The sequence below is a fragment of the Scardinius erythrophthalmus genome, assembly GCF_964197995.2.
Source record: "Scardinius erythrophthalmus genome assembly, chromosome: 2".
NCBI lineage: Eukaryota > Metazoa > Chordata > Actinopteri > Cypriniformes > Leuciscidae > Scardinius > Scardinius erythrophthalmus.
In genome coordinates this window covers 69,373,644-69,445,732 of record NC_138222.1, presented here as the reverse complement: position 1 = coordinate 69,445,732, position 72,089 = coordinate 69,373,644, and the positions used below count along the sequence as shown (strand labels likewise).

The window sequence follows — 72,089 nt, the reverse complement described above, 5'->3', positions numbered from 1 at the left end:
AAGCCATTCAGACCAGAGCTGCGTTTCTCCTGTGTTTCTCATTAAGGAAGCCAGAGGAGTACATTAAAAATGTCTCCCATGGAATAAAATTTAAAAAGTAATAGCGACTTTTTATCTCACAAGATAAAATATAGTTTTTTGAGTGGCAGAAAGGCTTCCACATGAATTCCTGTCATCAAACACCCTGAACTTAAAGCTTGCGATATTTTTTTGCATCTATGCTTCGTTTTCCTATTTAGTCTAATGTTTTAGAAACTGGTCTCACATTTCACGTGTGTGTTTGTCATGTTTAGAACGAAGGCTTGCTTGGGTGAAGAGGTTAATGTACTCACACTAGCAAAGCCCACTCCTAATACTGTAGGAAACCAGGAGTCTCTGAGAAGGCAGTGCTAGTTTAGTAACACTCCTGTATCAGCGCTTGGCTAGAGATCCACTCAGAAGTGTGTTCTTCACTATAACATGATCTCTGGTGGATTTACATTTATTCACTTGCTTCAATGTTTTTAATAGTTTATGCATATTTCACATGTTTCTTGATGGAGACGACTGCAATAAAGATGGGAAAATTGTATTTTAGTGTTTGACTCTTTTTCCACACTCGTTATCTCTTCCCGTGGGCTCACCACCTGCAGGAGGGACCGTAAGGGGCCGGTGCTGAGAGGATCGGGCGGCAGTCGAAGGTGGGGGCCTCGACAACCCGATCCCTGGACACGGAAACTAGCTCTAGGGATGTGGAACGTCAGGGGAAGGAGCCTGAGATTGTGCGTGAGGTTGAGAGGTTCCGACTAGAGATAGTCGGGATCACCTCCACACATGGCTTGGGCTCTGGAACCACACTCCTCGAGAGAGGATGGACTCTTCACCACTCTGGAGTTGCCCATGGTGAGAGGCGGCGGGCTGGTGTGGGTTTGCTCATAGCCCCCCAGCTCAGCCTCCATGTGTTGGAGTTCACTGGACAGCTGGACAGACTCTGCAGACCCAAACGTACTGTAAGGGTCTGTTGGGAATGTTTGGCCGAGTCTCCTGTCAGAGAGATCTTCAACTCCCACCTCCGGTGGAGCTTCGACCAGATCCCGAGGGAGTCTGGAGATATTGAGTCCGAGTGGACCATGTTCTCCACCTCCATTGTCGAAGCGGCCACTCGGAGCTGTGGCCGTAAGGTCTCCGGTGCCTGTCGAGGCGGCAATCCCCAAACCCGGTGGTGGACACCAGGAGTAAGGGATGCCGTCAAGCTGAAGGAGGAGTCCTATCGGGCCTGGCTGGCTTGTGGGACTCCTGAGGCAGCTGATGGGTACCGACGGGCCAAGCGGACTGCAGCCCGGGTGGTTGTGGAGGCAAAAACTCGGGCCTGGGAGGAGTTCGGTGAGGCCATGGAGAAGGACTATCGGTCGGCCTCGAAGAGATTCTGGCAAACCGTCCGGCGCCTCAGGAGGGGGAAGCAGTGCCCTACCAACGCTGTTTACAGTAGAGGTGGGCAGGTGTTGACCTCGACTGGGGATATCACCGGACGGTGGAAGGAATACTTCGAGGATCTCCTCAATCCCACCATCACGTTTTCCATTGAGGAAGCAGAGGCTGAGGCCTCAGAAGCGGACTCGTCCATCACCCGGGCTAAAGTCACTGAGGTAGTCAAGGGACCGGGGTGGATGAGATCCGCCCTGAGTACCTCAAGTCTCTGGATGTTGTGGGGCTGTCTTGGCTGACACGCCGCGTGGCGGTCGGGGACAGTGCCTCTGGGCTGGCAGACCGGGGTGGTGGTCCCTCTTTTTAAGAAGGGGGACCGGAGGGTGTTTTAACGTTTAAAGCTTTATTGATCCCCGTGGGGTAATTAATTTAAGCTTACATGGTGCTTCACATAAAAACACTTAACATCTACATATATACACATTTTAACACATAGAACAAGTCAAATTTAAACTGACTGATAAGTTTTTGCCCCAACGTAACAGGTTGCAAAAGATTAAATGCAGATGAAAAATCTACAAACAAAAGCCGGGCAAAAGCTCCGCTGTTTTCCAGATGACGACTAAGAGTATTTATCAAAAACAGTTCTGCATGGTCTACGCCTCTTCCATCGTGATATGCAAACTGCAGCGGATCTAAAAGTGGTCCAGCAACTGTCATTATATACCCCTTCATCTCTTTTTCAAAAATCTTCATAACTAAGGAGGTCAAGGCGATTGTACGGTAGTCGTTCAAAGAATTTGGTTTAGTTTTTTTAGGTATTGGTACAATGATTGAACTTTTCCACAAATCAGGTACCAACCCTTGATCTACGGAGGACTGAAAAAGTAACTGGAGAACTTCACTGAGCTTGTCAGCGCCGTATCTCAGTGTTATACTACATATACCGTCTGGACCTGGGGCCTTAAGAGGTGTGGCCTTCAGCTGTCTTGATATGTTAGATAAATTAATTTTAAAATTATTAGAAATACTCAAGGTCTTTTTAAAAATGGTTATCTCATCAGTGACCGAGGATGTATCCAAACGAGAAAAAAAGTCATTAAACTCTTTAGATAGGATTAAATCATTGTCAGTGTTTCCAATTGGTATATGTTGCTTTGGTACTAATGTACTCACTGCAGCCATACTCTTAATTCCTTTCCAGGCAGCTTTAAGATTACCTTGCATGAACACATCCTCAATCTTATTTTTATAATTATTTTTAGCGATTTTAATTGCTCTTTTAACTTCCCTATTTATCTGTTTTTTTCTCCTCATTGGTTCCCACAAGAAATATTCTCTTCTTCTCGTTCAATATACATTTTAACTCCTTTGTGATCCAAGGTTTATTATTAGGATACAGAGTGATCTTTTTCGTAGGTATAACAGAATCAACACAGAAAGTGATATATTTAGAAATGGTAGCCACCTGATCGTTCAAATCAGAAGATGTATTCAAAAACATATTCCAATCGGTGCAATCTAAACAACCCTTCAAAACTTCAATATTAGAAGGTGTCCATTCTTTCACATATCGTATTTCTTTCTTCACTTGCTTCACAATGGGAATGTATACAGAAGTCAGTAAAATCATATTGTGATCAGCTGAACCAAGAGGAGGTAAAGACAGAGACCGATACGCTCCCGGGATGGGACCATAACATCTGTCCAAGACTTTATCACCGCGAGTAGCGCAGGTAACCTATTGATGGTAGCCTTTTAGATGTTTGTCCATAATACAATTGTTAAAATCCCCTAAAACAAATTTGGGTGCATCTGGGGATAAATTATCAAGTTTATCTAGGGTGTTTTTAAAAGTCTCAAAAGCCACATCAAAGTTGGCGCGTGGGTGAGTATATACCACAATAAAGTTGGTGTGCTCCAACTACAGGGGGTCACACTTCTCAGCCTCCCTGGGAAAGTCTATGCCAGGGTACTGGAGAGGAGAATACGGCCGATAGTAGAACCTCGGATTCAGGAGGAACAGTGTGGTTTTCGCCCCGGCCGTGGAACACTGGATCAGCTCTATACCCTCTACAGGGTGCTGGAGGATTCATGGGAGTTTGCCCAACCAGTCCACATGTGTTTTGTGGATTTGGAGAAGGCATTCGACTGTTTCCCTCACGGCATCTTGTGAAGGGTGCTCCGGGAGTATGGGGTCAGGGGCCCTTTTCTAAGGGCTGTCCGGTCCCTGTACGACCGGAGGAGGAGCTTGGTTCGCATTGCCAGTAGTAAGTCAGACTTGTTCCCAGTGCATGTTGGACTCCGGCAGGGCTGCCCTTTGTCACCGGTTCTGTTCATAATTTTTATGGACAGATTTTCTAGGCGCAGCCAGGGACCGGAGGGGGTCAGGTTTGGGGACAACACGATTTCGTCTCTGCTCTTTGCGGATGATGTCGTCGTGCTGGCCCCATCAGACCAGGACCTTCAGCATGCACTGGGACGGTTTGAAGCCGAGTGTGAAGCGGCTGGGATGAGAATCAGCACCTCCAAATCCGAGGCCATGGTTCTCAGTCGGAAAAGGGTGGTTTGCCCACTTCAGGTTGGTGGAGAGTTCCTGCCTCAAGTGGAGGAGTTCAAGTATCTTGGGGTCTTGTTCACGAGTGAGGGAAGGATGGAACGGGAGATTGACAGGCGGATCGGTGCAGCTTCTGCAGTAATGCGGTCGATGTACCGGTCTGTCGTGGTGAAGAAAGAGCTGAGCTGCAAGGCGAAGCTCTCGATTTACCGGTCAATCTACGTTCCTACTCTCACCTATGGTCATGAGCTGTGGGTCATGAACGAAAGGACAAGATCCCGGATACAGGCAGCCGAAATGAGCTTTCTCCGCAGGGTGGCTGGACGATCCCTTAGAGATAGGGTGAGAAGCTCGGGCACTCGGGAGGAGCTCAGAGTAGAGCCGCTGCTCCTCCACATCGAGAGGGGTCAGCTGAGGTGGCTCGGGCATCTGTTCCAGATGCCTCCTGGACGCCTTCCCGGGAAGGTGTTCCGGGCATGTCCCACTGGGAGGAGACCACGGGGAAGACCTAGGACACGCTGGAGAGACTGTGTCTCCCGACTGGCCTGGGAACGCCTCGGTGTCCCCCCGGAAGAGCTGGAGGAAGTGTCTATGGAGAGGGAAGTCTGGGCATCTCTGCTTATACTGCTGCCCCCGTGACCCGGCCCCGGATAAGCGGAAGATGATGATGATGATGATGTTATCTCTTTCCCTGCCAGTGTTTTTTGTAAAACGTTTTCCATCCGGCGGCATCATTTCTGATCATTTTCACAAAAGTGTCATGGTGCCCAGAATATTTTGAATATCTGAACATTCAGTATGTTTGAGAGCGCTCATGGCATCATTAAAGACACCTGACTAACCCAGGTCACTCTCTGTTGGTGTTAGTTCGGTCATTTTTACTGACTTCATTCATCAAAATGAACAAATCTTGAAGAAAAAAAAAATTGGCTTTAAATATTACACTTTTAACAGGCAAATTCCCCGAGCACATCCACCTACGCAATCTTGATCATATTCTGAATTAAGAAATGATTATAATGCAGTAAAAAATAATTGACAGGGAGCACAAAAAATTACTTAACCTTCCGAGACTTTCGTTCAGTTGTCACGTGACAGAAGCAATGAATGAATCGTTCACGAATGACCCATCACTACCATCTATGATCACTACAAACTGAACCGAACAGAACCATCAGAACACGGACATTATCCGATATCTGTACAAGCTCTAAATGCCACATAACATAAATGCTAATTATTATTTATTTATTTGCACTGTTTACATTTACATTCTGTACAATTTGTTAACATTAGTTTATATTTATGTTTTTTGGGATGTGTGTGTGCACTTTTCGGATGAGCGATTAAGGGTCTGTTTACACACGACACCGTTTTCAACTAAAAACGTAAAACGCTTTTTATGCGTTTTGGCTGTTTTTTGTTTTGTTTTGTTTTTACATGACGACAGCATTTTAAGTGCCTGAAAACGCGAACTTTTGAAAACGGGTTTCAAAGTGCAAGTTTTTGAAAACGGTCTACGTGTAAACAACAAAAACTCAAATCTCTGAAGACGATGACGTCATGCACATGCGTATTACGTGTTCAGTCTGTAGTGTTTCATCGCCATCTACTGGCCTGGCAGCAGAACACAGCGGTTTTAGTCTTTTACGTGGAGCCGTGTGAATGGGGATCGTTTTGACAGTGGTGTCTGTATGCTGGAAAACTCACAGGAAAAACCTCTCAAGCATATCATCGATATAGAGGACTATTATTAGAATATTAGAAATCTAATATTCAAGCTGTTTTCTCATTTTTCTACTCTTATTAAATAAAATAAAAACGACTGAACGATTTTTTAAAACTGGATATTTGCAGTCTTAATTCAGGACAAAAAAAAACAGGTGTTTGAAAATACATGTCTATAAAATTCAGCCATAAAAAAAATGTATTAGTTAAATTTCAAATGTTCAATGTTAGTTTAAAGAAATCAAATTCAGAACTATTTAAAATTCCACATAATATTCAGTTTTGTTAGATGACACTTTTCAATAATTCAAATGTACACAATTCAATTAAAATCATTTTGTCATATTATAAGCTCCAGGTGTGCACACAGAATACAGCGCGTCGTCACTCTTATTCAGATCTATCATATGTCTGCTCTTCTCTTTCTGCAGACGTTTACTTTTTTTTTTTTACGTTTTATGATCAAGCGCAAGCCAACTCATGTCCGCCATTTAGATCAGCGCGTTACAATTCGCATCTACCACAAACGCATCAGTCAGATCGTCCCTACCGAACATTTTCGTCTAGTTTTTATTCGTTGACTAAAATGTCAATAGATTTTCGTCATAGTTTTTGTCATTCAAAATTGGGTTTTATTTAGTTATTGTCTCGTTTTCGTCTGTGAAAAAAATGTTGTTGACGAACATTGAAGAAAATTATTCGTCAATGAAATGAACACTGACGTAACCGAAACGTTTTAAAGGGGTCATCAGATGCCCATTTTCCACAAGTTGGTATTATTCTTTAGGGTCTTCATGTAAAGTTTGTAACATACTTTCATTAAAATTCCCCAATGGTTGTGTAAAACAACACGCTTTTACCTCCTCAAACACAGCTCTGCTCACAGCGACCCGTTTCAGTGCGTCTCTTTAAATGCTAATGAGCAACTTCTATGCAAACACCTTATAAAAGTGAACCAGAGCCCGTCTACGGAGAGCCTGGTCACTCCCTATTAAGTCCAATTGTACCGAATGTTGGTTGTAGTTCCACCAGAGTTCCACTGGGGGCGATCGCCCATGAGTGCAGAATGAATGGGAGTCTAGATGGCTAAATTTGTCTCTTTCACCCGATTGCCGTTGAGAAATCTCAGATTTGATTGTAGGTTTTGCAAGTTCAACATGGGTTATAGGTCGACAGTTGAATGAACGAGTACTTATGTCCTTTCGATTTCTTGCAGGTTGAGTTGTTGTTGCCCATAACACGCTAGCATTCTGCTAATGAACGCTGATTGGTCAGTGAAGGACTGATTACGACCAGAGATACTGCTTGATGGTCTTTTAAAACAACAAAACAAAAACTCTTCCAGCATGTGTATTTACCTGTGTCAGCTGTGTTGTGTGTTTACCTGTGTCGGTTGTGTTGTGTGTTTACCTGTGTCGGTTGTGTTGTGTGTTTACCTGTGTCAGCTGTGTTGTGTGTTTACCTGTGTCAGCTGTTGTGTATTTGCCTGTGTCAGCTGTGTTGTGTGTTTACCCGTGTCGGCTGTGTTGTGTGTTTACCTGTGTCAGCTGTGTTGTGTGTTTGTCTGTGTCAGCTGTGTTGTGTGTTTGCCTGTGTCAGCTGTGTTGTGTGTTTGCCTGTGTCAGCTGTGTTGTGTTTGCCTGTGTCAGCTGTGTTGTGTGTTTGCCTGTGTCGGCTGTGTTGTGTTTGCCTGTGTCAGCTGTGTTGTGTGTTTACCTGTGTCAGCTGTGTTGTGTTTCCCTGTGTCAGCTGTGTTGTGTGTTTGCCTGTGTCAGCTGTGTTGTGTTTGCCTGTGTCAGCTGTGTTGTGTGTTTGCCTGTGTCAGCTGTGTTGTGTTTGCCTGTGTCAGCTGTGTTGTGTGTTTGCCTGTGTCAGCTGTGTTGTGTTTGCCTGTGTCAGCTGTGTTGTGTGTTTGTCTGTGTCAGCTGTGTTGTGTTTCCCTGTGTCAGCTGTGTTGTGTGTTTGCCTGTGTCAGCTGTGTTGTGTGTTTCCCTGTGTCAGCTATGTTGTGTGTTTACCTGTGTCAGCTGTGTTGTGTGTTTACCTGTGTCAGCTGTGTTGTGTTTCCCTGTGTCAGCTGTGTTGTGTGTTTGCCTGTGTCAGCTGTGTTGTGTGTTTGCCTGTGTCAGCTGTGTTGTGTTTGCCTGTGTCAGCTGTGTTGTGTGTTTGCCTGTGTCAGCTGTGTTGTGTTTGCCTGTGTCAGCTGTGTTGTGTGTTTACCTGTGTCAGCTGTGTTGTGTGTTTGCCTGTGTCAGCTGTGTTGTGTTTCCCTGTGTCAGCTGTGTTGTGTGTTTGCCTGTGTCAGCTGTGTTTTGTGTTTGCCTGTGTCAGCTGTGTTGTGTGTTTGTCTGTGTCAGCTGTGTTGTGTGTTTGTCTGTGTCGGCTGTGTTGTGTGTTTCCCTGTGTCGAATGTGTTGTGTGTTTCCCTGTGTCAGCTGTGTTGTGTGTTTGTCTGTGTCAGCTGTGTTGTGTGTTTGTCTGTGTCAGCTGTTGTGTGTTTACCTGTGTCAGCTGTGTTGTGTGTTTCCCTGTGTCAGCTGTGTTGTGTGTTTGTCTGTGTCAGCTGTGTTGTGTGTTTGTCTGTGTCAGCTGTTGTGTGTTTACCTGTGTCTGCTGTGTTGTGTGTTTACCTGTGTTGTGTGTTTGCCTGTGTCAGCTGTGTTGTGTGTTTGTCTGTGTCGGCTGTGTTGTGTGTTTCCCTGTGTCAGCTGTGTTGTGTGTTTGTCTGTGTCGGCTGTGTTGTGTGTTTGCCTGTGTCAGCTGTGTTGTGTGTTTCCCTGTGTCAGCTGTTTGTATGTTTGTCTGTGTCAGCTGTGTTGTGTGTTTCCCTGTGTCAGCTGTGTTGTGTGTTTGTCTGTGTCAGCTGTGTTGTGTGTTTCCCTGTGTCAGCTGTGTTGTGTGTTTGTCTGTGTCAGCTGTGTTGTGTGTTTGTCTGTGTCAGCTGTTGTGTGTTTACCTGTGTCTGCTGTGTTGTGTGTTTACCTGTGTTGTGTGTTTGCCTGTGTCAGCTGTGTTGTGTGTTTCCCTGTGTCAGCTGTGTTGTGTGTTTGCCTGTGTCAGCTGTGTTGTGTGTTTCCCTGTGTCAGCTGTGTGTTTGTCTGTGTCAGCTGTGTTGTGTTTGTCTGTCAGCTGTTGTGTGTTTACGTGTGTCAGCTGTGTTGTGTGTTTACCTGTGTTGTGTTTGCCTGCGTCAGCTGTGTTGTGTGTTTACCTGTGTCAGCTGTGTTGTGTGTTTGTCTGTGTCAGCTGTGTTGTGTTTACCTGTGTCGGCTGTGTTGTGTGTTTACCTGTGTCAGCTGTGTTGTGTGTTTACCTGTGTCAACTGTGTTGTGTTTACCTGTGTCGGCTGTGTTGTGTGTTTACCTGTGTCAGCTGTGTTGTGTTTACCTGTGTCGGCTGTGTTGTGTGTTTACCTGTGTCAGCTGTATTGTGTGTTTACCTGTGTCAGCTGTGTTGTGTTTACCTGTGTCGGCTGTGTTGTGTGTTTACCTGTGTCGGCTGTGTTGTGTGTTTGCCTGTGTCGGCTGTTTGTGTGTTTGCCTGTGTCGGCTGTGTTGTGTGTTTGCCTGTGTCGGCTGTGTTGTGTGTTTGCCTGTGTCAGCTGTGTTGTGTGTTTGCCTGTGTCAGCTGTGTTGTGTGTTTGCCTGTGTCAGCTGTGTTGTGTGTTTGCCTGTGTCAGCTGTGTTGTGTGTTTGCCTGTGTCGGCTGTGTTGTGTGTTTGCCTGTGTCAGCTGTGTTGTGTGTTTGCCTGTGTCAGCTGTGTTGTGTGTTTGCCTGTGTCAGCTGTGTCGTGTGTTTCCCTGTGTCAGCTGTGTCGTGTGTTTGCCTGTGTCAGCTGTGTTGTGTGTTTGCCTGTGTCAGCTGTGTTGTGTGTTTGTCTGTGTCAGCGTGTTTCCCTGTGTCAGCTGTGTTGTGTGTGTCAGCTGTGTTGTGTGTTTGCCTGTGTCAGCTGTGTTGTGTGTTTGCCTGTGTCAGCTGTGTTGTGTGTTTGCCTGTGTCAGCTGTGTTGTGTTTGCCTGTGTCAGCTGTGTTGTGTGTTTGCCTGTGTCAGCTGTGTTGTGTTTGCCTGTGTCAGCTGTGTTGTGTGTTTGCCTGTGTCAGCTGTGTTGTGTGTTTACCTGTGTCAGCTGTGTTGTGTGTTTGCCTGTGTCAGCTGTGTTGTGTGTTTGTGTCAGCTGTGTTGTGTGTTTACCTTTGTCGGCTGTGTTGTGTGTTTACCTGTGTCAGCTGTGTTGTGTGTCAGCTGTGTCGTGTGTTTACCTGTGTCAGCTGTGTTGTGTGTCAGCTGTGTCGTGTGTTTGCCTGTGTCAGCTGTGTTGTGTGTTTGCCTGTGTCAGCTGTGTTGTGTGTTTACCTGTGTCGGCTGTGTGTGTTTGCCTGTGTCAGCTGTGTTGTGTGTTTGCCTGTGTCAGCTGTGTTGTGTGTTTGCCTGTGTCAGCTGTGTTGTGTGTTTACCTGTGTCGGCTGTGTGTGTTTGCCTGTGTCAGCTGTGTTGTGTGTTTACCTGTGTCAGCTGTGTTGTGTGTTTGCCTGTGTCAGCTGTGTTGTGTGTTTGCCTGTGTCAGCTGTGTTGTGTGTTTGCCTGTGTCAGCTGTGTTGTGTGTTTGCCTGTGTCAGCTGTGTTGTGTGTTTGCCTGTGTCAGCTGTGTTGTGTGTTTGCCTGTGTCAGCTGTGTTGTCGACGCCTCGTCACTGAATTTTTAAAAGACTTTTTAAAGCAAATAAGTGACTCTAAAAAATCTAACTCCTTTCGAATACAACATTCAAATTACTAGACAAAAAATTATATCCTGAGAAAAGTGGATTTTGAGTGGGGAGAAAAGTGGGGTATACTTCCGGCTTCCGGGTAAGCCGGAAGTTTACTGAGGGTGTATTCACACCTGCCTCGTTTGGTTCGATTGAATCGAACTCTAGTTCGTTTCCCCCCTTGGTGCGGACCTTTTGGGCAGGTGTGAATACAGCAATCGAACTCGGGTGCGGACCAAACAATCGAACCGAGACCCAGCTGAAGAGGTGGTCTCGGTATGGTTCCAAACGAACTCTGGTACGGTTCGTTTATGGTGTGAACATGAACCGACCCAACTGCAGAAAACTGCGTCTTTTTATTTGACTGCTCTTATGAGGATACTTAACAAAACGGACATTTTGGCATAATCATGTCTAAAGCGAGCGAGCAAGAGCGCGCGCACGGCAGAGAGAGGGAGCGAGAGACCTTGCGTGTGTGTGCCGTGCCTCACGAAGCACATGTAAAGACCCAAGTCAGTGCGGGCGGGTTTTTATCTATACCATATAGTTTCTTCATATTGCGTTTGTAGAGAATAACACCAAATCAGTAAAATAACAAATATTACATTACGAAATATCTCCATGCTGAGCCTGTTTGTGCACTTCCTGCTTTTCCCTGCTTGAGAATTCCTGTCCAATGAATGGACGACCTTAGCACACGTGTGGTTTTGTTTACACATTTTGGTTCACTTGCAAAAAGAACAGTGTGAAAGCGAACCGTACCAAACAAAAAAAATCAACATTCTATTTGGTCTGGACCAAAGCAAGTGAACTATCGGACTTTCAAGTCAAGTCAAGTCAACTTTATTTATATAGCGCTTTTCACAATACAGATTGTATCAAAGCAGCTTCACAGTATTAAATAAAATAGTACATCAGTGTTTGTTTCTGGTGTAAAACATCCACGTTTGGTAATGCAGATCAATAGCACTGTTGAATCGATTAATCAAATTAAGTATCCCCAACTGAGCAAGCCAAAGGCAACAGTGGCAAGGAACCGAAAAACTCCATCAGGTGACCTAATGGAGAAAAAAAAAACCTTGGGAGAACCCGGGCTCAGTCGGGGGCCAGTTCTCCTCTGGCGTTTATGAAGTAGAGACCGGATTTAACTGTAAGATTAAAAATATTATATGAATGCCTGGCTGAATAGATGCGTCTTTAATCTAGTTTTAAACTGGGAGAGCGAATCTGAGCAACGAACAGTATCAGGAAGGCTATTCCAGAGTTTTGGTGCTAAATGTGAAAATGCTCTCCCTCCTTTGGTGGACCTAGATATCCTAGGTATGACCAGAAGCCTCGAATTTAGTGATCTTAAAGAGCGCGATGGATTATAGGGCGATAGAAGATCCGTTAAATAAACTGGAGCTAAGCCGTTTAGGGCTTTATAAGTCAGTAGCAATACCTTGTAATTAATACGGAACTTTATAGGTAACCAATGTAGTGATGATAAAATTGGTGTTATATGGTCAAACTTTCTTGATCTAGTAAGAACTCTAGCGGCGGCATTTTGGACTAACTGTAGCTCGTTTATTGAGGATGCAGGACAACCAGCTAATAAAGCATTACAGTAATCTAGTCTCGAGGTCATGAATGCATGAACTAACTTTTCTGCATCAGAGACAGATAGCATGTTACGTAATTTAGCAATATTTCTAAGGTAAAAAAATGCTGTTTTTGTAACATATGAAATATGATTTTCAAAAGACAAGTTACAATCTAATATAACACCCAGGTCTTTTACTGTAGAGGATAAAGTAACAGGACACCCTACTATGTTAAAGTTGTATTGTGAGAGGTTTTGTGGGCGGTTTTTTGAACCGATAAGTATTACCTCTGTCTTATCTGGATTTAATAAAAGAAAATTGTGCGTCATCCAATCTTTTATATCTTTAACACACTCTGTCAATTTGGATAATTTAGCGTTTTCATCCGGCCGTGATGAAATATAGATTTGAGTGTCATCAGCATAACAATGGAAACTAATTCCATGTTTCCTTATAATATTTCCAAGTGGCAGCATATATATTGAGAATAATAGAGGGCCTAACACAGATCCTTGCGGCACTCCATAGTTTACTGGAGTTATGATCGATTTTTCTCCGTTTAAATAGACAAAATGGTAGCGGTCAGATAGGTATGATCTGAACCAGCTTAATGCTTGTCCTTGAACACCGGTATAGTTTTGTAGCCGATCTAAGAGTATTGTGTGATCTATAGTATCGAACGCAGCACTAAGATCAAGTAAAACTAGTATTGAGATACAGCCTTGGTCAGAAGCTAAGAGTAAATCATTTGTGATTTTAACGAGCGCAGTTTCAGTGCTATGATGCGGCCTGAACCCAGACTGAAACTTTTCATAGGTGTCATTTTCTTGCAAGAAAGAGCCCAGTTGAGCGGACACAACTTTTTCTAATATTTTGGACATAAAAGGAAGATTTGAAATGGGTCTATAATTTGCTAGGTTATTTGGGTCTAATTGTGGTTTCTTAATTAGTGGTTTTATAACTGCCAATTTAAATGTTCTTGGAAAATGACCTAAAGATAAAGATGAGTTAATAATATTGAGGAGAGGCTCTTCCACTACAGGTAACACTTCTTTCAATAGTTTAGTTGGTATGGGATCTAATAAACATGTTGTTGTTTTAGAGGAAATGATAAATTTATTTAACCCGTTTTGTTCTATAGTTGTAAAGCACTGTAATTGTTCTTGCGGGGTGATAATCGAGGCTGAATTATAAGGCGCGATTGAAGATTGAACGTTTACAATTGTGGATCTGATGTTTTCTATTTTCTCAGTGAAAAAATTCATGAAATCATTACTACTAAACTGTAACGGAATATTTTGTTCAGGTGACGCTTGTTTATTTGTTAGTCTAGCCACGGTGTTAAATAAGAACCTAGGATTGTTTTGGTTATTTTCTATTAGTTTGCGGAGATGCTCAGCCCTGGCCGCTTTTAGGGCCTTTTTATAGCGTGACGTACTGTCTTTCCAAGCGATTCTAAAAACCTCTAAATTAGTTTGTTTCCATTTACGCTCTAAATTACGGGTTTCTCTCTTTAGAACACGAGTAGTATTGTTGTACCATGGTGCTTTAATTTTCTCTCTGACCTTTTTTAGTCTCATAGGTGCAACAATATCCCATTTTCCAGAGAGAACGGTGCTCATAGTGCTGGTTAGTTCGTCTAGTTCATCTGTTTGTTTGGGTTCAGGCAGCAGCTGAGACAGATCCGATAAGCAATTTGAAAAATTATCTATGGTGGATGGAAGGATTGTTCTGCCTAATCGATAACGCGGCGCAGCATGATATATTACAGGAGTACGTAATATGCAAGTTACCATGTAATGGTCAGTTACATCATCACTTTGTGGAATGATATCTATATCGGTTGGATCGGTTCCATGTGATATAATTAAATCGAGTGTATGATTAAAACGATGAGTTGGTCCGGTAACGTTTTGCTTAACCCCAAAGGAGTTTAATAAGTCTATAAACGCAGCCCCTAACGTATCATTTTGATTATCTACGTGTATGTTAAAATCTCCAACAATTAATATTTTATCGACATTGACCAATAGATCTGAGAGAAAATTAGCAAATTCTTTTAGGAAATCAGCGTAAGGCCCTGGTGGTCTATATACGGTAGCCAAGGCTAAAGATAATAGGGATGTTTTTCTATCATCTAAGAGCGTAACATTTAGTACAAGTACTTCAAATGAAATAAACTTATAACCCGTTTTCTGAGTAACATTGAGAATATCTCTATAGATAGTTGCAATACCGCCGCCACGACCAATCAGACGGGGCTCGTGCTTATAGGAGTATCCTGATGGAGTAGACTCATTTAGACCGAAATAATCATTTGGTTTAAGCCAGGTTTCAGTAAGGCAAAGTACATCTATGCTATTATCTGTGACTATTTCATTTACAATAACTGCCTTAGGTGTGAGTGATCTAATGTTTAAAAGACCTAGCTTTAGAAATTGTTTTTGTTTACTAATAGCAACATTTTCTGTTTTAATAACAATTAGATTTTTCCTAGATCCTGCAGTAGATTTATTATTTGATCGCACTAAACGAGGAATAGACACAGTTTCTATGCAATGTTCTACACTAGTATTTATATCAGTTAATTTGGTGCAGCAGAGACTATGATTTGGACTTTTGTTTACTAGTCAAAAGGTATTTAACATTTTGGAGATGTTATCTGACAGAAGATCCGATCCGAATCTGCTTGGGTGTAAGCCATCAGCACGGTATAGCCTAGGACGCTCCCAAAACAGATTCCAATTATTTACAAAGAGCAGTTTCTGCTCATTGCACCATGACATTAACCATTCATTTAGCGCGAATAATCTACTAAACTTGTCATGTCCTAGACGGTACGTGGGAAGCGGTCCTGACACAATGATCATTATATCAGGCGATGTGCTGCGTACCGTATCGATCAGATTCCTGAAGTCTTTCTTCAGAACTTCCGTCTGGCGCAGCCTGATGTCGTTCACTCCCGCGTGCAATACCAAAGTTCCGACGCGCTCGTTATCGTTCAGAATCTCGGGAACGCGAGCAGCGATTTCAGAAACACGAGCACCAGGAAAGCAGTGACTGTGCACCTTATTTTTACCTGATGTAGCATGGACGTGCCGAACAATGGAATCACCGATGATCACAGCATCGCGTTCTGTTTCGCGAAGAGCGGAGAAGCGGTTTTGTGTAGATAACTCGAAAACCGGGAGGGTCGGAGAGGGTCTTGGTCTAGACCTGACTCGCGTCTTCCGCTGCGGAAATATCCAGGCTTCGTGGTGGCGTGTTGGAGCCGGAGTGAACGAGACCATGGCTGATCGCGACCTCGGTGCTCGGGACCGATGCCGAGTAACGCACGGAGTAGACGAGGTCGGAGTCAGCCGGTTAGTAACATTAATCTCTGATTTGTGAGCATCAGCGCGTGATGTTTCGAGAGCCAAACGCCGGTCTATCAGCTCGGCCTGTCTCACTAAAAGGTCGTGGATCTGTTTCTCAACAGCTTCCAGCTCAGACTGTACCGCGTGCAGCTCAAATGTGTCCTCACCTGCACCAAAAGGTAGACTACTTGCATCTGATATATTCGCCATTTTAACAGATGGACAGTAAGTTAGCAACGACACTACCAGTGATGCTATCAATTAATACTAATTTCTGACAAGCGTCTTAGATATAATCCGTCTTTTAAGTGGTACGGGTGTAGAGTAGACGCACGATAGGTGAAAAATGTTTGTGAGTGAGTGTTGAGAAGACGCGTTCAGCCGTGATCCCCGGGAGTAACCTATAAGAGTATCCAGCGTAGAATCACTAACAGGCTTGAGACACGTCTGCTCAACAGTCCGCGTTGTAACTATGAGGTTTGAGCAGTAGTGCTTCTCAGTGAGGAAAAGTAGAAAATGTTTGTTGTAAGTAAGTTTAAAGAGTAAAATCAAGAATTATAAATCAAATCGATAGAGCTCCAAAGACAACAACGCGTTCAGACGCGACGCATGCGCATTCGACAACAGGAAGTCGTGGCTCACATAGCAAGAGAATAGGTTGCAAAAAACTTTCCTGGTGTGAATACACCCTGAGAGTGGAAGTTCTCCCCTTATTAGACATTCTCTGAGTGAACTTTGCATCCGATGACCCCTTTAAGGAGAAATACTCAGCAATGCTGTCAACTTATGAATTTACACATGGTTTGTCTTAAAGCATATTAAAAACACCACATAGACACATAAACAACATTAAAAGCTGGATTTACACCACAGGGACTTTAGGATAACCTAGATCGCACTCCTTGCCATTTTTGCCTTTGGCTTGCTAAGTTGGGGATATTTTGGGGATATTTAATCTTATTTTATCAATCAAAAAATTCCACTAGAAACAAACCTTGCTGTATTATTTTAATTTAATACTGTGAAGCTGCTTTGATACAATCTGTATTGTGAAAAGTGCTATACAAATATATTTGACTTGACTTGCTGTAACGCTACAGCTGACAGTCAGAAAGACGACGCAAGAAAATACTGAAAGATAAAACCTTTATTTTCCCTTTTTTTAATTGATTAAAGTGCTTTTGATTGACATGAACCGTAGATGAATTAAGTGAGCAAATCATAAAGAGCAGCATCAGCAATTAAAAAGAAATGTGCAAACAAGGTGTTTACGTAAAAAAAAAGCATGTGAAAATCCTTCAAATGCGATTAAAGCCCGTTAAAGACTAAAGAATCCGCTGAAGAAGTCGAGGTTCTCCTCTTCGGTCTCGACGCCATCGCAGAACGAAGGAGGAATGAACTGCTCCGGGTCCTCGATCCCCGTCACGGCGTTAAAGTAGCTGGAAAACACACGTTCATTACTGTTAATGTGCTGTTATTACTGTCCGAGTCAAACTACTGTGTGTGTGTGTGTGTGTGTGTGTGTGTGTGTGTGCTCTGCCAGAAGCGAGCGAGGTAAACCTCGGATTGGAATCTTCTCCAGACTGAGATGAAGATAAAAAAATTAGTGTCTTGTCATCAATTTAAAATGTTGCATGTTTTTGCACGGTTTTATGTTTTGTTTATGTGTTTTTATTTTTATTTATTAAAAAATATATATATTTATGAAAAAAATTTGTATGTTACTAGGGCTGGGTTTCGATTCAGATGTTCCAATTCGATTCTCGATTCTAAATTTGATTTTTTATTTCGATTCTCGATTCGACTCAGTGAATATAGATTTAATTTCAAGTCCTATGTTTATTAAAAAGAACAGTGAACATAAGTTTACAAGTGGTTAATTAATAAAAAGAACTCTTAAACTCTTTTTATTTTAGGAACACTTGGGCACATTAACACAGAACCCAACTCTACATTTCAAATGCATTCAATGAATCGACAGGATTTTGATGGAAAGATGAAAATTGTCCGATCAGACATGATCAGGTTATTGATGTCTAAGATTAAACACGCGTAAGATCTCCCAGCATGAGCTGTAACACGCAAGAACAGCGGAGGAACACTAACACTGGCTTTTGGGTGGTAGATCAATAAATGTGGAAAAAAAATTGATTTGTGGCTTTTGAGAATCGATTTTGAATGGACCACATTAAACTATGACGAGGGCTGCACCGGAACATCGACTGATTTGTTGTGTTTGTGTGTGTGATCTGAAGCGTGTGTTACCTGGTGACGACCCAGCCGGACTGTGGCGTGTAGTAGAGCGTGGACACCGGGATACAGCCGAACTCCGTCACCGTGGCTATGTATTTACCTGGAGACGACAAGCACTGTTAAAGGTGTGTGTGAAACACTCTTCACTGCAGCTTTACTCTGAGGAACTGAGGAGAAATGTGGGATGAGACGGGATTTACTGCTCAGGAAAAGGTTCACATCTGCATGAAAAAAGATATTAAGATGTTGTTTCACTTCACCTGACAATATATTTGTTTCAGTTTTATGGTCACATCAACTAATAATGAAAAATACTTTATTACTGTGTATTAATCTCAGCTAATGTTAATTTCAACATTCACTAATCCATAGTTCAAATCAAAAGCTGCATCTCTTAATATTATTCAGTGGACCTGAAATCAAGTTGTATTTTATTAACTAACACATTTAATTTTTTTATACCTAACTTTTTATTTCTCATTTGACTTCATGATTATTATTTATCTTTTTTTTATTTAATTTTTTTATTCCTTTATTTCTATTTATCATTTAACTTCACGTTTATTATTTTTGTTGCATTTAAAAAAAAATTATTCCTTATTTAACTTCATTATTATTATTTTTTTATCATTTCCTTTTTTCATTTTTTAAATACATTTTAAGTTGTCATGCCTTTTTGTTTCTTGTTTAACTTAATAATAATAATAATTATTATTATTATTATGAATATTTTTATTAGAATTTTTTTTTAATTTATTTTAAATAATTTTTATTCATTTTTATTTCTTATTTAATTTTATTATTATTTGTAATCACTTTTAAGTAAAGCACTTCTGTGTTTCACTCTTCAAAATAAAGCTTCTTTACTGACATCGACGTTTCATTGTTTCCTCAGAGTGAAGAATGTTTTACGGGTATATCTGAGGCAATAGCCATTTTATGGGTCAAAATTATCGATTTTTCTTTTATGCCAAAACTCATTAGGATATTAAGTAAAGATCATGTTCCATGAAGATATTTAGTAAATTTACTACCGTAAATATATAAAACATTTATTTCTGTGAGTGAAAGCTGCACAATCGCCAATTTAAATGAACAACTTCAATGTTTTTGCACCCTCAGATTCCAGATTTGCAATAGTTGTATCTCGGCCAAATATTGTCCTAAATGTACCCGTGTGACTGGTTTTGTGGTCCAGGGTCACATACTTATGTACTTAATATAAACGCCCTGCGATTGTACTTTTAGTATACTAAATTTGTATATTTAAAGTCTGCTAAATGCGAAGTAATTTAGTACTGAATGCACTTCAGTTATCCGGAAACAGTGTCAGCTTTCGTGTGTGTGTGACAGGGTCACATGTGGATGTGAAGCGTTCCTCTGACTCTCGGATGGGACTGAGCTTGGAGTCACCTGCGGTCTCCGGCACGTCTCCGGTCCAGGTGTTGACCAGCAGCCCTTCTCCCGGCGCCGACGAGCCTCCCAGAACCACCTGGGCCAGCCAAGAGGCGTTGCGAGGGATGTGGGACGGGTGGAAGTCGGAGTGGAGAGGATTCTTCTGACAGGTTCTGTTCTTGTAGTCCATGGAGTACACCACATGCTGAACACACACACACACACACACACACACACACACACACACACACACACACATCAGCACGGTCCATCTCAACACAATATCAGATGCTTTCCCACACAGCAACACAGTGTCGGCCCAGATCCGGCCCACACCTGAAACACGCGGATTCCACACGGCCGGATCTGGGCCGGATCTGGGCCGACACTGTCTGGGTTTATATAAGTTAAATAAAAAGTAAGGAAAAAATATGTATTACTGTATTTAATCTATTAAACATTTTTTCAAATAAAATCAGAAACGACACTGTCTCCTGTGTCTCATGTTAGATGTTTGATCACTGATTCTGTGTGAAATCAAGACTCGACACACACACACACACACACACACACACACACACTGACTGTCCTTCTCATCGCTCCAGATCAACCATAACTGTGTGTGTCGGTTCAGTTAACATCTGCTGAATTTAGCCCGTTTTTATTTAGACACTTTGACTTTCCATTGAGTAGAATATTGACAGAGAACTCGTACTTCAATCTTAGCGCAGTTTCAGGATTTTCCAGATCAGTGACTGACCAAACCTGTGTAGAGACGGTCCCACACAGCAAGGTCCGGGACACGCATTTACTCCTTTCTATTATTATTATTTTAAAATACTTTTTATTTTTTTATGTAACTTCATGATTATTATTGTTTTTATTTAGCATTTTATATTTATATTTTATCATTTAAGTTTATCATTTTATTTTGATTCCTTAATTTTTGTTTCTTATTTAGCTTCATGATTATTATTATTATTATCATTTTATTGATTTGATCAGCATTCTCCCCTAAAAGTGTTCGGCCAGACCAAACCGTGAGTTGTAGACACGTGACCCAAACAGCAACACAGTGTCGGCCCAGATCCGGCCCACATCCGGTACACATGGATCCCACATCCGGGCCGCATCTGGGCCGACACTGTGTTGCTGTCTGGGAAACTTTGAGGGCTGGTGGTCTTCACTCGGCCTGACGGGGGCGCTACAGCGGGGAAAACTACAAACCCGCTCATAACTCCTAAATCGTGTGTCTTTTGATTTTATAAAGAACCTACTTTTCCAAACTAGTTTTGTTGTTTTTTCCAACCGATTGGAACCAAACCAGTGCAGACAGTTTCTCTGGACTCTGAATATCAATAATTATCAACAAAAATAAAAAGTGTTTTTATGTATGAGACAGGACGCAAAAAAGGTTGAAATGGGCATGGCCACTCTTACTAAAACGGCTGTAACTCTTGAACGGAATAAGATAATTTCACCAAACTTGGTACACGTGTGTACGGGCTCGCTCTGTGGTCGTGTGAAAAAGGACAAGGCGACTGGCCACTTGGTGGCGCTATAACAGGAAAAAAACACAAAAAAACTGGCAATAACTATGCAAGTCAGACTGACTGGCATGCGGTGTCTCGATCCACATAAATCATTAAAAAAACATGTATTTCCCATGGTAAATTGCCTGTATTGGCTGTAAATGGTCTGGTCTTGGTCCATCTATGATGTAAGTGGTTACAAGCTTGCATAATAAAACATAATGCCATTTTCCGCATGTGCTTAAAGGCCTTAAAGCGATATATATTCTCTATAGATTTGACACTGTCCAAGTTAAAATGCGTGAAACAAACAAACTCTGTCTCTGAATGTGATCTTCTGACAGTATATTAAAGCTGTATTCAGTGAGGAGTAAATCATTTCTGGCCAGTTTCTGTTCCTGTAGGGCTGATATTTCACAGGTTTGGGTTTCAGTACGTGTGCAGGAGAAATTATGCTAGTTCCTCAGTGATTGTGGTTCACCTCTCGAAACAGGAACAACATGTTCAGATGGAACGATTTGCTCTCATAGGTTCCGAATTCCCACACACGGATGCGCTGACCAATAGCATCGTAGCGATATTTAGCAAACGCCCAGTCCTGACCTTCCCGAGCGCTCTGAAACACACACAAAACACAGTAAAAACATCATCTGTTTTCTATGTGAATACACAGTAAAGTGTAATTTATTCATGTGATCAAAGCTGAAGTTCAGCATCATTACTCCAGTCTTCAGTGTCACATGATCCTTCAGAAATCACTCTAATATGAGGATCTCATGCTCAAGAAACATTTATGATTATTATCAGTGTTGAAAACAGTTCAGATTTTTGTGAAAGCTGATACATTTTATTTCTCAGGATTCTTTGATGAATGGAAAGTTTAAAAAAACAGAATTTATTGGAAATAGATTTTTATAGAAATACTAGAAATATTTGTAAATATATATGTGTAACTTAGAGAAAAGCTTCAGTGAGTTCTATACAGAACAGAAAGATTCCATATAAGAAATGTCTTGCATGATTGTGCAATAATTTCATGTTTAATAGGTTATTTTACTTTTTTCTTGTGATAAAGTATGCCGTTTAATTCATAAAATGAAATAAATAAATACAAATTAAAACCAAATTAATTAGTTAACACTAAATCCATAAAATGATCCCATGATGGAAGCAATAAAAGCTTCTGTATTTGAAGCGTCTGGGCTTTTCTTATGAGAGCTGATTGAGTCAATAATATGTTAGAATCATCATAATCATAATCATAATCAGTAATGTGTAATAACTCACCACGCTCATACTGCCGGACAGCAGCGGCGGAGTGTCTGTTAAAGCAACATTACAGCATTAATAACTCATGTGAATCTGCTTTATGGTTCATATCATTCATCAGTCCAGCGGTCATGAGGGAAAGAGCGGCGGTCTCCAATCATACGGCGACGGTTTCTGCGCGGCACTGTCTTTCCTTCTACGCAACACAACAAGATTAAATGAAATACATTTTCTCATATGTATTGCCTCGTTATTTCATCGAACTCCATAAATGAAAAGGGTTTTAATGATATCTGAGCATCATTAAAAGTGAGCGAATGTTTGATTATATTTTTAATAATTTTTTATAATGTTTTACATCCTCTCCACATCACAGGCTAACTTGAGTTACAAATCGCCACAAATCACATTATGAAATAAATGTTTTTCTCCAAAACACGCTGGCCATAATTGTTGGCACCCCTAGAATTTTTTATGAGAAAAATATCTCTTAAGTATTTTCCCATTAATATTTACCTTCATTTACCACACCAGCGTGACTAGGAACATGAAATTGTCCAGCTATGACTTCTTGTTTCACAGGAGTTTATATATGAGGAAACACAAAGGCCAAATTCCCTCCAATCATCCATCACAATGAGTAAAACCAAAGAATATAGTTCTGATGTGCAGCAAAAGATTGTTGAGCATCACAAAATAGAAAGTGGCTGTAAGAAAATAGCTAAAGAATTGAAAATCCCCATTTCCACCATCAGGGCAATAATTAAGAAGTTATAATCAACTAAAGATGTGACGAATCTGCCAGGAAGAGGACGTGTGTCTATATTGTCTTAATGGACGGTGAGGAGGAACGTTTGAGTGGCCAAAGACTCTCCAATGATCACAGATGGAGAATTGCAGAGATTACTGGAGTCTTGGGGGTCAGAAAGCCTAAAAAAAATGATCAAACAACCCCTACATCAGCACATGTTGTTCGGGAGGGTTTCAAGAAAAATCCTCCTCGCTCCTCCAAAAATAAACTCCAGCATATTCAGTTGTTAGACATGACTGGATCTTCAAAAGGGAGCAGATTCTGTGGGCAGATTAAACAAAAAAAGGGCTTTTAGGCAGCAAACCCACCAGATGTGTTTGGTGCAAACAGGGATGAAGAGTCCCCCAGGCCTACGGTTAAATATACTGCTGGATCTTATGTGTTGTGGGCCTATTTATTTGCTGGAGGTCCTGGACATCTTCTTCAGAAACATGACATCATGGATTCTAGCAAATACCAACAGATAAAAACCTGATGAGTGGGCTGAACTGAAGAGAAGAAGCACAAACATGGATCTGGGAATCTGAAGGATCTGGAGAGATTCTGTATGGAGGAATGGTCTCTGATCTCTTGTCAGGTGTTCTCCAAACTCATCAGGCATTATAGACAAATCCGGTGAAACACGGAAGTAAAGCAGCGCCGCCATTACTGCGTGCCTTGCTGCTAAGGAAGTAGTGTTGGTCCCGTAAGCGGCTGTAGCAGATGTAGCTGTACGAAATGTTATTTTTATCTATTCATCTTTAATTTTGTACAGTCGCCCTGCTGTATGGCTACAACACTTCCCTCGGCCGGCCATGCAGTCACTCACTACTTCGAGAACTTTGCAGTTTTCTCTCTATATTGTTACTGACACATTATGGTACGAGTTCACTGCCTGTGAAAACCGCACAACACCTTTTAATGTGAGCTCATCTGCGAAGGTATGCAGTATCTGGCCAATCCATCCGGAGCTCATGTAATTCTGACCTTCAATCAATGCCCTGTACTTTAGGTTCTGAAGCTCGCATGCCAGATGATTAATAAAATAATGTTGAATACCTGTAAGCTGCCAACTCTCACGCTTTCACCGTGAGACACACGCAATTGACACTTTTCACACGCTCTCACGCCACACATCCATTTTCTCACGCACAGAAAAATCGCGAAGCAAAGAGGACACGGAGACCGACAGACTAGACAGAGCAGGTTACTTATGATATGAAAAAAATCTCAGATTCTGTCAATTTTATTATGAAATTCAAACAATAAATATTTTGGCGTTTGTAAATGTGACGTGACAGATCCCTATGGCACGTGAACCGATCATAATTTAATAGTAATTAAACACGAATGAACAATGTTAAAAGAAACAGTAGCATAACCTACCGAAATGTATATTCATCATACATAATATCGATCAATCAGTGTTTTTTTAACCGCGGAAAGGGTCAATAAAACAGCTGGAAAACAATTATGTCACATAACATTTACCTCAGGAAAGAAAAAAAGAGCTATAGAGAGTATTTTGCTAAATATGTGTACTATATTACATATTTATTATATGTTTTCTTATATCATTAAATAAAGTTGTTATTATAATAATAATAAAAAAAAAACGTATTATATTTAATTTGAGTTATTTTTAACCTTAAATAATACTGCCAGCTGATAAGGCTCTCTGTATGTTTAACTTACAGCATTAGGTGAGAATTTTTTTTCTTGAGAAAAATTAACGCCTATCTTGTGTACCTAATATTTATCCAAATTAGTCAATATTAAAACAAATCACAAGAATTGAACTGAATTGAAATCCTGACATTGTTTCAAGCAATAATAAAAAAAAACGTACCAGAAATTGTACCATATAATATAAACATTGCAACATGTTGTCACTAAACCTAATAAAATTCAGTTTAGTAACTAAAATGTTTTGACAATCACAATATTTAAGCCCCAGGATCCGCTTTCATTGAAATGTCATATTAACCCCTTTTCCACCAAGGCAGTGCTGGTGCCGGTTCGGAGCCGGTGCCTACTCGCGAACCAGTTCTTTGTGTTTCGACAGCCAAAGAACCGGTTCTCGGCCAGGAAAATTGGTTCCAAAGCGGCACCAACTCTCTGCTGGACTAGAACCGTTCTTTATCCACGTCATGCTGGAGGCGGGGTTATTGTTGAACTTCTTCTCGAACGTAGCCTAACCTCCGTCCGAACAGCACAAATGTGTTCTAAACGTCTTGTTCTGACCCCAATATAGGATCGCAAAGCAAGGAGAAACATTTGCAGAAAGACGATGTATTCCGCCATTGTAATTGTTATGTTTGAATTTGGCGCAAGTGTTTCTAGGAAAGCTAAAGGGGGTCGCACACCGGACGCGCAGCTCAGCTCAGCGCCGCGCCGCGTCTTTTAAATTCGAACGCATTATTCTCTAGAAGTGTACACACACCGGCGGTGCCTTTCGGCGTCTGTCCGCGGCGCCCAGCAACGGCTCAGGACCGTGTTCAAAATCCTGTCGCGCAACAGAGCGCCATTGAACCGACGTTACATAGTTCTATATTAAATTTGCATGTGTCTCATATCGTAGTTAATGTATACTGACTTCACCCTGTGCTGCAAGTTTTATATTAATTTTCAGAAATCAGAAAATTGCTGATGTTCTTGGATTTTCAGGTGGTGTACACCCCCTTAAGACGTAGCCTATGGCAACGTACACAGTGACGACGTCGTTCGCTGGGCTCTCTAGTCAGTGGAAAAACAAACAGGTCCTGAGAAGGTTCGCAAGTTGAACCAACTTTGAACCAGCACCAGTTCCGAACCAGTTCTTTTTTGGTGGAAAAGGGGTATTAGAGGCAGTGGCGTTTTCTTGCGGAGGCCAAGGGAAGCCAGGCTTCCTCACTTTTTCAGAATATAATCGTCATTTAATAAACACTTTTGTTTTCACAGTTTACGCAATCCTTCTGTCATCTCCTCATCGTCTCTCTTCATTCATTACTGAGCGTTTTATGATGTGTAAAACAGCGCCCCTATAAAAGTGACATGGTGAATGAGCGTTGAAAACATGGTACTGCACCCTGTGTCTGTGAGGAGGCCAGGCTGAGTTGGCATCCCTTGATAGAAAAAAAAGAATGATTAACCAATCAGGTGACGCTATTGTCACGACACTGCTCCCCTGTGATTGGCCAGGACAGTGTCAAGGGAAGCCATGAACTTGTTGGCATCAGGCCAATCACATCACGTTATCATCGTCAATGAATGAAATAGCGGAAGATTTGTGGATTTGTGTTGACATCTTGTTTAGCTAGTTAGCTAAAATTATTAATTGTAATTATGGAGGGTGGAGATTTGGAGTATTTGATAAATAAATATTTTACTAAACTGCCTCTACAGCAGCAGTGTGTGAGAGAGAGCGAGAGAGAGCGTCTGGTCTGTACTGCCCATTTAGCGATGTGTTATTTTTTTTAATGTGATTATAGTTCTTCTTACTGTTTCTTGCGTGCTTTGACTAAGCAGCATGTGAGTGCACTTTGTTGTTTATTGTTGTGTATTATCCTTACATGAGCGTCACACCGATTTAAGGGTGTATTAAATGAAAAAGGTTATCTTCTTGTTGCTTACCGTTGGCGTTTCCTATCTGCGAATGTTTTAATAAAAATCACCATGAAAGATGTTTAAGAGGACTGACTGTGTGTGTGTGTGTGTGTGTGTGTGTGTGTGTGTGTGTGTGTGTGTGTGTGAGAGAGAGAGAGAGAGAGAGAGAGAGAGAGAGAGAGGGAGAGGGAGAGAGAGAGAGAGAGAGAGAGGAGAGAGAGAGAGAGAGAGAGAGAGAGAGAGAGAGAGAGAGAGAGAGAGAGCGTCCGTGCTCAAAGTGTTGCATTGTAACAAGCGTAAGTCCCGGTAAGATGATGCTGGGCGCTCTAATAGTTCATCCAAATAGCAACATATAAATGGTAACGTATGATTTTCTGCCCCCACCCCTTAAAACACACAGCTTAGAGAGGTTGTGTCTTAATTGGCTTCCTCAGAAATATTTCCCACGCCACGCCACTGATTAGAGGACACCGGCAAGTGTCACACCCTCACACTTCGCAGGCACGCAGTAATGGCGGCAGGCAAGATGGCGGCGCCCATAGAGTTTGCGGCGGATTTGTGTATAGGAGAAGACTCAGAGCTGGTATCTTGGCAAAAGGAGGTTGCAAAAAGTATTTAATAACAGGGTGCCAACAATTATGGCCAGCATGTTTTGGAGAAAAACATTTATTTCATAATGTGATTTACCCCCACTTTCAATTCTTTTACTTCAATGAAAGGTTAGATTTTTGTGTTTTTTTTAATGAAAGATCAAAAGGATAAACAATGCAGATTTATTTTTTACAGCCATTTTTTATCATATTTATCAGGGGTGCCATCAATTTTGAAGCTGCGATGTGCGATAACATTGTTTAATATTGCGTGTGACGGCACGCGATGACTGGTCGGAAAGCAACGTGTAGTCTGACATGTTTCTTGTCCATGACACAACAAGATTTTAGGAGTCAAAAACGAGTAATCTGACACCGTGACTATCGTAACAGACACAAAAATCTTGTAATCTGAACCAGGTGTTATTCATCGTGTCAGGCTGTCTGTTGCGATGTGTTCATCGCGCGAGTTCATATCGCGATGACGATGAAAATTCGATGTATCGTTCAGCCCTAGTGTAGAGCAAGTGAAATAGCGCTGCGTTACCTCTAGGGCTGTCAAAGTTAGCGCGTTAATAACGCGTTAACGCAAAATCATATTAACGGCACTAATTTTTTTAACCCGCGATTAACGCAGCGCGTATTTTCTGTTTGACCCGTGGCCCAACCCCTAGTTGGAGAAATGGAGATACACAGTGTTGCCAACTTAGCGACATTGCAGACCCCTTAGCGATTTTTTTCCCTTCAACAAAGCGCCCAAACCTTATTTAGTTTCTGAGAATCTCCCGGTACCGCCGGTACTGCTCTCCCAGCACGCGCGCGCGCCTCTCTCTCTCTCTCTCTCTCGCGCTCTCTCTCTCGCTCTCTCTCTCTCTCTCTCTCTCTGCATCTCGCGCGGAGGAGCAGCTCTTTAATTCACAGATATTATGTTGCTTCTCTAATTTTACAAGTATAGCCGAAATCAGAGCACAGATATTGTCTTTATCTTATGTGTATTTGATTTCACCAGACGACGGCTCGATTATCAGAATTTTTGTGCAGATTAACTTAACATCTTAGAAGGAAGAGCTGGTTATGTCTTAATGGGTCACGTTTCAGTCACCTTTTCAAATCCATTCCGTTGACAACAGAAACAGTAAAATATACCAATGAAAGCATTTTTATTGAGAATTTAGCTTCATCAAAATGGGCACAGAGAGAGACAAACTACAATGTAATAATAAATAATTAATAATTAATGTAGCCTACATTTAGCATTTTTAGAAGAGCTGCCCCTGTCATGCAAAAATCTAAACATGTTTGTGTTAGTAAATTGCTCAGTGCAAAGAAAGAGAAGTAATGGTAACCTGGCATTTTTTTGTTCTTTCTACATGTCTAATAGACATGAACAAGTTCTTTGAAAAACATCTATGACCTTTGAAACATGTCTCGTCTTCATGCTCTATATTGACTATGGTTTCAATAATAAACATACATTTGCATAAAGCATCTATATTTATCCATTCCCACGTTGATTAGAGTATTACAAACTTGAAAAGTATTAATTTAAGGAACATTTAGAACAAATAAAAAAACGTGCGATTAAATGCGATTAATCGCGAGTTAACTCATGACAATCATGTGATTAATCGCGATTAAAAATTTTAATCGATTGACAGCCCTAGTTACCTCACAAGTTTAATTCGTCTAATAAACTGCCCTGTGTGAGTATTAATTCAGCACTTGCGGGTAAGTTAGTTCGGTAGAATGAAATGTCCTCATTCCTTTATATCCGCGGGACTCGCGTGTGGCGCTGATATCAGTCTCTCATTAGCAATCGCAACCTTCATTCACAGTCATGTTAAAAACATCAATGCATTCACTCATCCATAAACATTATTAGATCCTTCGGCATGACAGCAAGTTCCATAATTCCGCTTATGCGTCATCAACCGACGCCTTTGTTATTGTAAGAGGTTAGCGACCGCTAGCGGCAAAGAAAATTACATATTGTAGCTTTAATCACCGTCAGACTTACTGGAGGCAGAGGTTGATTTACATGGAAACATTTGCTAATGTTGGGAATTTGCATCGAGTTTACACCTTTGAGAACAGGATGCCATAGCCTGGAAGACACACCCTCCTCTGTGCGCGAGTTATCTCTAAACTCGTAATACCTTATTACCTTTTGGTTTACTTCTTTGGGAATGAGACCTTTGTACCAGTCGCACTGAGACATTTCAAATGATACCAGACATGTGTAATACTTAGTATGATAATTATTCACATTAAACCATATAGATTCTTGGGTGAATGTTGGTGATCTCAGCTTGAGGGAGAGGGAGTGGGGGAAGAGGGGAAGAGGAGTAGATTAGGAGGATTCTGAGGAGAGACTTGCGTCTCGAGAGCGCACAAGACTGAGTTCACATGTTCAAGTTTCCCTCTCTTCCAGTTCTTCCAGTCTTCCAGTTTAAATGCTGAATCATTCTCACGTGGGATTTTGATTAATAAACTACATTTAAATATGCATGTCAAACTGCATGACCATCTAAATTACCTAAATTAAATGAATTGCAAATAAATAAATATAATAAATACATTTGTTTTAAGCATAACCCTCACTGAATTCAGTTTAACTTATGATATACACATAAAAGAAATCTGAAATAGTGACTTGCGTTCAGAAACACACTTTTGACGAATAGAAATAATTGAATCTCTTAATTATAGTCATTTTAACACTGTGTGAACAAACATCAACATTTCCAGAACAGGGTTATTATTGTTAAGTAACACTAAAACTGTACAGGGGAAAAATCATTGAAATAAAATAAACATTAAATGCCATAAAATAAAAGTACTAAAATGACTCAAACTAAATAAACTACAACTAATAACTAAAACTTAATCAAAACTATAGACATTTAAAAACAGTAACACTTCACAATAAGGTTCCATTGCTTAATGTTAATTAAAGCATTAATAACATACTAATAATGAGAAACACATTTATTTTACAGTATTTGTTCATCTTTATTAAAGTAATAAAAAAAACTGTTCATTGTTAGTTTATACCCGTTCAGGTCCATTATATAATATTAACAGATAGGCTACTTTTGATTTTAATAATGCATTAGTAAATGTTGAGATTAATTAACTGAGATCAATAAATGCTTTAGAGATATTAATAAATATTTAATAAATAATTGTTATTTCGAATAATGTTAAGAAATGAAACCATATTGCAAAGTGTTTTGTTTTGTTTATTTTTCAGACATGTACCATGGTATACTCTTCAGAGCACCTGTGATCCGCGTAAATAAGATGATACATGATTATAACAATCACGCAGTAGCATGTTATTATGATTATGCAGATGATTATTACAGTACAGGTCTGAGTAACACACTTACGGCATCGCCTCGGTCTCTGAGCGGAACAGCTTCCGGTCCAGATGAGCAGCAGAACCAGCGAGAGAAGAAGGAGAGACTTCATGACGTTCATGATAAACCAGAACCTTCAGTGTGTGTGACCTTCAGTCGCGAGGCTCTCGGTATAAACACACACTCCTGAACTTCCTCATTCACTGACACTCTCACTCAGAGTTCAGTCCGTAATCCGGTCGCCGGGTGACAGTATAAACCATAGGGATAAACCATAGGGATAAACACACTCCTGATCCTGAACTTCCTCATTCTCTCTCAGTTCAGAGTCCGGCATCCAGTCGCCGGGTTTTCCCTGTCAGCGAGTTTACATTACAAACCTGATCCACGAGTTTTAACCTGTAATTACTGGATCAGGATTATTTGATTTTATTTATATTAGATATACTTATTTAACTAATAACAGAGATATTAGCATAACTAGAATAATGTTTATATCTAGATAAAAAAAAATACACGTGTGTGTGTGTGTGTGTGTGTGTGTGTGAGCGAGAGTCTATAGCACGTCTATATCATAAATTAAACTAAATTCAGTGAGGGTTATTCTTAAAACAAATTTATTCATCGAAAAACAATTTCTTAAAAAGCATCTCATATCTCCCTTTGCTCTGAACTTTGAGTGTTGTAACTTTGCAGATGTTGTTTATTACACACTAACTAAAGTTAGAAAAATCAAATCATACTCAACCACCCCTTTAAGAAAATTGTGTGTGTATGTGTGTGCTATTCTTAATAAAATTGTGAGTATGTGAGAGTGTTTGTTATTCTTAATAAAATTGTGAGTGTGTGTATATGAGTGAGTGTGTGTGCTTGTCTGAGTGAGTGTTTGTGTGAGTGAGTGTGTGTGTTCTTAAAAAAATCGTAAGTATTACAAGTATTTTCATGTTACATTTTATTTTTTCATTATTATTATTTTATTATTAATATTTTTTTTATTATTGTATAGTGTTATTAATGCTTTGGCAAAAAGCAAAACAGATTTATTTCACCTTGCCAATAAAGCTATTTGAATCTTGAGAGAGAGAGAGATTGTATCCTGTGGTCGCGTGTGTGTGTGCGTGTGTGTGTGTGTGTGTGTGTTCTGAATCTCTGTAATGGAGTTCTTCTGGTTTCAGTCACATGATGCATTAATGATGTCACTGTCATATGACTCTGTTATTGAGAGTGACCCACATATTTCACAATGTGGAACTGGATGTATTGAGTCTAAAGGTTGTTGTGGTCTGACTGATGATGGTCAGTTCCTCATTTCTCATACAGAATCAACACTGTAATTCCCCATATATTGCAGTAAACAAAACACATTTTTAATTTTATAGTTGGGTGAATTCAGCTATTCAGAATTTGAGTTAGTCTCATATTTGATGAAGTTTGCATCACTGATCATGACTGTTAATCATTGCTTTGATTATTACAGTGTATGTGGTGTAATGTGTGTGAGGCGGGCGGCTCGGCAGATCTCGTTGCAGTCGTCTCCGTGCTGATGTTTGATGAAGTTGTTGATTCCCGTCTGCTGGAAGTTGCTGGATCTGGGCTTTCTGAGCGAGTGAATCTGAGGGTCGGTCAAGTACGTCAAACCTTTCCCGCTGGCCGTGATCCATCCTGAGGAGAAAACGGGAACGTTTTTCAAACACACTCTTAAAGATGATGTGTTCAGGCTCTACTAGAACAGGTTTTCCTGCTGTAATGTTGATTATTCTCCTCATATTCTCCATTGTTGCGGCTCCTCTCTTCCCAGTCTGTCAGTAACGCTCTGTTTACTTCCTGTCTCTATGAAGCCCCTCCTTCTGAAAAGCACACTGTGCTCTGATTGGTCGGCTAGAGCAGTCTGTTGTGATTGGTCGAGCGCTTCGAGTGTGTTTGGGAGATGCCCCACCCCTTTCCATAACCGCCAGTTTAACACACTACTAACTAACTCAACCAGGCCCCGCCCCTTTATTCTGCGCATTAATTATTATAATGAGGAATATTGTGACGTGTTCGTTCCCGGAAGAAACTCAAGATACAATGGAGGTTTTTTGGGGGTTAACATAAATTAGTTTTTTTAGGGTTAACATAAAAAAAATTTAGGTTTAACATAAATCGTTTTTTTAGGGTTAACATCATTTAGTTTTTCAGGGTTCAGATGTACCTTGCAGATCCACCACCACCTCCTGACGCCCGGAGAACTCGTAGGTGAAATGACTGAAGGCGATGCCGTACTGGGTCGCGTCGGTCTCCGCTTTACCTCTTGCGTTGTTGGTGAGTTTTACAAACGTCCCAGACATGAACGGCTCTGCAGATAAACAGGTCACGATACGGTGCGACTCCAGAACCTGAACTCGCATTTTACAAGTTAAAAGTCAATAAACAAATATATTAGTATTCCAATAATACTATTAAACTATAAACAATAAGTATTTAATAATAATAATTATTATTATTATTATTATTAATATTATTTTTATTAATATTTTTTTATTATTATAGTTTGCATTTTATTATTAAAATTCCTTAAACAAATATATTAGTATTCCAATAATGCTATTGCATGGTAAAATAAAAACTGGTATTTACTATTAATAATATTTATTATTATTATTATTAAGATTATTATTATTCAAAATATTTTATAAAAATGTAAAAATCAATAAACTTAAATATTACTACTCGAATAATACTATTGTACTGCAAAATTCTAATTCAAATAATGTATTAATTATAATAATAATAATAATAATAATAATAACTTACCTACTGATTTACCACCATAATTAATTATTACACATACAGTCTGATGCATCAATCATGTTGCGTTCCGTTTACAGCCTCTCTAAATGTGCGAGACATATTTGGCCATTGTGATCAAATATTAATAACATGTTGATCTCACCAGCAGCACTTCAGAGGGGATGAAGAAGATCTGGGTTGTGATGTTATTATCATACAGGCGTTTATTAAACTCGGTGACGTAGTATTGTGCCGTCATCTGTCTCTCCACGTCGTCCAGGTGCGCATGAAGACCTTTATTCTTCAGGTACTCCTTCCCTACATAACTGAGCAGAGAATATGATTATTAGCATTACATTTACATTACAGTCAGGCATGAGATCGACTGAGGACATTCTTTTCTCTCATTTAATATGACTATACAACAACAACAATACTACTACTACTACTAATAATAATGATAATAATGATAATCATAAAAATGAAATTATTGTTATTATTAAAATGTTAATTTATTGAATATAATTAATAGTTTAAAAAAATGTAACAAATCAAAGACATTTCCTATAATACAAAAATATATAATATATTAACAGCAATATATTTATATATTTCTTTTGCAATAATACTATTACAATAATTAATTAATAATTTGTTACATTTATATAGCGCTTTTCTAGGTACTCAAAGCACTTTACATGAAAGGGGCTATTGTACTGCAAAAGGAAAAAAAAAAGATGATTATTATTATTATTATTATGCAAAATAATATTAATAAAATAATAATAAAAAATATTACTATTGAAATAATATAATATTGTACTGTAAAAAACAAATATATAATTATTAATAATAACTGCACTCGTAAATATAACACCAGTTAGTTAACACTGTAAATCGTAAAACACTATACTTTGTTTTATTACCTTAAAGTCCCCCTGTAGTCAATAATTGTATCTCTTAAAACTCATCTTTGATCACCAGAATGACATATTTAAAAAAAAAATCCTTTAAAAAAAATTCTTCATGCCTTAAAATATCTTGAATGTAACTCGACACCCTTGCCTCATTTAGTATGCGCGGAGGTTCTATGAATATGCAAATGAGCCCCGCCTCCACTCACTCACTCAGCTCAGAGATCCACTGGTTGACGATCACACGTTGATCTGATTGGTTACAAGGTAGTTTGTGACGTCAGAAACACCAGCGATTTCAAAGCGTGTGTTTGAGACTGTCTTTGGTTCACTGCAGTTTTAAGGAGGAAATACTCAGCAATGGTGTCGACTTATGAACTTACACATGGTTTGACTTAAAGCACATTAAAAACACCACATAGACACATAAACAACATTAAAACCTTTGTTCTCACTACAGGGGGACTTTAATATTTTATTTTCTCTCTCTCTTCCGATGATAACGTATCCGTGTGTGTGTGTGTGTGTGTGTGTGTGTGTGTGTGTGTGTGTGTGTGTGTGTGTGTGTGTTGACCTGCTGAGAAGCTGCTCCTGGTGCAGGTACTGAAGCTCAATGGCTTGTCTCTGTTTGCCTTTGACTCCCATCGGTTTCCCAATATAAACGCTGGTTTCGCAGCCCGTCCAGACGCCAGAGGCCTTCGAGTACTTCAGGACGATGGCATCTGCAGAACACAAGAAGACCGGAGACATAAAGTGACATTTCTGTCTTGTTTTCCAGGATAAATATCTAAAAATTCTTCAATTTAAGATACAATTAGATTCACACTCACTCACACACACACACACACACACACACACACACACACACATTTGTTTTGCTATACTTGTGAGGACATTCCACAGGCGTAATGGTTTTTATACTCTATACTAACCCAACCCCTAAACCTACCCACACACACACACTCACACACACACTCACACACACATGTAGATTCCTACCGTAGGGCTTCTCCAGCTGCGTGCGGTCCAGGGGTTTCAGCGGGGTGTTCGGGAGCCGCTTGACGAGGCAGCGTTCACAAACTCCAGCCTGGAGCGCTCGATAGTCCCGCCCCGTCAGAACGCCACTTCCCATGATGCAGTTCCGGAAGCATCCGTTGCACGACAGCTCGTCGTCTCCCGTAGAGTCCGACAGATGCTCAAACCCCAGCTCCTCGAACGGGTCGCTCTCGGTGGTCGTTCCTGGGCCTTCCTGAATCTTCTGCGGGAACGCTTTCTTCTTGTCCGTCAGTTCAAGGCGCTCTACATTAGCGACGGGGCTCACGGACAGTTTTTGCCAAGATGAGTGCGATCCGAAGCTATCGCACAGGGAAAACGAGGAAGTGCTCCCTCCAAACTTGGCACCTTTATTTATTTCGTTGCCGTCATGGGAAGGATCTTCAAAGTCCTCCACGGTTTCTACGCCGCTCTGGGATTGTCCCGATACGCGTTCCCATGAGGAACCACTGCTGAAGGAACTCGATGACGTTCTCGCTTCCAGGTTCTTCCGAACGTCTCTCCGTTGGGGACCCGATGTATTCGTTAGGTTGTCCTCAACGTCTTCAGTTGTTACGGGTTCTGTCTTTGGTTGGGATTGAGTTTGGGATCCTTTGTGTCTAAAGCTGTTGGGAACGCTTGGAGAGACGACGTTTGCTTCTCGACTTCCATTACTATGGTCATCAAGACCCTTATAAGATCCGAATCTGCTTTGCTCCACATCATCATCTGTGGTTTCTACGCCGCTCTGGGATTGTCCTGATCCGTGTTCCCAAGAGGAACCGCTGCTGAAGGAACTTGAAGACGTTCTTGCTTCCAGGTTCTTCCTAAGGTCTCTCCGTTGGATTCCTGATGTGTTCGGTGCGTTGTCTTCTTCATCTTCAGTTGTAATGGGTTCTAGCTTTGGTTGGGATTGAGTTTGGGATCCTTTGTGTCTAAAGGTGTTGGGAATGCTTGGAGAGACGACGTTTGCTTCTCGACTTCCACTGCTATGGTCATCAAGACCCTTATAAGATCCGAATCTGCTTTGCTCCACATCATCATCTGTGGTTTCTACGCCGCTCTGAGACGATCCCGATACGTGTTCCCACGAGGAACTCGAAGACGTTCTTGCTTCCAGGTTCTTCCGAAGGTCTCTCCGTTGGGTTCCTGATGTATTTGCTACATTGTCCTCAACACCTTTAGTTATGACGGGCTCTAGCTTTGGTTGGGATTGAGTTTGGGATCCTATGTTGTGTCTAAAGCTGTCGGAAATGCTTGGAGAGACGACGTTTGCTTCTTTACCTCCATCAAGAGCCTCAAAAGATCCGAAACTGCTTCGTTCATCACAACCCTGATCAACTATAACTAAAGATCCGCTACTAGATGGATTCTGTTTGGAGGAAAGCGGATTCGAATGATCGGCCGTTGGGAGAACTTCTGTGGCCGTCTGAAATGCTGTTATGCATTGAGAATGAGTCGAACACGGATCGCCTCGAACGCCTTTCTCGAACGCCTCACAAACCGACTTGTGGTGCTTCTCAAAAACATCCAACGCCTTGGCAAAATCGCTGAGCGCGAACAAAACAGGACCGAACTCCATTGAACGGTAGCTATCGGGAATAAAAGAGCGTGCATCGGAATTACGGAAGGGTTCAACTTTCAACAAGGACTTAATCTGCTGCATCCTCACCATGATCTCAGAACACAAAGAGGAATCCGCTCTAGCACAATACTCGACAAATAACGCCAAGGCTTCCCGACAGACACTGGTCGCCGCGAGGACTGCCTTGGATTCGCCGCTAATCCATCGGTGTGTCGTGGCTAAGCAATACGCGGCTTTGAGGAACGTGTGCAACTCCAGCTTGCTGGTGACGGCGTCTCCTGCAGTCTTTGTTAACAAGCCGATCTCAAAGGCCTCCTTGGCCAAAGCCAGGTACGTCTGCTGATCCTCCATGGGGCATTTCTTGGAGAAACTGTAGGATAGTAAACACACGCCCTGGGCGACCTGCAAAAGAGCAATGGGAGGGGGAAATGAAAACACATCTAGTGTTAATGTCGGGAATAACAGCACGCTATAAACTGAGGGGCTGTTTCCACGACACCGTTTTTGACTAAAAACGTACAACTTTTTATGCATTTTGGCGGTTCGTTTACACGACAACCGCATCTTGGGTGCCTGAAAACGCAAGTTTACATGTAAACAACAAAACCGCAAATCTCTGGAGAAGAAGATGTCATGCACATGTGTAATACATGTTCAGTCTATAGTGCTTCATCACCATCTAGTGGCCTGGCAGCAGAACACAGGGGTTTTTATTTGTTTCCGCGGTTCCATGTGAATGGGGATCGTTTTGACAATGGTGTCGTCTGTACGCGGAAAACTATCTCCGTTTTAAGCATATCGTTGTCGTGTAAACGCACCTGCAGAACAGATTTCGCATGAAAACAGAGCAAATGAGTGAACGGTGAATGAACACAGTCATGCATATTTATGGATGCTCATTTCCACCACATAAAAAAAACATTGTGCTTTGGTAAGTCATAACTATGACATAAAAAATTACAAAATTACTTGCTATTATTATTTTGACTTTTTGTCAATTTCATCTAATAATTTATATTTCTTTAATCATAATTTATGACCATCATAATCTTAGCCTTTTATAGACCTTGAGTGTCCAGAAAGGCGCCAAATAAATAAAATGTATTATTATTTATATTATTATTATTTATATATAATCCATTTTTTTTTATGACTCAGTATGTCATAATTATTTTTTTTATCTTAATCATGACTTAATGTCATTATTTTGACTTAGTCATAATTATGACTGTCATAACTGACATCCTGTCAACTTTTTATCATAATGACTGTCATTATGGCTTTTTGTCATAGTAATTTTGCCTTACTATCTCATAATTGTGAGACTTTTTGATTTATGACATACGTTTTTATTTTATTTTAAAATTTTGACCTCATAATGTTGACTTTTTTTAATCATAATTATGAGTCATAATTCCGACTTTTGGTCTCATAATTTACTTTTTATCTCAATTATGAGTGACATAATTAAGACAACCATAGCTTGTCAATTTTGACTTCTAATAATTATTACTTTTTATAATAATTATGAATGTCATAATCAATTTTGACAATATATCTCATGATTTATGACTCTGTCACATGCCTGTCCTGTCTTGTGCTGCACATGGGTGTTTTTGTTGTTTGCCATGTGTTCTTGTTTATTGTCTAGCCCCTCCCATCTTGTTATCTGATTATTTGGTTAATTTGTCCCACCTGTTGTGTTCGTTACCCTCCTTTGTTTGTTCCCCTATTTAGCCTCCTTGTGTTTGTAGTCTTGTGCTGGCTCGTTGTCCGTGTTACCTGTATTTGATGTTCCTGTGCTGTTGGTATCTGAGTTCTGAGTTTTTGTATTTTGTCTATGTTTGTTTATTAAATCTTCTCTGCACTTGAATCCTCGTCTCTCGTTCAGTGTCCCGTGACAGAACGAGCCAGCACAAGACTACAAACACAAGGAGGCTAAATAGGGGAACAAACAAAGGAGGGTAACGAACACAACAGGTGGGACAAATTAACCAAATAATCAGATAACAAGATGGGAGGGGCTAGACAATAAACAAGAACACATGGCAAACAACAAAAACACCCATGTGCAGCACAAGACAGGACAGGCATGTGACATTCTCAGTTTGTCATAATTCCTGCATTTTATCAGGTTTGACTTTTTATCTCATAATTATACTGATTTTTTTTTTGTAAATTTTTTAGGGCTGGGGGAATTAACGCGTTAATCTTTGCGATTAATTTGAAATGTTTAACGCGTTAAAAAAATTTAACGCATTTAACGCAGCACACTTTTTTTGCCTCGTTTTAATGATTTCCTGTTGCGGCTGCTATTGAAAAGGCCGTCCCGCCACTCCGTGTTCGGCGATCACGTTTCATTCTCGCGCAGCTTTCATGAGCTGGTCTTTTCCGCTCCGTGTGTGTGCGCCGCGCTGTGTTCCGCGTGTGTGTGTGTCGGCGCACTCTGTCGTTAAAGGGTTAGTTCACCCAAAAATGAAAATTCTGTCAGTAATTACTCACCCTCATGTTGTTCCAACCATGTAAGTCTTTCGTTCATCTTCGGAACACAAATTAAGATATTTTAGCCTACGTGGTGACGTGCAACACAGACGCGCTACGCAAAAACACTACGAGGCCCAGAGAGAAGGAATTGAATAGTGGAATAAAGTCGGTATTTTTGTTTGTTTTTGCGCACAAAAAGTATTCTCGTCGCTTGATATACTTAAGATTGAGCCACTGGAGTCACTTGGACTATTTTAACAATGTTTTTAATAACTATTCTGGGCCGGTGAGTTTCGGTCACACTGGAAGCCTATGGAAGAGTCAGAATTCTGTCAGATTTCATCAAAAATATCTTAATTTGTGTTCCGAAGATGAACGAAAGACTTACATGGTTGGAACAACATGAGGGTGAGTAATTACTGACAGAATTTTCATTTTTGGGTGAACTAACCCTTTAACGGCCCAGCGGCGCGCTCTCCGTTCCGTGTATGTGTGTGTGTCACGTGTGTGTGTGTCCGCGGCTCTGTCGTTAACGGCCCAGCGGCGCGCTCTCCGTTCCGTGTATGTGTGTGTGTCACGTGTGTGTGTGTGTCCGCGGCTCTGTCGTTAACGGCCCAGCGGCGCGCTCTCCGTTCCGTGTATGTGTGTGTGTCACGTGTGTGTGTGTGTCCGCGGCTCTGTCGTTAACGGCCCAGCGGCGCGCTCTCCGTTCCGTGTATGTGTGTGTGTCACGTGTGTGTGTGTGTCCGCGGCTCTGTCGTTAACGGCCCAGCGGCGCGCTCTCCGTTCCGTGTATGTGTGTGTGTCACGTGTGTGTGTGTGTCCGCGGCTCTGTCGTTAACGGCCCAGCGGCGCGCTCTCCGTTCCGTGTATGTGTGTGTGTCACGTGTGTGTGTGTGTCCGCGGCTCTGTCGTTAACGGCCCAGCGGCGCGCTCTCCGTTCCGTGTATGTGTGTGTGTCACGTGTGTGTGTGTGTCCGCGGCTCTGTCGTTAACGGCCCAGCGGCGCGCTCTCCGTTCCGTGTATGTGTGTGTGTCACGTGTGTGTGTGTGTCGGCGGCTCTGTCGACAACGGCCCAGACGCTTCAATCATGTACCGAGCACTGGAAAAGTAAAGTCCACTCAAATAACGTGAAATTCTGTTTGCTGAGCTGGTATAGCCATGCTGGGCAGCAATGGTAAAATTACCTGCTCTGATCACATGCTCTGGTAATAATAGCTTTGTAGGACTATATTTTATTTTGATAATTAGTTAAAAAAAATAATAATCTGTTAAATTGATTATGTTGATTGATTATTGAAAAAAAATATTGATATTGATGTTTAATATAGGGCTATTTTCTGTTCCTTTTTCCCCTGTGTTGTTTAATTAGGTGATTCTGAGTTAAAAGGAATAGTTCACTTTAAAATTAAAATTCTGTCATCACTCACCCTCATGTTGTTTTAAACCTGTATGAATTTCTTTCTTCTGCTGAACACAAAGGAAGATATTTAGAAGAATGTCAGTAATCAGACAGTTTCCGGGTCCCATTGTCTTCCATAGTAGGACAAATATATACTATGGAAGTCAATGGTACCAGAAACTGTCTGGTTACTGACATTCTTCTAAATATCTTCCTTTGTGTTCAGCAGAAGAAAGAAATTCATACAGGTTTAAAACAACATGAGGGTGAGTGATGACAGAATTTTAATTTTAAAGTGAACTATTCCTTTAAATATTGATGATTACAAGCTTGGGGGAAACACAATTAATTGCAATTAATTACAGAAATTGTGCAATTAATTAGTTAATTTTTTTTAATCGATTCCCAGCCCTAAAATTTTTACCTCATAATGGCGACTTTTTATCATAATTTTGAATATCATAATTCTGACCTTTTATCTCATAATTTTGACTTTTTGTATGTTTGGACTTTTTTTAATCTCATAATCACATATGTAAAAGAAAATTAATATATAAATGTATAAAATGTGCATCAGGACATAAAATACTTAATATTAAGACAGTAAAAGGCAAATAACGGTGTTTATGTTGAGACAGGGTGGACTCACCACATTGGTCAGGACGTACAGAGACCCATACTGACTGAACACGACGGCCATCTTAGCGGCCCGCGCCGCACACAGCAGACGGTGCCGGGTCTCTCCCAGGAAACCCTGGAGGAGAGAGAACACCTGACGCTCAGCACACGCACAACCCGACTCAGGACATCTCAGACTGTCTTGACGGAAGTTCTGAAGAAAGACTTCAGGAATCTGATCGATACGGTACGCAGCACATCGCCTGATATAACGATCATTGTGTCAGGACCGCTTCCCACGTACCGTCTAGGACATGACAAGTTTAGTAGATTATTCGCACTAAATGAATGGTTAATGTCATGGTGCAATGAGCAGAAACTGCTCTTTGTAAATAATTGGAATCTGTTTTGGGAGCGTCCTAGGCTATACCGTGCTGATGGCTTACACCCAAACAGATTCGGATCGGATCTTCTGTCAGATAACATCTCCAAAATGTTAAATACCTTTTGACTAGTAACCAAAAGTCCAAATCATAGTCTCTGCTGCACCAAATTAACTGATATAAATACTAGTGTAGAACATTGCATAGAAACGGTGTCTATTCCTCGTTTAGTGCGATCAAATAATAAATCTACTGCAGGATCTAGGAAAAATCTAATTGTTATTAAAACAGAAAATGTTGCTATTAGTAAACAAAAACAATTTCTAAAGCTAGGTCTTTTAAACATTAGATCACTCACACCTAAGGCAGTTATTGTAAATGAAATAGTCACAGACAATAGCATCGATGTACTTTGCCTTACTGAAACCTGGCTTAAACCAAATGATTATTTCGGTCTAAATGAGTCTACTCCATCAGGATACTCCTATAAGCACGAGCCCCGTCTGATTGGTCGTGGCGGCGGTATTGCAACTATCTATAGAGATATTCTCAATGTTACTCAGAAAACGGGTTATAAGTTTATTTAATTTGAAGTACTTGTACTAAATGTTACGCTCTTAGATGATAGAAAAACATCCCTATTATCTTTAGCCTTGGCTACCGTATATAGACCACCAGGGCCTTACGCTGATTTCCTAAAAGAGTTTGCAGATTTTCTCTCAGATCTATTGGTCAATGTCGATAAAATATTAATTGTTGGAGATTTTAACATACACGTAGATAATCAAAATGATGCGTTAGGGGCTGCGTTTATAGACTTATTAAACTCCTTTGGGGTTAAGCAAAACGTTACCGGACCAACTCATCGTTTTAATCATACACTCAATTTAATTATATCACATGGAACCGATCCAACCGATATAGATATCATTCCACAAAGTGACGATGTCACTGACCATTACATGGTAACTTGCATATTACGTACTCCTGTAATATATCATGCTGCGCCGCGTTATCGATTAGGCAGAACAATCCTTCCATCCACCATAGATCATTTTTCAAATTGCTTATCGGATCTGTCTCAGCTGCTGCCTGAACCTAAACAAACAGATGAACTAGACGAACTAACCAGCACTATGAGCACCGTTCTCTCTGGAAAATGGGATATTGTTGCACCTATGAGACTAAAAAAGGTCAGAGAGAAAATTAAAGCACCATGGTACAACAATACTACTCGTGTTCTAAAGAGAGAAACCCGTAATTTAGAGCGTAAATGGAAACAAACTAATTTAGAGGTTTTTAGAATCGCTTGGAAAGACAGTACGTCACGCTATAAAAAGGCCCTAAAAGCGGCCAGGGCTGAGCATCTCCGCAAACTAATAGAAAATAACCAAAACAATCCTAGGTTCTTATTTAACACCGTGGCTAGACTAACAAATAAACAAGCGTCACCTGAACAAAATATTCCGTTACAGTTTAGTAGTAATGATTTCATGAATTTTTTCACTGAGAAAATAGAAAACATCAGATCCACAATTGTAAACGTTCAATCTTCAATCGCGCCTTATAATTCAGCCTCGATTATCACCCCGCAAGAACAATTACAGTGCTTTACAACTATAGAACAAAACGGGTTAAATAAATTTATCATTTCCTCTAAAACAACAACATGTTTATTAGATCCCATACCAACTAAACTATTGAAAGAAGTGTTACCTGTAGTGGAAGAGCCTCTCCTCAATATTATTAACTCGTCTTTATCTTTAGGTCATGTTCCAAGAACATTTAAATTGGCAGTTATAAAACCACTCATTAAGAAACCACAATTAGACCCAAATAACCTAGCAAATTATAGACCCATTTCAAATCTTCCTTTTATGTCTAAAATATTAGAAAAAGTTGTGTCTGCCCAACTGGGCTCTTTCTTGCAAGAAAATGACACCTATGAAAAGTTTCAGTCTGGGTTCAGGCCGCACCATAGCACTGAAACTGCGCTCGTTAAAATCACAAATGATTTACTCTTAGCTTCTGACCAAGGCTGTATCTCAATACTAGTTTTACTTGATCTTAGTGCTGCGTTCGATACTATAGATCACACAATACTCTTAGATCGGCTACAAAACTATACCGGTGTTCAAGGACAAGCATTAAGCTGGTTCAGATCATACCTATCTGACCGCTACCATTTTGTCTATTTAAACGGAGAAAAATCGATCATAACTCCAGTAAACTATGGAGTGCCGCAAGGATCTGTGTTGGGCCCTCTATTATTCTCAATATATATGCTGCCACTTGGAAATATTATAAGGAAACATGGAATTAGTTTCCATTGTTATGCTGATGACACTCAACTATATATTTCATCACGGCCGGATGAAAACGCTAAATTATCCAAATTGACAGAGTGTGTTAAAGATATAAAAGATTGGATGACGCACAATTTTCTTTTATTAAATCCAGATAAGACAGAGGTAATACTTATCGGTTCAAAAAACCGCCCACAAAACCTCTTACAATACAACTTTAACATAGTAGGGTGTCCTGTTACTTTATCCTCTACAGTAAAAGACCTGGGTGTTATATTAGACTGCAACCTGTCTTTTGAAAATCATATTTCATATGTTACAAGAACAGCCTTTTTTCACCTTAGAAACATTGCTAAGCTACGTAACATGCTATCTGTTTCTGATGCAGAAAAGTTAGTTCATGCATTCATGACCTCGAGACTAGATTACTGTAATGCTTTATTAGCTGGTTGTCCTGCATCCTCAATAAACAAGCTACAGTTAGTCCAAAATGCCGCCGCTAGAGTTCTTACTAGATCAAGAAAGTTTGACCATATAACACCAATTTTATCATCACTACATTGGTTACCTATAAAGTTCCGTATTAATTACAAGGTATTGCTACTGACTTATAAAGCCCTAAACGGCTTAGCTCCAGTTTATTTAACGGATCTTCTATCGCCCTATAATCCATCGCGCTCTTTAAGGTCACTAAATTCGAGGCTTCTGGTCATACCTAGGATATCCAGATCCACCAAAGGAGGGAGAGCATTTTCACATTTAGCTCCAAAACTCTGGAATAGCCTTCCTCATACTGTTCGTTGCTCAGATTCGCTCTCCCAGTTTAAAACTAGATTAAAGACGCATCTCTTTAGCCAGGCATTCATATAATATTTTAATCTTACAGTTAAATCCGGTCTCTACTTCATAAACGCCAGAGGAGAACTGGCCCCCGACTGAGCCCGGGTTCTCCCAAGGTTTTTTTTTCTCCATTAGGTCACCTGATGGAGTTTTTCGGTTCCTTGCCACTGTTGCCTTTGGCTTGCTCAGTTGGGGATACTTAATTTGATTAATCGATTCAACAGTGCTATTGATCTGCATTACCAAACGTGGATGTTTTACACCAGAAACAAACACTGATGTACTATTTTATTTAATACTGTGAAGCTGCTTTGATACAATCTGTATTGTGAAAAGCGCTATATAAATAAAGTTGACTTGACTTGACTTGACTTGTCTTACCAGGTCGATGTGTGGCTTTTCCTGAAGCGCAGTGAAGTCTCCATCGTTCATGGAGGACAGTGTGTTGGCCAGGAGCCCGAGGGACGTCCCAATGCCCTGGAAACAACGACAAAGAGCATGACTGGTGTTCACACACACACTTCTGAGCTAAAGCAGAGATAGAGGTTAACAGTGTCTGTAGTGTAAAGTGTGTCCAGACCTTTTTATCAGGTTGTGGAAGAACGTAGAAGCCGATCAGAGACACCCATATGAGTTCAGCCGCCTCGAGCCACAGACCTACAACACACACAAACTTTACATTTGCAGTAACACACACCCATTCAAACCTCTAACAGCAGAAAGACTCGTGAAGCTCGAGCTGAAGGAGGACGTTGATAAACGAGTCTGAACTCCCGATCACAGTAGCACTGGAGGAGATTGGTGGAGTTTTGATCGTGTGTTAATCAGGTCGATCTTGATTCCTCACCGAGTGTCTGAAGCACTTGTCCTCGCACCTGAAGACTGACGGCCTGAACCAGCGTCCGGTCGCTGGCCTTCTGATACGTCCAACAGCCTGAATAAGAGTGAAGCGTTCAGAAACAGCACAGCAGAGATGGACAGATCAGGAGGAAGAGGAATGAAAGCAAACGGTACCTGTCGAAGCTTTATTACTGATCAGACTGCTGAGAATAAACTCGGCCTTCTGCAGTTTACCTGCGTCGCAACAACACCAGACAACCTGTTAAAGCTCAATCCAGCCAACAGGGAACGTTCTCTCAACGCTATGAACACGTTCTACCAGTAACATTAATAGTACGTTCAGTCAATGTTAATGTTCTCAAAACGTTTGAAACATTTCATATGGATGTTCATCTAACATTTTTTTAAATGTTTCTACTTGTTTCAGAGAACATTCAAAAGTAACATTCCCATAATGTTTGAAGAATGATACAATGTAATGTTCCCTTAACCTTCACATAACATAAGGAAAAACGTTTTTGGAACGTTACTATTTTTTTCGGATGGTTAATGAAATGTTCAATATAACGTTCCCATTATGATACTTTAACTACGAGCAGCAATTAACAGGGTTCAAGCGTTTAAGGCCTTTAAGCAAATTCTTAAAAAGATATTACGTTTTATTATGCAAGCATGTAACCACTGACATCATAGATAGAAAAGACAAATTACCATAGGAAATTAATGTTTTTTTTAAAGCTTTTTAACAGTTATAGCGCCACCTATGGTCCGATCTCCTTACATGTTTGCATGCTTGTTTAGAATCATATGTCGCATGTGCTCACTTAATTCCGTGAAGTCCCGAGTTTTCGTTTAGGAGTTATAGGCTTTTGTGGGCATTTGGCCACACCCATTTCTGAATTACCCTCTTATAGCCACTCAAAGGGTAAAATTCAACATTTTTGGATAATTATTGATCTGGAGTGTCCAGAGAATTGTACTGCGTTGGTTTTATTCATATTGAGCGAAAAACCTTGGACTAGTTCGCAAAAGTAGGTTTTTTATATAATTGTGAATATTTAATGAACGATTTGATTGACAGCAGTGGTTCTTGAGGCAAAGTTGTTCAGTGATCTATCACATATACATATTGTGTGGAAGTGTGAAACATCACGTGATTACAGAGGCGTAAATATCCCGTTAGCACCGTTAGTGGCTGATTTCTTTCAAAACTCTTACAGACCTCTAGGGCTTGAACATGCCCATCAAGTTATTCTAGTCTAATAGGTGCTCAAACTTCATTGGCCAATGGCGGCCATGTTTTTCGAGATACGCCAATGTCCTCATAAACATACATGGCACTTTGAACCAAGACACTGCATGCCAATTTTCATGTCAATCGGACTAAGAGTTGGGGGGTTATAACCATTTTCATGTTTATTTTCATGTTATAGCGCCACCAAGTGTCCAATCGCTGTGTTTCTTTAACTGTGACCTCAGATTGAGCTCGTACATATGTGTACCAAGTTTGGTGAAAATATCTAATATAGTTCTCAAATTATAGCCATTTTAGTAAAAGTGGCTCCGCCCACTTCAAATGCTTTGCCGCCCTTTAGCGACCGAGAATCAAAAATAAAATTAAATTCAAAAATATTTACACATATCAAGGGGATATTTCAGTAAAAGCTGAAAATCCTCTTAGATTTTTGCAGTGATCCAATCAGGACAACAAAGATTATAACTAAAGAATCATATCATTAGAGAATAATAATATTAGTTTATATGACTCATGATTTACAAGTCTTCTGAACCCAGTCTTTTTGCCGAAAAGTTGTCGAACTTCATTCATGTCCATTATATTCAAATTTGTCCAGGAGTTCATCTCTATTTTCACCTGCTGTCCAGCAATATTTCTTTCTGCACAGGTTTGGTTTCGTTTGGGCGAAAAACCTAGGACTAGATCGCAAAAAGTAGGTTTTGGACAAAATTCAAAATGGCCGACTTTTTTTTTCCAAGCGGAAATGAAATCGAACGTTCGGAGAACATTTTCATAGCTTAAATATTTTAGTTCTCTGGGAATACACACACACTCCATGAATGGAGATGAGCTCACCGGTGTTCAGATAGACCCGAGCCTGTCTAATGATGACCTGGGGGGCGATGGGAACGTCCGGGTAACGTTTGTGCAACGCTTTAGCAATCTTCAGCAGGACATGCGATCCGTCCATCCAATACAGAAGCCGGTCGAGCAGAAACACGACGGCGACGGCCAACCGCGGCTCGCCAGATGTGATGCTGTCTCTGAGGAACACCTGGAATCACAGCAGGACTCGGCATTATTCCATAAGATAAAGATAAACCGGAATGCACTGGAATGATTATTAATATATCCGTCATTACCAGTAACTGAGGCAGATGCTTCCCGACGAGGTCCGACGTGTTCATCTTGTCCTCAGACGTCACGGACTGCTTGTACTGCCATTTCTCCTCCACGAACGGCCACTTTCTGTCCGCCGCCTCCTGTAGGAGCGTGTGCAGGTCATCGGGAAACGACCCTGGGGGTCAAAGGTCAAGCCTTATTCAATAGGAATATCTCTTTCCTGGCTCGGTGTTTTGTTTAGGGATGCCAAATCAAAACATTCTTCATCAACAGTTAAGTTATTTGTAATAGGCAATGTCACTGTAAAAAAACAAACAAAAAAAACATAGCTTTAATGTTGCTAGCTACTTGTTCATAGCAACTAGAAGGGTAGTTTGATTGTAGTTTAACTACTTTAACTTATGAGTAGTCAAGCTATGGTTTCAGAGTAGCTTCCCCAGCATTATAAATAAAAACACTATAAAATAGTGATGGCAATTTCAAAACACTGCTTCATGAAGCTTTGAAACCTTTACGAATCTATTGTTTCGAATCAATGGTTGGGAGCGAGTATCAAACTCCGTCACGTGACTTCAGTAAACGAGGCTTCATTACGTCACAGCTGTTCTGAAACGGTTTCACCGCTGATAACGAGGAGTCGCTGAGAACCAGTGAACCAGTGTCAGTGGGTTTACCTGATCTCTGATAAACACTATAAATATAAAACAGATTAACTTGTATGCACAGGCCTGCCTGAGTCATTGCGTCATTACCGCGGGGGTGCGGGAGCGGCACGGTGTCTCCCTGTGGTCCGGTGACTGCGCCCCTCAGACACTCCTGGAGCAACAGCGACACCTCCTGGCCACTCATGCTGTTACATCAGGACAACACGTCAGTTTAATACAGTAATATAATATATAATATAATATAACAATAATCATGCCTTGGTAAATCTTAATGACGACATAAAATGTCGCAATTATAACATACTAAGCCATAACTATACGTTTTAAAAAGTCGGAATTAGGCTATGAGAGAAACAAAATAATAGTGTTATAATTATGACTTGTCATAAAAGTTATTGTTATTGTCATTTAGCCTATGCCATAATCTCGACTAATTAACTTTTAAGTCATATTTTACTTTTTGTGTCATAATTTCGACTTTTTAATGTCATAATTAATACTTTTTAATTCACAATTTCTACTGTCATAATTTATATGATTTACAAAAGTATGTTTTTTTTCAAGTATGTGGCGAAAATGGGCTTTCATTATGTATTTTACAGTCGAATGCTATCAAAATAAATCACTGTTTCATATTACTTTTAAACCCGTTCAAACTTCAAATCACGCGTTCCACGACATTACATTACAAATAACGTGGAAACGGATCATTTTTCAATAAAAAGGAACGGGTAATAAACGACTTAAAGCAACATATGCATGCAAATATGTTTACCTTCAACAAACCCAGCCGGTTCAGTCAAACACACGTCAGCTAAACGGGAACTTCCATAAACCCGCCCTCGTCCCGCCGATAGAGTTACAAGTGTACCATGTAATAATCGTTGTTTGTAAACCTTGTTTATTTATGTTAAGAAGTTAACAATGTAACATATCAGAGAATGTCTAATAGGAAGAGAATTGGCACTCTCTGCTTACTTCCGGGTTCTGGATTGGTTGCAGTAACACGTCTCTGTCCATGCGGGGGCGCTCGCGAGCGAGTGCAGAATGAATGGAGGTCTATGGCGAAATACCCCTCAAAACCCACTTTTCTCAGGATATAATTTTTTGTCTAGTAATTTGAATGTTGTATTCGAAAGGAGATGCAAAGAAATTACACATTGCTGGGTGTTAGATTTTTTTAGAGTCACTTATTTGGTTTAAAAAGTCTTTTAAAATGTCAATGACGTCAGAATGCTGACGTCATTAGCAGAATGCTAGCGTATTATGGGCAACAACAACTCAACCTGTAAGAAATAGAAAAGAAATAAGTACTCGTTCATTCAACTTTCGACCTATAACCCATGTTGAACTTGCAAAACCTACAATAAAATCTGACATTTCTCAACGGCATTTGGGTGAAAGAGACACATATAGCCGTCTAGCCCCATAGACTCCCATTCAGTCTGCACTCGCTCGCGATCACCCCCAGTGGAATTCTAGTGGAACTGCAACCAAAATCAAAACAATGGGGCTGAATAGGGAGTGCCAAGGCTCTCCGTAGACGGGCTCTGAACATATCAATATCGGACCCGTCTCATGTTCCTGTAGTGTCCGTGTGACGTGACGTTAACCAGCGTCTCAGCCAATCACAGCACGCACTGGCGACACGAGACTGGACACTGGACGCAAACATGCGGATCTAAAGCAACATGTAAGATATTAATATTTCTAACGTTAGAGATCAATAAACATTTAAGATACAAAAACGCAGAAAACACACATCTCAAGCGTTACACAGTGTCGATGCGCAGAATAATATGTGTAATATTCAGGGCGATCAACAGGTGGCTCCGTGGCGCAATGGATAGCGCATTGGACTTCTAGGCGAATCTAGTGAAGTGATTCAAAGGTTGTGGGTTCGAGTCCCACCGGAGTCGCACTTTTTTTTAAAAATGTTTTCTTTTTTTAAATTTTTTAAATAAAAATGTATTTAGAATTATTTTTATTCTATTTATTTATTATAAAATAATAATACTATAACGACGCATCTACACTGGTATACTTAAGATATTTAAATATAATAAAGCTTGATTAATATTTGTTAGACACCAGCTCAAATAACTCCTCATTGTGATTCTCCGTGCAAATAATTCCTTTGCTGTTTCTGCATTTGAATAAACACATCAGATGAGCATCATTAGCTGAACACATTCATGTGCCTCAGCCAGGACAAAACAAATCTCACTAAAGAATCATATCATTAGAGAATAATAAATAATATTAATTTATATGGACTCATGCATTACAAGTCTTCTGAACCCAAAGGACAGACAGAAAGTAATTTGTTTAATCTGTATTTTCACCTGCTGTCCAGCAGAGGTCAGTGTGTCCTGACAGACTCTTAATTTTAAATAAATAAATACAATCTATATAAAATATAATAAGCTACAAATTAAATAAAGAAAATATGCTTAAAATAAAATAAGTTAAAAATAAAATAAAAATAAGCTTAATTTAAAAAAAAAAATCTAAAAAAAAGCTTAAATTAAAACAATTTAATATCGTCCCAATAAAAATAAGCTAAAAACAATCAAATTAAGCTTAAAATAAAACAAGCTAAAAATTAAATAAATAAAATAATTAAAATAAGCATACAAAGACATGAGCTTAAAATGAAATAAAATAAGGTTAAACAATATAGGTTATATATTTTATTAATTAAATAAATAGACAGGTCAATAAATCAATCATTTATGAATTATGCATACAAATGCATACATGCATACAAAAAAACAAACATTTATGATTGTTCATAAATTATGTTAATATTTTGACTATTATGACTATTATTATAGGTGTATAATTTATAAATATATATATATATATATAATTTATTTATGCATAAGTATTTATGCATTATGTATCCCTGCTTAAGAATCACATTTCAAAGTCAAAAGTTATTACTACAACTCTATATTTATAAATTCTGGCCAATAAACAAAAAGTTAAGTACAGTACAATATTTTACATATAAAAAAAAAAGCCCACATACACCAAGGTTACTGTACTGATAGAAGAGAAAGATTAAGGTTGAGATTTAGTTTGAAGCACATAGAGGAAGCTCTCTCTCTCTCTCTCTCTCTCTCTCTCTCTCTCTCTCTCTCTCTCTCTCTCTCTCTCTCTCTCTCTCTCTCTCTCTCTCTCTCTCAGCTGTATATTCTGCTTTGCTTTCAGTGGTTATTACAGTGTTCACACAGAATCAGAAGCTCTGATATTATACTCTTGAAAGACGTGTCCGTTCGGCTGCTGTCTCCATTGCAGGTTTGACATCTCTGGCATTCCCTGAGAGATCAGTTTCTGCTGGATCTGAGGAAACAAACACAGACTCATGTGTGCTGGACAAACACTGCAGTTAGTTAGAAAACAGCAACACTACACTCTCAAATCAATCAGCTCTCAGTTAGAAATCCTGTGTCGAGTCGGGAAGTCTGATTCATTTTAGAGAGTCGTCCAGATGGTTCATGTACAGTTCACATAAGATTCATCAATAAAATAAAAGAATCACAGTTTAATTTGTGTCCCTGAAAAGCTGTTTTTTTGTGAATGTTGTCCTTGCTAAGTTCAAGAATAAAGATGAACTAGAAAAAAAAGTTTGTTGAGACAAACTTTAAGTTGGCTTGAGAAAGCCGGACCAGAGAGTTTGAAAAAGTTAAAAGTAGTTAGAAGTTTGAAGTAGTATGAAGTTTAAAGTAGTTTAAATTTTGATTGATAAATTAGTTAGAAAGAAAGAAAAAATATTAGTTAGAAAGAAAAAGAAAGATAGATTAGTTAGAAAAAAAGATTAGTTAGAAAGATAGATTAAAAGAAAGATTAGTTAGAAAGAAAGACAGATTAGTTAGAAAGAAAGAAAGAAAAAAGAAAGTAAGATTAGATAGAAAGAAAGACAGATTAGTTAGAAAGCAAGAAAGCAAGAAAGAAAGAAAGAAAGAAAGAAAGAAAGAAAAAGAAAGAAAGAATGGTGGATTAGTTAGAAAGAAAGAAAGAAAGAAAGAAAGAAAGAAAGGTGGATTAGTTAGAAAGAAAGAAGGAAGGAAGGAAGGAAGGAAGGAAGGAAGGAAGGAAGGAAGGAAGGAAGGAAAGAATGAATGGTGGATTAGTTAGAAAGAAAGAAAAAGAAAGAAAGAAAGAATGTTGGATTAGTTAGAAAGAAAAAAGAAAGATTAGTTAGAAAGAAGAAAGAAAGATTAGTTAGAAAGAAAGAAAGAAAGAAAGAAAGAAAGAAAGAAAGAAAGAAAGAAAAAAGAAAGATTAGTTAGAAAGAGAAAAAGAAAGATTAGTTAGAAAGAAGAAAGAAAGAAAAGTAAGTAAGAAAGAAAAGAAAGATTAGTTAGAAAGAAAGAAAAAGAAAAAAGAAAGATTAGTTAGAAAGAAAGAAAAAAGAAAGAAAATTAGTATGAAAGAAAGATTAGTTAGAAAGAAAGAAAGATTAGTTAGAAAGAAAGAAGAAAGATAAAAAAGATTAGTTAGAAAGAAAGAAAGAAAGAAAGAAAGAAAGAAAGAAAGATTGGTTAGAAAAAAAGAAAGAAAGAAAGAAAGAAAGAAAGAAAGAAAGAAAGAAAGAAAGAAAGATTAGTTAGAAAGAAAGAAAGAAAAAAGAAAGATTGGTTAGAAAAAAAGAAAGAAAGAAAAAAGAAAGATTAGTTAGAAAGGAAAAGAAAGAAAGAAAGAAAATGAGTAAGAAAGAAACATTAGTCAGAAAGAAAGAAAATGAGTAAGAAAGAAAGATTAGTTAGAAAGAAAGAAGAAAGAAAGATTAGTTAGAAAGAAAGAAAGATTAGTTAGAAAGAAAGAAAGATTAGTTAGAAAGAAAAAGAAAGAAAGAAAATTAGTTAGAAAGAAAGGAAATTAGTAAGAAAGAAAGATTAGTTAGAAAGAAAGAAAGAAAGAAAGAAAGAAAGAAAGAAAGAAAGAAAGAAAGAAAAAAGAAAGGTTAGTTAGAAAGAAAGAAAGAAAGAAAGAAAGAAAGAAAGAAAGAAAGAAAGAAAGAAAGAAAAAAGAAAGATTAGTTAGAAAAAAGAAAGAAGAAAGAAAGATTAGTTAGAAAGAAAGAAAGATTAGTTAGAAAGAAAGAAAGAAAGAAAGAAAGAAAGAAAGAAAGAAAGAAAGAAAGAAAGAAAAAAGAAAGGTTAGTTAGAAAGAAAGAAAGAAAGAAAGAAAGAAAGAAAAAAGAAAGAAAGAAAGAAAGAAAGAAAGAAAGAAAGAAAGAAAGAAAGAAAGAAAGAAAAAAAGAAAGATTAGTTAGAAAAAAGAATGAAAGAAAGAAAGATTAGTTAGAAAGAAAAAAAAGAAAGATTAGTAAGAAAGAAAGAAAAGTAAGAAAGAAAGAAAAGTAAAAAAGAAAAAAAGATTAGTTAGAACGAAAGAAGAAAGAAAAAAGACAGATTAGTTAGAAAGAAAGAAAAGTAAGAAAGAAAGAAAAAAGAAAGATTAGTTAGAAAGAAAGATTAGTTAGAAAGAAAGAAAGAAAGAAAGAAAGAAAGAAAGAAAGAAAAAAAAGTAAGCAAGAAAGAAAAGAAAGATTGGCTAGAAAGAAAGAAAGAAAAAAGAAAGAAAGATTACTTAGAAAGAAAGAAAAAAGAAAGATTTGTTAGAAAGGAAAGAAAGATTAGTTAGAAAGATTAGATAGAAAGATAAGTTAGAAAGAAAGATTAGAAAGAAGAAAGATTAGTTAGAAAGAAAGAAAGAAAGAAAGAAAGAAAGAAAGAAAGAAAGAAAGAAAGATTAGTTAGAAAGAAAGAAAGATTGATTAGTTAGAAAGAAAAGAAAAAAGAAAGAAAGATGGATGGATTAGTTAGAAAGAAAGAAAGATTTGTTAGTTATAAAGGATAGATAGATAGATAGATAGATAGATAGATAGATAGATAGATAGATAGATAGATAGATAGATAGATAGATAGATAGATAGATAGATAGATAGATAGATAGATAGATAAGGTTTGAAGATAGATAGATAGATAGATAGATAGATAGATAGATAGATAGATAGATAGATAGATAGATAGATAGATAGATAGATAAGGTTTGAAGATAGATAGATAGATAGATAGATAGATAGATAGATAGATAGATAGATAGATAGATAGATAGATAGATAGATAGATAGATAGATAGATAGATAAGGTTTGAAGATAGATAGATAGATAGATAGATAGATAGATAGATAGATAGATAGATAGATAGATAGATAGATAGATAGATAAAGGTTTGAAGATAGATAGATAGATAGATAGATAGATAGATAGATAGATAGATAGATAGATAGATAGATAGATAGATAGATAAGGTTTGAAGATAGATAGATAGATAGATAGATAGATAGATAGATAGATAGATAGATAGATAGATAGATAGATAGATAGATAAGGTTTGAAGATAGATAGATAGATAGATAGATAGATAGATAGATAGATAGATAGATAGATAGATAGATAGATAGATAGATAGATAGATAGATAGATAGATAGATAAGGTTTGAAGATGGATAGATAGATAGATAGATAGATAGATAGATAGATAGATAGATAGATAGATAGATAGATAGATAGATAGATAGATAGATAGATAGATAGATAGATAGATAGATAAGGTTTGAAGATCATTGAAGTATCAATGGCTTCTAGCAGTTTACATTAAACATAGTTCAAACAGACATGGACCTTTGGTCAATGAAAGTCTATGGGATTTTTATGATTTTTAATATTAATTTTTAAGAAAACCATAACTCAAACCAGTCTGAAAAGATATAGCACACTAAGTCAGAACAGTATGAAGGTCTGACCCGAGTTTGGAGTATGTAGCTTGAACGGTCTAAGAGGAGTTAGTGTCCAAAAATTTGCGGTCAGAAAAATAAGAAGAAGAAGAAGAAGAAGAAGTTTAAATAGGATTTCAGTAAGTTGGCTTTCTCAAGCCAACTTAATTAATAAAGACGAGTGTCTCTCACCTCCTGGAGGATGCTCGCCCTCACATCAGGATCGTTCACATTCTGATCCGATTCCAGCTCCAGTCTCAGGACCTGTTTAAACACTGGGACTGTGGGCGAAATGCACGTTAGCAAAACAGGTTACGACTGTAACTGTGGTTCCCTGAGAAGGGGAACGAGACACTGACGCTATGGGGACGCCACCAGTGTCTGAAGCATGTGTGAAAACATTTGTAATTCTATGTTTGCGGTCGATATGCGCCCTCGATGCGCACGTTTGCTGAGCCTGCATGATGTGAGCTCTACAGCAGACTTCTTCCCGACAGTCAAAGTGGCGTTTCCTCACGAAAGTGCGGACTCGAAGGAAGACCGCGAGTGTTTAGGGTACCATTTGGGACAGGGCCATAGTACACACACTTTCCTTACCTTCATCAACCAGATCCAGCACATCGCTCAAGCTCGTGATCAAGGCGCGGGAAAGAGCCAAACCTTTCTCAAAAAATACTTGGCGAGCTCGAGCTGTGATCCCCACGACTGAAGCCTCCGCTTCGCCTCGGTAACTGCGGGGCAGATTCATGCTCCTCTCCCAAGTGTGACCCCTCAACGCAAGTCCTACTCGCCCCGCTCTGTGTTGGCCTCGAACCCGGGTCTCCGGCGCGGGAGTCGGGCGCTCTAACATCGAGACTAAAGACTGCAACCGCTGGACATCAGAGGAGTGAGGTTTACTCGCACAGCGACTACTAGCAATAAACACACAGGTCATGTGTCAAAACCCTGGGACACTGAGGCCCACACTTCCTAAAATGCTTGCTTGGATTTTCCATGATCCTCCCTTTACCACGCGTTAACTATAATAACGGCTCCTGAGGACAAAAAAGCTGATGACGAGCCTCTTGTACTTACGGACGCTCCGCTAATGACGTCACGGACTGTCGCCAACCAATCAGATTGTAATGTTTTCACACATGCTTCAGACACCGGAAACGCAGTCCATCCAAGACGCAGTGTTGAGTTACCATCGGAAAGGGAAAGAGCCCCAAAACAGAGAAAACTGTGATTGTTCACTGTATTGTTCTAGTCATCCAAAGGAGTCTTGCTTGCACACATTAAACCTGCCTATACCTCAAGCTCGACATAAAATTTTATTAGTTCACGCATGCAGTGTTGGGGAATGTTACTTTGAAAAGTAATGCATTACAATATTGCGTTACTCCCTTAAAAGTAACTAACTGCATTACATAGTTACTTTTTTATAAAAGAAATGCGTTACGTTACTTTTGCATTATTTTTTTTCACCTGGGCTGGGCTTGTTTTTTTATAACAAAAAAAAACCTTCAGCTGTTATTCTGGATAACAGAAGAAGAGATGCAGGAGAAGAAAGTTAACAAAAAAAAATCTATAGTCATTTTTGCTTATGGTTTAACTGAATCATTCAGGCCAGAAGAAAGTACATTGGTCAATAAAGTGAGATTAAATGCATAAAAATTTATGTTTTATTTAACATATTTAGTTATTGGAGGTTTGCAAGTATTCTGATTCCGCATTTCAGTGATTTTATCCATTTTGAGGAATACTGAATCTTTTTCTGTGCAAGTGAGATGAGTAAATGCTCACATTTAGTCGAGAACTACAATAACCATCATGTTCACACACACACACACACACACACACACACACACTCACTCACAACGCTTCTGCACTTCAGATTGTCTCAACATGAATGTCAATAAATAAATGGGAAAACAAAGTAACTTGCGTTACTTATTTGAAAAAGTAACTCAGATATCTTGTAAATTTTAAAAGTAATGCGTTACTTTACTAGTTTCTTGAAAAAGTAATCTGATTACGTGACTCAAGTTACTTGTAATGAGTTTCCCCCAACACTGCGGACATGTTTAATGATCACAACGTGACTGGTTTAAATATGAATACGCACACATCCAAAAATGGTTGATAATTTCAAATAAACATGCAGAACGCGTTAATACATTTGTTTTAGATTTCAAATTTCATCGCTATGAAAAAAACAACAACACTGATTTCGGACCGTGTCACCTGACTGACATGCGGCTTTATATAGCCAAAATAAATCAGAATTTTAAACCACAAACTATCTTTATCTCTATCATCAGACATTGAAAACACACTCACTCGCATAGCAGAAGAAAGGTCTGGGACTGCTGCACGCCTGATCCTCCCACAGTCTGGGATCCTGAAGTTGTTGAGCCACACATTCTCCCGATCCATCCGGCTGATTCGAGTCCCAGTTTCTGAAGGAAGACGTGTTGCTGTCGGACCAGGCGAAAGCGTCTCGGAAGAGGCCGATATATGTGACTTTTCCTGCGGGAATGAGCCGCTGGATCTGAAGGTTCTCGTCCGGGTTCCTGACGCTGACCAGATCTGTGTGAAACTGCCGGCAGTAACTCTGAGCTTCTCTCCATGACTTCTGCTCATTAATCATGATGTATTTCTGTTCATTATTCTGACCTAAGAGATAGAAAAAGAGAAGAGTTGAATTTGCAGCAATCAACTGGTTGGGCATAGGGCTAACGACACCATGTCATGGATTCAAAGTTTATCATGTTACAATATTATAATATATTATTTGCCAGACAGCAACATAGTGTCGGCCCGGATCCGGCACACATCCGGGCCGTGTGGAATCCATGTGTAGCAGATGTGGGCCAGATCTGGGTTGCTGTTTGTGTAATATATAGTATGTAATACACAAAACTTTTGAGTTATTTGCAGTTAAACACAACAGTTTGCGAGTCTCTGCGTTTACAGCTTATTTCAGTCTTTTCAAATGTCATGTTTACTTAAATGTGTTACCTGCCATTTCTTTGTAATTAATTGTGAAATTAACTAGCAGTTTAGGAGTGAAAACAGGAGTGCGAACATACAGTTTCTCAGCGAACGCAAAAGTTTTGCGAGCGAAGCATTGAGATATAATTTCGCGTCCCATCTCTTTTATTAACGTTAATCTCCACCATGATGACTCTTTAGTGGCTCCGCAAAATAACCATCGACAAAAATGCATAAATGTAAATGCAATACCAGTAATTAATTACCATCGTAGCATATGAAGGTCCTAGCCGTCCCACACGTCGTGTCACGTAAGTTCCCCTTATCATCCATCACTGAACAACATTCACCATCTCCGTTATTTGGTTCTCCTGGTCCCCAGTTTCTGTATTCGGTTTCTCCGTCCTTGTAAAACTCTTGATCGGCCAGAGCCCATTGCCACAGCTGGCGACTCGAATTTCTCAGTCCAATCCAGGCGGATCCAGCGAACGTGAAGTTTCCGAGAGCAAAGAGCTCTTCCACTCCTGCCCGGTCCCAGAGAGTCGCCAGGTCGATGTACGTGTCTCGGCAGTATCGCTGAGCCTCGTCGAACGCTTTGGTTTGATTCACGAAGAGGAAGGTTTTAGAGGGATTTAAAGTGCCTTGAAAAATACATACTTTTTTGTTATAATTGCCATTTAAACTGCAGGTGCAAATACACTATATTATTCGTGGGTCTCTCCCTACTTCATGAGGATGCATACTACTAACGTAAAGTGTAATAGTGTATATCTCACCTATAACACGGTATATACCGCAGCTCATGAGGACGAGAAGCAGCATCTGACCCATGGCGCCTGTCAACAGCAAATATGACAAACTCAAACAATACTAAAACCATTAAGCAGATTACAAATCTACCAATGAGGTTAGAAAAATAAACTTGTTTCCCTTTGAATTAAGTTTATTTGACTGATGTATCTTCTTGTTTTAAGCATAAACTTACTTCATTTTTATTTTAATTTCACTTCATGTCATTTTGCTTCTCCAGTTGTTGTATCTTGATTTAACCCTCAGGTGATGTTCGGTGTTTTTGACCAAAATTTTTATTTTACTTTTTATAATTTTTTACTTCATCGGAATGGTACGAAACTTGGTAAAGGTTTTGGCACTTGCTATGTGAAAACTATTTAAAAAAGTAGTCACACTTTTGCTCCTCGCAAAAATGAATGGGAGACAAATTTAATCTAGTGAAAACTTTTGGTTCTGCCTTTTGGAATCAACCTCAAATTTGGAACAATATGTTTAGATTTTGGCTTTGATTTTCTTTAGAGAAAAATGTGTTTTGGAAATTAATATTTCAAATAAAAATTTAAATATATTAAATAAAAAAATGTTTGACTTCAGCAATAATCTGCCAAGTGTCGTCTTTAAAGGTCCCGTTCTATGCCCCTTTTCACAAGATGTAAAATAAGTCTCTGATGTCCCCAGAGTGTGTATGTGAAGTTTCAGCTCAAAATACCCAACAGATCGTTTTTTACAGCATGTTTAAATTGACATTTTTTGGGGCTCAGAAAAACGAGCCGTTTCAGTGTGTCCCCTTTAAATGCAAATGAGCTGCTGCTGGACGACACAGGGGGCGGAGCTTCATGAGCTCGTGCTCAGTCTGTCAGGAAAAATTCATCTCACGGAATGATGATAATATCAGAAACTCTCAGTAACGGCGTTCATTTCGAGTCGGACAATAATGCCTACAGAGTCAGATTGCTGTATAGAGATGAAACAGGTATGGTTTAGTAGTTTAATTACGGTTATTATAACGTATTTGTCATCTGCTTGTAGGCTATGTATCCATGATTTATTAATAGCCTACAAGTCTGCTGTCTGAATGATGATCAAACATGTACTGATGAGTTTAATAAAGTTTATTGTACATCACACAAAAGATGAAGCGTCAGTTTTACTTCAGAAAATCACCGTAAGAGCTGAGTAAACACAGTAGGCTAAGTTATAAGAAGTGTGCAAGTAACGTTAGCCAGTAGAGTTGAGGGAGCATTCCTGTGGGCGGAGGTTAGTCAAGAAACGGTTCTGGTGATGTCACTAATGCAGGAAGTAGAGGGGTGTAGTCCAATCGAGCCGTTTTTTGTAGTCAACTTCTGTTAAATAAAATATCTCGCTTGGCATTGAACTTTGAGCTTTATAATTTTACAGATATTATTTATGCTCTAACAGCAACATTACACACTAACTAAAGTTTGAAACATGGAATCGCATGCAACGGGACCTTTAAGAGATCAAACTTCAGTCTGTCGCTTTAAAACATTCAAGATTTACGACAGTTTAAGTTGGACAAAAAATTATCAGGTCTACACTCAAAAGGTGAATAAATAGATTATAAATACAGCATAAATATAATTTAATACCATAAAATCCCCTAAAAATACAAAATATTAAAAAACATTATAGATCTAAAATATGGTACATTAATTTCATTTAAAAAAAAGAAGAATTGGTCATTTTTGACTGACATGCGAAGAGCACCAGAGGGTTAAGAATGCTTAGATAATGTGTGCTGGAATAATAATAATAATAATAATAATAATAATAATAATAATAATAATAATAATAAAGAAAGAAAGAAAAAAAGAAAAGAAAAGTTTTCTGAGTTCATGCTTAAAACAAGTACAAATATCTTGCCAATACCAGTAGGGTCAAAAAGATAAACTTAATTCAAAGTGAAAACAAGTTTGTTGGCAGATTTTTGTTCTCATTAATCTACTTAATTTATGACCTTTCTCAAAGATGACTCCAGTGTCATTGTGCATTTCCAGTAAATTCATCTTGATTTAAGAATATTTACACATTTGCATTCGTCATTTGTAAGTCTCTTTGGATAAAAGCGTCTGCTAAATGAATGAACGTAATCATCAGACGATTTATGAAATATGAAAACAAGCCTTAAGAACAGTATTTCTTCTGAGTTAACGTGACTCGTTTGAAGATATCATTACTGGAACACAACCCGTGAAGCGATAAAGCTTCAGGAAGACTCTTACCTGTGGTGTTGAGCTCAGAGATCTGTCAAAGCTCTCCTGGTTTAATGCTTCTCCTCGCAGCGTTCTGCTTTTCTGGACCCGTCTTAATGACACACGCTGATTTTCATCTGAATTTGCCTGAAACAAGAAGCCTTTTATTCAAAACACAATAAAGGAGGCACGCGATGGAACATCGTGACAGGCAGAAAGACGGTTTGGTACTTCAGTAAAGTGACTCAAATCAAGAAACATTTACTGAAGAAGCTAAATTAGTTCTTGCTTTCAAAAAAAGTATCAAAATGAAAGAACCGATATTTAACTAAATTAATGCAAACAAATGTATTTTTCTGACTCCATTAGCAGATATTTGCTCTTTTTTGAAGCACAAACTTCATTTTGATACATGACTTAAACAAGACTTGATATTTTAAGTCATTTGGCTTCTCCAGTAAATGTGTCTCGGTTTAAGAATGTTTTAGATATTTGTGCAGGAAAACAAGACAGAATCACATTTCTTTGCAGTGTATCGAGCTAAAGTCAATGTGATGGCAGCCTGATCTGGGGACAGTTTTATGAGAAATGTTTGAGTTCTTAAGCAAAGAAACACCTGAGATATTAAAGAAATGTCCGATCTAAAGTCCCAGAGAAACACTAAATTCTTCAACGTCCCTCGACTCAAAGCTTTGTTTCTGGAATCACTCAGAGGCCATTTTCATGATATTTGACTAAAGACCTGATGATCCCGACCGGATCATCTTTCCTATAAAAGAGAGATTGATGCTAGCTATATCATTCCTTACTCCTTAATCACTTCTGCTTGCATTATTGTTACAGTATTTTTGTTGTTGTTGTTGTTGTTGTACTAAGTATTTAAATGTCAGATGAAATACTTTAAAAACCACTTTATTTTAGCGCCCTGTTCAGCTCACACTCATCTGACATATTTTCAGCATCTTTATTGACATCACTATTGACATTTAGTCAACTTGAAATGTGAAGTTGTATTAACTTGGAAATTTGAGTTATCTCAAGAAGTTAATTCCGGGAAAGTTACTTTAATGCAAAATTTTAAGCTGTGATAGCTAGGTGCATAGATAATTGTAATAAGTAAAATAATAACATTCATAAAGTCGGAAGTGTCTTTGAAGCTGCGAATGCAAATATTTAATGCAAAGAAACTGAATTGAAAACAATCACACTGATGCAAACACTCACATGCTGACAATCATTATTATTTACTTGTGTATTTATTTTACAGAGAGCATTCAGATTTTAGTTTTCGGCCGTCTGACGCTCTTAAAATTAAAGGTTTCAAAAGGATTGTTTTTTCTTGCAGTGATTCCATAAAAGAACCATTTTTAGTTCCACAAAGAACCTTTCAGTGGTCATTTTCTCCTAGTGTGAGGAACCTTTGAACGATCTTAGGAACCTTTAGTAATTACATGGATGTTAAAGGTTCCTCACTGATGCCAATAAAGAACCTTCATGTTTAAGAGTGCTGTAAATTTAATATAAGCAGATTTCGGAAAAATTATCACAGCATGATGATATAAAACGTGTATTTGATTCTTTGTGCGTTAGCCGACTACATTAATGAACTAACTAATCTTAATTCTAAACACAATAAAAACTAGAAGTACTCTATTAAAGTTTGTTAATGGTAATATTTAATAGTCAAGTCAAGTCACCTTCATTTATACAACGCTTTAAGCAATATAGATGTTTCAAAGCAGCTTTACAGTGATAATAACAGGAGATTGCAGTAACAGATTGTTTTGGCTTTACAGCAGATCTAGAATAAAGTTATGAAGTTATAATAATAAATAAAGTTATAATAATCTTCTGCCCTTAAAGCTCTTCGTTCATGCCTGTTGATCTGTTCTTCATTTTTTGGAAAATCCTTCCATCGGGATGTTCCCGCCAGGTTAGCTTCACGTCGGCTGCGAGTCCCTGCGCTCGCAGACTCTGCTGGACCTGAGGAGAGGAGTTCAGGAACTTATGATTTATGGAAGACCATTTCTGCATCATTAGACAAAAATAAAAGATTTTGTGAATCATAATTACATTAAAAACTCTACATTATGGCATACTGAGTCATTATGATAAAAAGTCAAATAATTATTATTGTAATTATGACATTAAAGTTTAAATTATGACGTAAAGTAAACATTATGACATACTAATTTAGAATTATGAGAAACTAATTTGAAATTGATATCAATTATGAAAAAAAGTCAACATTATATGACATACTAATTTAAAATTAAGACAAACTAATTTGAAATTTACATCATGACAAAAAGTCAATAGTCAAAAGTCAAAAGTCTATTAATAATTATAACACAATAATTGACAATAATTTCTATTGTGTCATTTCTATTGTGAAACATAATATCTTTCTTTTAATCTCATAATTATGAATTTCATAATTATGATTATTTCATTCATTTGAATTTTCAGATCATATAAAGTCAACATTTTGAAACATTTTGAAAAAGGTTTTGATATACAAAGTTGAGATTATGACAAAGTCATAGAGTCACGAAATTATGACATAAAAATGTTAAATTATGACTTAAGTCAATTATGACAAAAAGTAAATAATGACAGTCATAAGAACAACTTTTCATCTCATAATCATAATATAGTCATAATATAATAACATAATAATCATAGTCATAATATGTCAAATATGTCATAATTTTGAATTTATTTACCATAGTTTCAACTTTTTGTCATATATTCACTTTTTGTCATCATTGTGGATACTTCATCTGAACTGAACTGGACGATGACGTCACGGTTTTCTCCAGAGCGGCTATTATATATATATATATAATGAACTAAATTCATACATTTTTACAACAGAAATGAAGCATCACTGAACTTAAGCTGGACTGTAACTCTATTTTCTTCTAGAAACAAACTTTGTTTTATTATTTTCCTGTTCTCTCTGTAAAGCTGCTTTGAAACACTGTACTGTAAAAAGACTTGACTTGACTCGACTCACCTTCTTCAACACATCAGCTGTAAACGCTTGATCATTGACATTATCTCCTGCTTTGTGTAATGTAAAATGTCTTCTAGAAATTTGGGGGGAAAAAACACTTTTTAATTAAATTCATTTCAGAACTCATATTTAAATACTGAGATATACTGAATACGGCATATCTAAAGTATTATCTTCTTTTATTTTAGATTAAGAGTTTTTTGGCTTGAAAATATATAAAGCTAGACAATGAAACAACAACAAAAATATAATGTTTAAAATAACTGTACTTGTCTGGCATAAGAAGAAGTTGGATGTTGAGCAGCTCTGATCATCAACCTGCCCGTAATCATCTAAAGCGCCACACATGTCTGCTCCAAACGAATTATCTGGTTGTCCTTCCGCCCATGGCAGAGGGAATCAAGGCTTGTCTGATTCAGCCACTTCCACGAGTCCCTGAACAGGCCGATCCAGGCACAAGGGTATTGTTGGATCATCTTGGTTAGCTGTAGATTCACATCACTGTTCTTCACGGTGAACATGTCTGAGTAGTTTTTCCTGCAGTAACTCTGAGATTCATTCCAGGACAACTGTGGATCAGTAACTAGTACCGGCTGTCCTTCTGTAAAACACCAGAATAACTACGATCAACTCAACAGGCCAATCTAATTTCATATGAATATTCATCCACACGATTCCATGTTTAACAGTGCAAGACATTAGGAAAATATGAGATGCGGATGTGCCGTCACATTACATTGCTAAAAAATGCTTTTTTCTAAAAGTTTTTCAAAAAAAAGTTTACTCAATCTTTTCCACTGGCCAAATAGTATTTTAATTGCTTTATAGTTTGAATGGAAACAAATAGGCCTTATTGTGCATTGTTGATCATTATTTGCATGTACATATTATGCTATTATCATGCGCTAAGAAAACATTAAAACACGGCATGCCACAGGAAAAGTCTTCAAAAGCAGCGCATCCACTACAAATATCTCAATTTATTAGAATATCAAAAATGTTGCAACTTCTCGGTAATGATTTCATGTAATTTAAGTGCTTAACTCCATTAATGAGGCTGGGATGTTTAATCTGAATGTGTATATCAGATGTAAAACATAGTTTAAATCATTCCTTTATTTCTTTAAATGGTCTGTTATTGTGAACTGTATCATCAATTGATGGAGCTACTTCATAAAACCATTTTTTTTCATCCAGTGCTCAATTTTGAGAATTTGCTTCCTTAACATGTCTTCTTGTGACTAGTGGAAAGAAATCATCTAAATTACAGAGTTTATTTTGTACACTTTATCTTTTTGCATCTGTAGATATCAATTACTATATGTATCTTTTAAAGGCCGATTTCTCAAAATGAGTTTTTTTCTCAACTTGTGTAACACGTATATACACCAAAACTTACAGTTTTATTCATATCTATATTCTGAAGGTTTTTACTGAAGGGTTTGTTCATATATCATTCAACCTGATTTATATAACATTTTATTCCTAAAAACATGGTGAAAAATTATTTTTTTCCATCTGTTGACAGTATTTTCTGATTTATGGAGTGATAAGAAGAGAAATCCAAAATCCCTTCTATAAAATACTTTAACTTCAACATGCCATCAAAATCAAACAAGAATTTTTGAACCTAGCTTTATCCAATATTCAAATTTTTGTTTTGGAACTGTATGCAATTTTGAGCATATTTAAAATATGAATGCATAATTTGCATATTTACATATAAGATGTCAGAAAACTTGCAATACGCAATATTTAAGCTCATGTACAGTACATGCGGTGAAATCTGTGAGCTCTTTGATATAATGGCTGAACTAATATTGACTGAATTGATACTGAAAATATTTTATCTTTATTCTTACCACCATTTTGGCAAAAAATGGGCTCATTCATTGCTAATGTTTATTATTACAAATGTTTTCATTTGTTTAATAAATCTCATAATGATGGCACATCACTATATCATAGCTTTTATTTCTATCTCAAATGATTGGCGGTCGGTCAGGGGCTACTTGGCAAAGAATCAAATACAGTTGGAAACGTCGTAGACCATTAATAACACAGACTGTTAACAATTGTTTTTAATTAGTATTTAAACATTCTCTATGATAAAAAAAATGTTTGTACAAAATATTTTAATAACACGGTTTTGGCGGTTATAGAGTTCAACTATAACCATCGGTCTCACGGTCACGGTTATATACTAACCGTCACACCCCTACTTTGTACAATTACAGAATAATAGCTTCTGATAGAGCCAGATCCGCATTAGGGAGCGAGAGAGAGAGAGAGGGGGGTAAGTTAAAAATCATTTAAACTGTAACCCTGCACTGTAGTATTATTAGTATATTATATCACTATAATAATAATAAGCATTATAATAATAAGCCTAATTTATGTCTGAAGCCCCTGTCCTTTCTTAACAAAGTTACAAAGTTATTTTCAGTCAGCAAAGTCTACATTAGATAATTAGTAATGGCATGGTTATGCCTTTAAAATATTATTTTATTTATTCATGTACAATAGAGTTGTCTCTTTGGATACAGTGAGAGGAACCCATTGAGCATCTAAACTATTGCCATAATTGCCATCCTATTCTGTTTTAATCACAGATGGCTTCTAAACCTAAAAGGCACCGTGCCATGGGGGACGAAGAATGGTTGTCCCGCCTGAGGAGGTTTGCCACTACAGGGGTTTGGCCTGCTGATGCTGGGAATAGACCAGCCCCCAAGCAAAAGAAATGGCATGACCTTTTTCAAAAGGTATAGCGTTGTGTATATGTCAGTATCAAAACTTATTGCCATGTATTTTTGTTCATTTTAATTTTGGTTTGTTACAGATAGGTAAATGTTCACTTCAGCATCAGGGACAGATGTCTCTATTTGGTGGAGCACAGGTCTGCACATGTGGATTTCACACTAAAAAGGTAAAGTTAACTGGGATGCTTAGCTAATAGAAATAGACTAAATATGCAACTCTTATATATGTTGTTAAGATTTACTTTTATTCATGGCTTTGTGTTTCTTTGTTACTTTTATCAAACACCTCATGAACAGACATCAACATCTGCTGCTGCAGCTGGCCCAGCTCCTTCATCACCAGCTGGCTCGGCTGTAGTTTCTACCAGTGGTGCTATACCCTCTGCTGGCCAAGTACGCCGTAAACTGACCCCTGAAATGGTACTTCAAACAAACAAATCAAAATCAAAGCCTGAAAACTGTAGCTTACACAATGATAAAGCTCCAAAACACATTTGGAGCACAGTACATGTATATTGCTTTGACCTGTACACCTCTGTGATCATTCAATTTGTGATATTTCATCCTCCCCCAGTTTGTCAAACCACGGTTTGGTGGCTCATCGAGCTCAGCACTGAACCCTAACCTCAGTCTCGCCAGGAAACCGTCTCAGGTAGGTTTCCAAATATTGGTTGATGAATTTGGTAGCATTTTTCTAATGTTTACAGTCCTTAAAGATAAACTTGGATGGCTTCACTTCACTTTATTATCCCTTGAAATGTTATCTTATCCATTGTTATATATGAATGTTAATGTCATATGATAAATGACTCTGTGTTGAAAAATTCAAAATGAATTTCTTTGGGAAAATAATTTGTTTGGTTATGCTTCTCCTACAATGTCTAATTTTGTATGGTACGGTACTGTATATGTAATTTCTCCTTTCTCCCAGCCCCCTTCCAGCACTGTCACCATGGCCTCTCCAAGAAGTCCCACTATCCCCGCACCTCCATCAAACCTTTCTACACCCTCTACCAGTCCCGCTGTCTCCCATCCTGTGTCCATTCCTGAAGCCTTTATAAGGACCATCTCCCCTTTCTCTCTCCCACCTTCTTGTACATCCTCTGTGAGGACCACCAATCCCCCAGCCACTGAAATACCCTCAAACTCAGCTGACTTTGTAAGTTTAAAAATAAATAATTTTTTACATTCATAACAGTTCATGTGTCAAGTACTGACACAGTATTCTCTCTGGATCTGTGTGTCTGTTCCTTTTTATATTAGGGAACTGCTTCATCTGCCCCAGTAGAGCCTCTGCCTGTGGTTGCATCATCTGGATCATGTCAACTCTGGTTACCTGAAAAAATGAAAACCGGTCTCCCTGTGCAAGATCGGCAATGGATTGCCTCAACATTGTGGAGAAACCAGCGTCTATGTGGTGACCTCAAACTGTGGTATGAACCACCTACCCCATCCCTGATCAACCACCAGGTCCTCACTCCAGAACGCTTCTTCTGCCACCGGCTTCTGGTGTGGATGCCTTACCACTTGTGGAAGATCAGAGTGTTCTGCCCCAAATGCAGGGGGCACCTTATAGGAGGGGGTATTCACAAGAGGGTACGCAAGGTAGTAGATATCGACAGAAACTACCTGATGATAACAGAGACGCTCAAGTGCAGCAACACAGAATGCAAGACATCCTACCTGTCTTCAGGCAGCGCCATCCTGGATCAGCTGGACCTTCCTCACCGGTCAGAGTTCCGCATCATCCTGACACGCAAGTGAGTTGCTGTCCACAAACATTTGATATGTTTATGAAATTCTGTTTAAAAGTATTCACACAAGTTTTCATTTTATTGTATAATCATTGACCAATAACTGCATGTGTGTAGACATAATTAACGTAATGGGTACATGTTTGTTTATTTATTTGTCACAGTCCCCTGATTTCTATTTGGTTGTCCTTTTAAACTGTGGTCTCTGCATATGTAGGTACGCATGTGACATTCGTGTCATACTGTACGTCTCATGAGAGAAAGAACATTGAGGAATAGCTGTACCCGTCTGGCCAAGCAGCTGAAGGAGAACCACAGTGAGGAGTGGCTGCAGCGCCTGTCAAGGTACTTTGGCGAGTGTGCAGACTTTATGGATCGTCCTAGCCTCTTTCCCGTGGTCTGTCAGGAGCCCCCAGAGCCTGTAGCGGTACCGACCAACAAGTGGCTTATGACAGTTTATGCCAAGGATATCATGAGCAGGATGGACCACATAAAGGCAAGAATCACTTCTGTCTTTGGGTCTGTTTTAAAAATGGACTCAACCAAGAAGGTAATTAATTACATCATTCATAAAAATAACAAAAGATTATTGCAGTTACCACAACAGCTTTATTTAAGATGTGATCTAACCACTTTTTTGTTTTGTATGTGTAATCACAGATCACCAGGAAGCTGTCAGGGGCAGCAAAGGGGATAGCACTGTGGGTGACTTCAGTTGGAAATGAGCTGGGTCAGATCCTTATCAGTGTGCTGACAGCACAGGAAGGACCTGGCCTGGATGTCATGGTGGTAGACCTCATCAGAAGGTACAGCCAGGCAGCTATGCCTCCTCCAAAGCTGCTTTATGTGGACACCGGCTGTTGCATGGAGACTGGTGGACAGACCAAACTCCAGAAAAGATTTGGTGGATGGCCAGACCTCAACATCCGTCTGGATATCTACCATTTCATGCGGCGATTGGCAGCTGGTTGTACCACTGAGGTTGCCCATCCTCTGTACCCCATTTTTATGGCACGCCTCTCTGTGTATTTTTGAGTGGGATCCAGAAGATGTTACCCTTCTACGCCGGTCCAAGAGACTGCACCTGCAGCAGGAGGGTGTGCCTGGTATAACTGATGCTATGGTGAATAAAAACATTTCCAAGGAGGAGCTTGCGCTCCACTGCAGAAGGAGGACAAGAGGACAGGAGACCACCATCAGACTTATTGACCTCCTGCTGCAAGAGCTGATGGGGGAAAAGGGAAAAGACCTGCTAGGTGTTCCACTCCTGGACAGGGTCAGAATGGAGCACATCTGGAATTTGCAAAAGAGGCACGTTAAGTGCATCCAAGATGTGCCAGGTGTGGCTCTCTATACGGAGACTGGAACTATGACCACCAATGAGGGCCTAGTTCTGAAGAACTACAGGTGTGCCAGAGGCTCAACGTCGCTGGAGTCCTTTCACTTACACCTGAACAGGTTTATTCCAGGTAATATAAATTATAAATCATAATATACTATAAAATTATGATTAACAATTTAATTTTATTGTAATTAATTACAGAGGGACTGCACAAATTATGGTAAAACACACTACAACTTTAATTTCAGGTTCAAAGGCCAACAGCCTGAACTTCCAGCTGTTTCTGCTAGAAGGCCTGAACAGGTGGAACCAGGACCGGGCTGCACAGTCTCTGGCCACAAAGCCATCTAACCTCCTCAGCTACTCCGGAGACCTTGTCCAGAGTGTCAATGCCAATAGTTTGAAGGTGCTTCAGCGTTTCTCACAGGTTCGCGTTTAAAGTCTGTGTAGAGAGAATGGTGTCGTCTTGGCGGCCCCTAATTCAATACGTTAACGAATGATTGTTGCGACGGAAGCGAATCAATCAATACTAACTTTAGCTGGAAAACAATTTAATTAAAGAACCGCTATAAAGCCAAAACAATCTCTGTTACCTTAAATTATACATTTATCTCTGTAAAGCTGCTTTGAAACAATCTACATTGTTAAAAGCGCTATATAAATGAGGATGACTTGACTTGACTTGACTATAAAACACCGGTGCCATGAAAAACAGAGTGTTGCTATGGACGCGGAACGGACTATTTTCTTTAGCGGAAGCAATACAATTGTTTTTAAATCAATAAACTCCTTTTTAAATCAATAATTTGTGTCAATTTATTTTGTAGGTAGCCATGTAATAAGCGGGACCCCGACGCGAAGCGGATGGTGATTTGACATCCTCTGGCATTCTTGAATCAGCCTGAAGGGGTTGTTATTCGCTATAACAACCGCCTCGCTATACATTATCCCTTACATAATAAATATATATATATATATATATATATATATAATTATTTATTTTTTTATGCTTAAGTCCCCTGCAGGTCTGTGTATCCCTGCTTAAGAATCACATTTCCAAGTCAAAAGTTATAACTACAACTCTATATTTATTAATTTTGGCCAATACACAAATAGTTAAGGAAAGTACAATATTTTACATAAAAATGAATAATGATAAAAAAGCCCAGATACACCAAGGTTACTGTACTTGTTTGAAGCACATAGAGGAAGCTCTCTCTCTCAGCTGTATATTCGGCTTTGCTTTCAGTGTTTAATTCAGTGTTCACACAGAATCAGAAGCTTAAATTAAAATGAAATAAGCTAAATACAATACAATTAACCTTAAAATAAAATAAGCTAAAAATTAAATAATTAAAATAAGCATAAAAATAAATAAGCTTAAAATGAAATAAAATAAGGTTAAATAATATATAAAGGTTATATAAAGGTTATATATTTTATAGATTAAATAAATAGACAGGTCAATAATTTATGAATTATGTTAATGATTGTTCATAAATTATGTTAATATTTTGACTATTATTATTATAGGTGTATAATATATATATATATATTGAGATTCAGTTTGAAGCACATAGAGGAAGCTCTCTCTCTCTCTCTCTCTCTCTCTCTCTCTCTCTCTCTCTCTCAGCTGTATATTCTGCTTTGCTTTCAGTGGTTATTACAGTGTTCACACAGAATCAGAAGCTCTGATATTATACTCTTGAAAGACGTGTCCGTTCGGCTGCTGTCTCCATTGCAGGTTTGACATCTCTGGCATTCCCTGAGAGATCAGTTTCTGCTGGATCTGAGGAAACAAACACAGACTCATGTGTGCTGGACAAATACTGCACTGATTCATGAAACACTTTCACAAACAAACCTGCCGTTAGTTAGAAAACAGCAACACTATACTCTCAAATCAATCAGTTCTCAATTAGAAATCCTGTGTCGAGTCGGTAAGTCTGATTCATTTTAGAGAGTCGTCCAGATGGTTCAGTACACAAAAGATTCACCATTAAAATAAAAGAATCACAGATTAATTTGAGTCCCTGAACAGCTGTTTTTTTTTTTTTGTGAATGTTGTCCTTGCTAAGTTCAAGAATAAAGATGAAT

At 38.9% G+C, this 72,089-nt stretch overlaps 3 protein-coding genes across 12 annotated transcripts in view; 1 reads left to right on the top strand and 2 right to left on the bottom strand.

The window, feature by feature from the left end:
- The window catches only part of dctn1a (dynactin 1a), a 35,441-nt gene extending 34,870 nt beyond the window's left edge, over positions 1–571 (top strand). For all 9 annotated transcript variants that reach the window (XM_081359544.1, XM_081359548.1, XM_081359549.1 and 6 more), the window contains one exon: positions 1–571. This exon is cut by the window's left edge and continues 704 nt beyond it. The gene's annotated coding sequence lies outside the window, so the exon portion shown is untranslated.
- A 15,934-nt stretch (positions 572–16,505) lies between these two features.
- On the bottom strand, positions 16,506–30,905 carry LOC308686146 (ependymin-like). Its single transcript, XM_081358546.1, has 6 exons — positions 30,180–30,905; positions 21,841–21,875; positions 21,035–21,169; positions 19,040–19,226; positions 17,639–17,726; positions 16,506–16,812 (listed from the first exon to the last, which is right to left on the bottom strand). Exons 1-6 carry the CDS (start codon positions 30,268–30,270, stop codon positions 16,692–16,694), a joined length of 657 nt encoding a protein of 218 aa, XP_081214672.1. The 5' UTR covers positions 30,271–30,905; the 3' UTR covers positions 16,506–16,691.
- A 244-nt stretch (positions 30,906–31,149) lies between these two features.
- On the bottom strand, positions 31,150–49,336 carry LOC308686139 (alpha-protein kinase 1-like). Of its 2 annotated transcripts, none has more exons than XM_081358530.1 (14): positions 49,123–49,318; positions 48,435–48,532; positions 47,703–47,857; positions 47,416–47,614; positions 45,498–45,557; positions 45,331–45,417; positions 45,064–45,140; positions 44,865–44,960; positions 40,986–41,090; positions 34,832–36,851; positions 34,407–34,554; positions 33,082–33,244; positions 32,341–32,524; positions 31,150–31,811 (listed from the first exon to the last, which is right to left on the bottom strand). In XM_081358530.1, the coding sequence occupies exons 2-14, from the start codon at positions 48,529–48,531 to the stop codon at positions 31,621–31,623; spliced, it is 3,582 nt and encodes a 1,193-aa protein (XP_081214656.1). In that variant the 5' UTR covers position 48,532; positions 49,123–49,318; the 3' UTR covers positions 31,150–31,620. The 2 variants fall into 2 exon arrangements, 1 of the variants encoding a protein (XP_081214656.1); XR_014029525.1 differs by having other exon boundaries at positions 31,492–31,811; positions 32,341–32,484; positions 49,123–49,336.
- Between the last annotated feature and the right edge of the window lie 22,753 nt (positions 49,337–72,089).

Coding starts and splice junctions, on each gene's coding strand:
- LOC308686139 (XM_081358530.1), bottom strand. CDS start 48,531: ATGAGTGGCCAGGAGGTGTCGCTGTTGCTCCAGGAGTGTCTGAGGGGC. Junction 45,141..45,330: donor ACAAGTGCTTCAGACACTCG/GTGAGGAATCAA, acceptor TGTGTGTTGTAG/GTCTGTGGCTCGAGGCGGCT. Junction 32,525..33,081: donor TCCCCTCTGAAGTGCTGCTG/GTGAGATCAACA, acceptor ATGCGAGTTCAG/GTTCTGGAGTCGCACCGTAT.
- LOC308686146 (XM_081358546.1), bottom strand. CDS start 30,270: ATGAACGTCATGAAGTCTCTCCTTCTTCTCTCGCTGGTTCTGCTGCTC. Junction 21,876..30,179: donor TCAGAGACCGAGGCGATGCC/GTAAGTGTGTTA, acceptor TTGCTTTAACAG/ACACTCCGCCGCTGCTGTCC. Junction 16,813..17,638: donor TCCGGCTGGGTCGTCACCAG/GTAACACACGCT, acceptor TGTGTTTTCCAG/CTACTTTAACGCCGTGACGG.